The 70,490-nt window shown below is 39.2% G+C and overlaps 1 protein-coding gene and 3 long non-coding RNA genes across 4 annotated transcripts; all 4 read left to right on the forward strand.

Moving 5' to 3' along the window:
• Positions 1–1,197: 1,197 nt before the first annotated feature.
• Positions 1,198–28,271, forward strand: LOC139953829 (acyl-coenzyme A synthetase ACSM3, mitochondrial-like). The gene is made up of 16 exons (XM_071953402.1): positions 1,198–1,333; positions 3,601–3,631; positions 9,737–10,122; positions 11,637–11,737; positions 12,812–12,924; positions 14,097–14,215; positions 15,033–15,149; positions 16,464–16,585; positions 17,689–17,845; positions 19,084–19,212; positions 21,017–21,091; positions 21,919–22,101; positions 23,352–23,479; positions 23,892–23,991; positions 24,778–24,897; positions 26,078–28,271. The coding sequence occupies exons 3-16, from the start codon at positions 9,802–9,804 to the stop codon at positions 26,159–26,161; spliced, it is 1,869 nt and encodes a 622-aa protein (XP_071809503.1). The 5' UTR covers positions 1,198–1,333; positions 3,601–3,631; positions 9,737–9,801; the 3' UTR covers positions 26,162–28,271.
• Positions 28,272–30,079: 1,808 nt separating this feature from the next.
• LOC139953952 (uncharacterized) lies at positions 30,080–35,997 on the forward strand. The gene is made up of 5 exons (XR_011788027.1): positions 30,080–30,131; positions 33,511–34,129; positions 34,804–34,903; positions 35,278–35,359; positions 35,834–35,997. It is a non-coding gene; the product is annotated as an uncharacterized lncRNA (long non-coding RNA).
• A 708-nt stretch (positions 35,998–36,705) lies between these two features.
• Positions 36,706–40,886, forward strand: LOC139954001 (uncharacterized). Its single transcript, XR_011788037.1, has 3 exons — positions 36,706–36,944; positions 37,239–37,572; positions 37,698–40,886. It is a non-coding gene; the product is annotated as an uncharacterized lncRNA (long non-coding RNA).
• Positions 40,887–41,692: 806 nt separating this feature from the next.
• Positions 41,693–50,528, forward strand: LOC139954002 (uncharacterized). The gene is made up of 4 exons (XR_011788038.1): positions 41,693–41,741; positions 42,665–42,743; positions 44,876–44,949; positions 47,763–50,528. It is a non-coding gene; the product is annotated as an uncharacterized lncRNA (long non-coding RNA).
• Positions 50,529–70,490: the final 19,962 nt, after the last annotated feature.

Below are 70,490 nucleotides of genomic sequence, written 5' to 3' on the forward strand. Positions count from 1 at the left end.
TATAGCTGAAGGTTTTTATAATTCCGGGCTTTTTTTCAATGAATAATATTTTGCTCTCCAATGTTCACCACGTGCCGTGTGTATCATGCATTAAATGCCTTTCATCTCGGGGGGGGGGGGGGTCGGTTCCACTCCCTGACCTATAGCCTCGCATTGAAAATTACCATAGCACTAAGTTTAGTACGAGAGGAAAGCCCTTGAAACTGTCATTCCACTGGTGCTAAACTGTTAAGATTGAGTAATGATTTGGGGTCAAATTTATCTGTTGAACTTTTGATTTTCTTTTTGCACAAAAATCCCGTAGTGAGGCTTGTTGAGTTCGTTTCGGAGCATAGCTGCCTACTTGTCATTTTCGGTATCAAGAACTCTGGAAGCCGCCCTAAAACTTTAAAATTGTATGCAGGGATATGGCTGGATGATTTAGGTACAAATTTTGTTTCTCTAGCGTTTTTAGTTCCAGAATGAATCAAGAGTATGGCTGAAGGTTTTTATAAGTCCGGGCTTGTTTTCAATGAATATTATATTTGTTTTCTCTCCAATGTTCACCACGTGCCGTGTATATCATGCATTAAAATGCCTTACATCTCGGGGGTGTGTCGGTTACACTCCCTGACCTCTAGCCTCGCATTGAAAATTACCATAGCACTAAGTTTAGTACGAGAGGAAAGCCCTTGAAATTGTCATTCCAGTGGTGCTAAACTTGTTAAGATTGAGTAATGATTTGGGGTCAAATTTATCCGTCGAACTTTTGATTTTCTTTGTGCACAAAAATCCTTTAGTTTTGGTATCAAGAACTCTGGAAGCCGCCCTAAAACTTTGAAATTCGTATGCAGAGATATGCCAGGATGATTCAGGTACAAATTCTGTTTCCCTAGCATTTTTAGTTCCAGAATGAATCATAATTCGACCGGTGTGTCCCTGTAAAGCACGGCGCTGGGGACGAGCGAATGGCGTGGTATGATAGGGCGCCCTCATGGTCGGCTAAGTTTAAAAGAAAGATTAACGGTTGTTTGATAGGGCGCACTCATAGTCGGCTAAAAAATTGGTGGAAAAAAATAACGCTGAATTGATCCGAGACGGCGAGTTTGGCTGGAGATACGACTATATCGTGGGTGACTGCCTATTCTTCATCACTTGCAGATGTGGTGATTTATCCGTGGCTCAAGCCACTAGTGGCCGTTTCGGACATGGTCTAAGTTGTAAAGACAATCACAATGTAAACATGGCAGACACGATAAACTTTAGCAGAAATAATGGTTCCTTGTCGAATGACTAAACTTCGAAGTCTGATGTTGATGAATCAAAGTGAGAATGGAATATCGGAGAATTATTGGTATGTTTTGCGAAAAATTACTAGTCTTTTCGGTGTAGGCTAAGGCTTACGGTGTAAAATGTAGAGAAAAAGGAGTTAAAAAGGAGTTACTCTGCGACCGTGTCACGTCGTACCCGTGTGTGTGTTTCAATTGTGTGTGTGCATGGTGGTGTGTGATGTAGTCGTCGTCGTCAGGTCGTGGGTCGTGTTTTGACGGGTTCGGCTTGACCTTTATTCTTTAAAAGTGTCTGTGACAAACAAGGAATTTGATATCTTTCCGTATACTGATTCCTGCCACCACTTTTTCACTAATTTTTACAAAAAGGGATAACTCGTTGAGGTAATTAGGCAAAGACTAAACTAAAGCGTGTTTAGATTTTACTTTTATTAGTACTAGACTATTTTATATTATTATTAGGCCCCTATATAGGCTATAATGAATGAAAAACTAAAATAAATAAAAAAAGGGATCTGTGATTTTGTTGGATATAAGTTATAACTTTCCGTATCGCTCCAGGTCACTTTCTCACAAATTTGTTCAAAAGAAATGAGGTAAATAAGATACTATATAAATGCTATTTCATATCGACTAAAAACTGACAACATGACAAACCAGATATGAATTTTGGATGTAAAACTAAAAGTCATCCTATAATAGGGGGATATTAATCCTGCCACCACTCTTTCACTCATGTTTACAAAAAGAAAAAGGGGTATCTCATTGAGGTAAAGTCAAAGTACTACGTGAGTACATGTAGTAGTAGACCCAGTGACTTGGGCGCTAGATTTCTTTTTTAGAAAAAATTCCGAAAAAAGGAATCTTGGCCCCAGTCACTGGGTCTATGCTACTACTATATACTAGGAGTAACACAAGACTGGGTTGTTACTATGGTGCACCTGAAGGGACATTGAACATTACATATTTACATGAATATTGACGTGTATTTTCGATTTAGGACAAAATCCATTTAATATTGAGGTCAGTATTCACGTAAATATGTTCAATGTCCCTTCAGGGCCACCATAGGTTACTGATGATCCCAGCTATACATGTAGTTCCTGCCCTACTCTAGATGACTACAATATTTAATAAGGTGGGAGCTTTGAAAATCTCACGCATAGGTGGCCTCTGGACTTGGCATCTCTGGGGTTGGCGGCTGTGCGATAAAGGCCCTCGCCTTTGGCTCGGGCCTTTATAGCACAGCTTCGACCATGCAAGGTTTTAAACGGACGGTTAAGAACGTGCTCTTCATCAATAGGAGTAGAGAAACTGTCTGGAGTATTTATGAATCTGTTCCTTGCTCTATGAATTGATACTAGTACGTAGCAGAACCATTCCTACCTCCATGGTAGAACCATTCCTACCTCCATGGTAGAACCATTCCTACCTCCATGGTAGAACCATTCCTATCTCCATGGTAGAACCATTCCTACCTCCATGGTAGAACCATTCCTACCTCCATGGTAGAACCATTCCTACCTCCATGGTAGAACCATTCCTACCTCCATGGTAGAACCATTCCTACCTCCATGGTAGAACCATTCCTACCTCCATGGTAGAACCATTCCTACCTCCATGGTAGAACCATTCCTACCTCCATGGTAGAACCATTCCTACCTCCATGGTAGAACCATTCCTACCTCCATGGTAGAACCATTCCTACCTCCATGGTAGAACCATTCCTACCTCCATGGTAGAACCATTCCTACCTCCATGGTAGAACCATTCCTACCTCCATGGTAGAACCATCCCTACCTCCATGGTAGAACCATTCCTACCTCCATGGTAGAACCATTCCTACCTCCATGGTAGAACCATTCCTACCTCCATGGTAGAACCATTCCTACCTCCATGGTAGAACCATATAGTAGAACAGTGTACAGCTCTAGCTACAATGTAGAGTAGGATAGGAGGATAGCGATGCTAATGTTCGTTTGACTCATCTGACTCTGCCGACTGCTTCTGTTGGTCTGACCATGGAGGAAGACTAAATTACCTGTGTCAGACGAGCATATAGATTTATTTAGTATTTTGTAAAAATTTTACGACCTCAGCCACGCCCCCCTTATAATTTCCTTCTAAAAACTACCAATCTCAGAATGAACCAGTCCTAGCGATTTTTTCAATGCGCATGGGTGATGACCGACTGATGGGAGTGTTTATGCAACTTTACACACACAGTACACACACACACCCACTGCAGTAAACATTTGCGAGTCAAAACCAGCCGAATTTTTACCATTGTTTACAGACTGTTATTTTTTTTTTCCTCGTCTCTTTTCTGTAGATGTTATGCTGTTACCCTTCTTCTAACTAAGGTAAGTAACAAATCAACTGGAATAGGAGTTCATTTTGGCCCGATCAATTGGTGGCCAGATGCGGAAAATTTTACAGTATTTTAATTTAGAGAGAAAAATAATCTTGACTCCATGCTGCTCTGACCGAGTCCGACTGATGAGTCTAGTTTTGTAGTCCCAGAGCTATGGAGTTTATGTATAGGATAATGCCCGAGGTGCGCGCCATTCGTGGCTAAGAATGGCCCGAGGGCATTATGCGACTTAACCCACATCTGTGACGTCATGCTATTGTTAAAATCGCTCCATTATTTCGCACGAATGGCGCGATATTGTTTAATTTTTAAGTCAATTGTTTGTATGTATTACGTAAGCTTGTGCACTCCAGTGAACACCACTGGTGGTGTGTGAACAATGGACGAAGACCAACATTTAGGAAATATGCTCGTTCCTTCGATAGTGGCATCATAGATCGGGAGCGAAAGTGGCAGCAGATAAGTGATTTTGTTTCTTGACTTTAAGTAAATTTATACAAGTTAGTGATAGAAACAGACTATCAGATGATGTTGTAGCCGACTTTCTCGGTCTACAAAAAACCCAAAAGGTGAAGATAAAAGAAGTGACCTACCCGCGTACAAGCCTGTAGTTTCAGATTTGTTTTTAGTAAACAAATTTAAGCTACCTTTATGATCAACAATTTCAGTTGAATTCCTGTTATTTTATGATGATATTGAAAAAAGTATCTTTGCAATCTTAAATTTTAGGGACTTATACAATACAATACAATACAATGGGTTTTTTATATAGCGCCATTTCATTTAGACCACAGCGCTTTAAACGAACAATAGCAATGCAGATAATACAACAAATGAACAATAAAGCAATAAACAGACACTAAGGAAAAAGATGTTTTTTAAGTGCTTTCTTGAAAATAGGCAGTGAAATCGAGTTGCGTATTGTGATGGAAAGATGGTTCCACAGTCCTGGAGTGGCTAAGGAAAATGATTTAGATGCAGCGGACTGAAGAGATTTGCTGCTCGGTTTATTTTCAGCAAGACGGGTTTTGTCTGATGCTGAGCGAAGCCCAGCCCTAGTTTGAATGTGAAAAGAAAAACAAGATGAAAGATATGCTGGTGCAAGTCCATTTAAGCATTTATACACATGCACCAATATTTTGAATTGAATGCGCTCTTTCACCGGGAGCCAATGTAGCTTTTTGAGAAAAGGAGTTGCATGATCATGTTTAGAAGCACAAAATATTAGTTTGGCAGCCCAATTCTGAAGATGTTGAAGTCTATTAATTTGAGTTGTGTTAGCTCCAAGTAAAAGTGTGTTGCCATAGTCCAATCGTGAAAGAACAAGAGACCTTGTAACACTGCTACATGTGTCAACGTCTAGAAACCTTCTTATACGTGTAATGTTACGCAGATGGTATGAAACAGACCTAGACAATGATGTTATTTGTGAAGACATAGACATAAGATTGTCAAAGACAATGCCAAGGTTCCGAACAGTTTTAGTGGGTGTGATAATTTCATCTCCAATATGCAGTTGAACACTGGGCATGAGGCGATTGAAATGAGGTGAGGTTGCAACAAAGAACTCGGTTTTATTGTTGTTCAGTTTCAACATATTTTCAGTCATCCAGGATTTTAATTCTACAATGCACTTTGTGAGCGCCTGTAAGGCAGACTGAATAGATGATGAATCCGAAGGTGTGAAACTGGTATAAATCTGAATATCATCAGCATAGATGTGATAGAGTAGATTGTTCCCCTTGATGATTCTACAATGCACTTTGTGAGCGCCTGTAAGGCAGACTGAATAGATGATGAATCCGAAGGTGTGAAACTGGTATAAATCTGAATATCATCAGCATAGATGTGATAGAGTAGATTGTTCCCCTTGATGATTCTACCAATGGGAATGGTGTAAATGGTAAAGGATTTCAGTCCAACAATTGATCCTTGCGGCAATGGATAAAGCATATCGTGTGAGGCTGAATAAGTATTGTCTATCAAAACCTGTGTTGTTCTACCACTGAAGTAAGACTTAAACCACTCAAGAGCTGTCCCTGTAATGCCAATCTCACATTCTAATCTGTTGAAAAGGACATTGTGATTAACAGTGTCGAATGCGGCACTTAGGTCTAAAAGCACCAGGAACACGCCCTTCTGATTGTGGATCATGCCCATGATATCACTTTTGACTTTCAGTAGTGCGGTTTCAGTACTATGAGACACACAATAAGCTGACTGAAATTCCTCACCCAAACCGTTTTTAACAATGTGATCATTGATGTTGTTGACCACATGTTTCTCTATCAGCTTAGATAAGAACTTGATGTTAGCGACAGGATGATAGTTCTTGAGTTCGTCTGGATTCAGTGACTGCTTCTTAATGAGAGGGTTGAGTACAGTATGCTTTAAAATACTTGGGAAAATGCCTGTAGTGAGAGACTTATTTATGATGCGTGTTAAAACCGGTAGAAATATGGAAACATTATCTTTAAGAAACCAAGTGGGTACAGGATCCAATATACAACTTTTTGTGGCAGCTTTGTTAACAAGCTTAATAACATCTTCTTCAGACACTTGACTGAATTCAGGTAGTTTACATGCTACACAAACATTTTGGGAATCACCACACGTTACACTTGATTGAACATGTTTCATACTAGAATAAATGTTAGCAACCTTCTCTTGGAAATACACTGCAAAGTCATTACTTAAATCTTGTGCACACTCATATGCGGGTAACACTTTACTTGTATTATTCAAGAGCCCATTAACAATTTTAAACACAGTCTTTGTATCAGAAGCAGATTGCAGCTTTTCCAAAATATGCTGCTTTTTAGCTTCCTCTATCCTGCAATTGACTGTTCTGTTTTGTTCAATATAAAGCTGGTGATGAACTTCTAGACGAGTCTTGCGCCACTTCTTTTCACACTTTCGTCGAATTCTGCGAGCTTCGTGTATGTTTGAGTTATACCAGGGTTGTCTAATTCTTGTTTTGCGAGTTTTCATAGAGACAGGGGCAAAATGGTCCAAGGAATTGATTGTGCACTCTTCAAATGCCTCCGTCAGACAATCGATATTATCAACTCCAGCTATAATGTTGTTAAACTTCAATTTCAACTCTTTCTGAAAGTTGGCTGTATCAATTGTGCGAAAGTTCCGATTAGTAGTAACTTGTTTTGGGTTTTCTGCTTTGTCCAGCATGAGCTGAAAATCAACAACATGGTGATCTGAAAACCTAACACCAACTGTACAGTCCATGATGAGATTGTCTTCAGGTCGAGACAGGACCAAGTCCAGTGTATGGCCACATATATGGGTTGCCCCATGAACAAATTGTTGAAAACCAGCACTCTCAGCAGTTTCCAGAAAACGGGGGACGTCTGTTTTCTCCGAGCAATCAACATGAATATTGAAGTCTCCCAACAGGACGACTTTGCCGGCTAGCGAGTTCACGCATATTAGAAAGTTCGCAAAGTCATCATGAAACTGTGAAGTCTTCAAACCATTATTTCTGGATGGGGGAGGTCTGTAGAGCAGGATATAGTAGATCTTGCGTCCTGTGTTTGAAATGATTGTGCACTCAAAAGTATCAGATTTGAAATTGAATGGTATAATCTGAAACTTCAGGGGGCATCTGTACAAGACACCAATTCCACCATAGTTATCGGAATCTATCGGAACATTGATGAACGTATAGCCTGGAGGGCAGAGTTCCCCAATAATAACATTATCAGAGTCATTCAGCCAGGTCTCTGTTAGAAATAATGCGTCTATCCCCTTGTCCAGCACATACTCAGAACAGTTGATTGTCTTATTTCTTACTGAATGCGCATTCCACAAACTAAATTTAAGGAAATGTGAAATGTCAACAGATCTATTACGATGCTTACGGATCCCTGCACGCACTCCTCTCTGAGTTGAAGGTTTGGATTGTATTCCGAGAGACGTTATGTTCAACCATGTACTTAAGGGCACAGTCAATGTTCCAGTGTTCATATTCATCAGCTGAGTCCTGCTGTATACAATTCTTTGATGAGACGATATAGGATTGCGATTATGATTGTCATTGGTATCATGATCAGATCCCGGATTAGGATTAACGTCACCAGCAACTAATAATTGAAGTTGGAACGAGGCGGAGGAGTTAGGATAGTATAATATACGAGTGCCAAGATACTTCTGATGCTCAAGCCTGCCGTTGCTAGGGAAAACTTCAATACTATACTTGAATTGGTGAACCACTCCATGGTCGCATGCGTACATAGCCCAAGACAGACCCAAGCAAGTAGGGTGTAGTACTTCCCTGATCCCATTGTTCATCTATTGTCCTTTCAATTGTTGTATAGGTTGGACGGTCTATTGAACACATTGTGTCCATGGGTGAGTAAAATGCCCATTGACATGTACATGTAGTTTGCTATATGTTACTCACAGGTTGAATGTCAAAAACCAAAGATCCATCCAATATTCCATCAGCCAGGACAGCAGAAATCAAAGAGTCTTACAGATATTGTCACTGATGTAAAAGCATTATGTTTTACACAGTTTGAGGTGCAAAATCCACCAAGAAAAGGTAGAAAAGATTACTTAAACAGGAGCAATGCTATTGCCGTGGCAGCCTGTGTGGCGCACCCGTTAGGCACTCAGTCAGAGTTTGTCATAACTCACTTACCATGTTTGTGTATGATAAATTAAGCATTTTGAATTAATAAAAACAAAAAACAAAAATACTGGTTAAAATGAAATTGATTTATCTGACTTTAAGACCTGCTTAAATTACTGTAGTAGTTCTATAATTATTTTTTAACATCTCAGCTAAATAATAATTTAATAATGTAGCTGTTCACTTGTGGAAAGTGTTAACGATCATTTTGCAATACATGTGTAGTTCTATTAACCTGTGTTAAAAACCATTAAAAACAAAATAATATGGTCCATGGCGTCATTGACTTCTTATTCCCTAACTCTTTTATGCACAATGGGTGAATAGATGTACCCATCGCGCCATTCGTGCAAAATAATGGAGCGATTTAACAATATCATGACGTCACAGGTGTGGGTTAACATTGTATAACAACTCTATTCAAGGACAATACAAAAATATTAATTATTATATAACACCCAAGCAGATCCTTGCCATTTCATTGGAGGACTGTGCGGCACGTGACGCTGCGGCACGTGACGCTGCGTAACTCACCATGTATTTTTTGTTTCATTCGCCGTGCATTTTTCATTCCATCAGAAAAGAATTATTGCATGCTGAGTAAGAACATTGCGTGCACGTATCTTTGGTAACGAGCAGTGTTAACTGCAAGGTACATACATTCTGCGTCTGCATGTCTCAAAATAGCTAATAGCAAAGGCATACAGTCACTGTTGAATCCAACAGGCTGACCCAAAAGAAACGGTTGTAAATATTTCACAACTAAAATATTGTAGGCCATAAGCTTTGTTAGTTTTTAAAGTTGTATCCACCAATCAAAATGAGAAATAAAACAAATAATGAATGTTTTTCATTCGTGCAATAGTGCAATATGTTCATTCGTTGAATACTCGGCTCTGCCTTGTTGAATAGAACATTCCATCTTTCAAGTGATGAACATATTCGCACCATTGCACTCGTAAACGAACATTATTTGTATAATATTCTTTGTCACTCAGTGAAGCTCTTCGTGACTACCTACATGTTTAGTACCTCTATCCAAAATAATAAATCCTTTTATTTTTATCACTTTATTAAAACACTCTGAAATGTACGTCCGACACAGTGGACCATTGAGGTTTACAGTTCCATAGAACTGCCCATACCCCTCAATATTATACAAATAATGAATGTTTAGGAGTGCAACGGTGCGAATATGTCCATGAGTTGAAAGATGGAATGTTCTATTCAACGAGGCTGAGCCAAATTAAATGGTACATTCCATCTTTCAACGAATGAAAATATTTGCACTATTGCTCGAATGAAAAAAATTCATTATTTGTTTTATATAACATCCAAGTAGATCTTTGTCATTTGGATTGGAGGATACAGCGGTTCTTGGATATAAAGTGATCTTGTAAAGTACATCCGATTTTTAATCTTTGAAAGTTTTATTTATTTTTCCAGGTTAAAGATTTGTAAGGAATCTGTGACATTGTGGTTGTTTGGTCACATGGAAGACATCTTTTACAATGGCAACAGTGTTTAGATATTGTGGGCTAGTTAGCCGGACATGCAGAGTTGCTCTTCAGTCACAAGTAGCAAGTTGCAGACAACTCTACAACATCAAAAGTAAAAGAGATTACATCATGTGTCAAAGCAAAGCAACTGGGAATATGAAAGGACAGCCATTTAACGGAGCCGTACAGCAACCAATAAGAACGTTCCTATCTGCATTGTCAGCTACTGGCTTCAATGATTATGAACTTGGGAGAAAGCAATTCAAGCTACAAGTCCCTGAGTATTTCAACTTTGCTGGTGATGTGTTGGATGAATGGGCAAGACGGGAACAGGTACCGTATTTTCCTGCGTAAAAGATGCATTTTTTCTTCATTTCAATACAAAAAATGTGCTTTTACTGATATCAATTGAATTCATTGTGACGTTCACTGTGGGGAATCTTACACTTAGTTTGCAAAATAATGTCTTACATGTAGTTTCGTCCGGGGTGATTCTACTGTTATCATTTTTTATCAAATAAAACCTGCACAATTCGTGTGCAGTTTAAAAAAGCTTTAACAAAATGAACCCAAAGTAAGTATCGAAGAACAAAAACATTGGCCATCTTTAAAGACAGACTTTGGTGCAAACTTGCGCAAGCTGCCATTTTTCTTTGGTGCAAACTTGCGCAAGCTGCCATTTTTCTTTGGTGCAAACTTGCGCAAGCTGCCATTTTTCTTTGGTGCAAACTTGCGCAAGCTGCCATTTTTCTTTGGTGCAAACTTGCGCAAGCTGCCATTTTTCTTTGGTGCAAACTTGCGCAAGCTGCCATTTTTCTTTGGTGCAAACTTGCGCAAGCTGCCATTTTTCTTTGGTGCAAACTTGCACAAATTATAAGAATGAAGGCCATAAAGATTGCACCAAACAATAATACCACGTCCAACATGCAACAACAATTTGTTTTATATTGTGTAATGTGCTTAGATAGAATGCTCCGGGGATCACGTTGGGAGTCATAGGTTTAACTGTAGCATTCGAAGCAGTCAATATTTGTAGAATACATCACAAAGAACCCTCAGGTATTGATGTACATGTACTACTGGCAGTGAATTTCATTTGGCAAGCATGCTTGTCATGCTTGTGTAATTTATGTTGTGTCTTTGTGCTTTATGGCTGTGTACCTTATCTGCCAATACTTAAATCTTAATTTGGAAAATATAGTCACTGTGCATTGTTGTCAGGCACCTTTTACGCAGGATACTTTTATTCCATCATCATTCTTTATTCTTTAATTAGTTTTTCTTTTTTAGAAATTGCAAATAAAACTACTTTAAACAATGAGTGCTATTGGGATCCAATTAAATCATCATTGTTATACACAGCTACAATTTGTAGACATTTGGATTAAAGACAGTGGACACTATTGGTAATTGTCAAAGACCAGTCTTCTCACTTACATGTATGCATGAAATAACAAACCAGTGAAAATTTGAGCTCAATTGGTCATCGAAGTTGCGAGATAATAATGAAAGAAGAAAAAATACATACCTTGTCACACGAAGTTGTGTGCTTTCAGATGCTTGATTTCGAGACCTCAAATTCTAAATCTGAGGTCTCAAAACCAAATCCACGGAAAATTATTTCTTTCTCGAGAACTACGTCACTTCAGAGGGAACCATTTCTCACAATGTTTTATACCATCAACCTCTCCCTGTTACTCGCTACCAAGTAAGGTTTTTTTGAGTAATAACCAATAGTGTCCACTGCCTTTAATTTCATTCAGCTTGGGCCACTGCTAGGGTTATAAAGCCTGTAAGCTTAAATTGTTTAACCTAGCTGAGCATCTTAATTGAATTTTACTTTCCAGGGAGGATCCAGGAAGTCTAGAAACCCAGCATTGTGGTGGATTGATAATCAAGGCAATCAGCTCAAGTGGACATTCTCAGATCTTCAACACAAGTCAAAAAGGTAATTACAATCTCACTTTTTGCTTTTACAAAATGTATTCGGACAATAGTTCATTCAAAGTGTGCTTATTTGACCACGGTACTTAAAACAAATAACAGCAACATGAAAAGAAGCCCCAGTTTGTCTACTAGTTGAAAACAAGGACATTATCAAACGTGATCCATATTGTGACAGACAATATTTGCTGTCAAGTAGAAAAGTGATGGAATCGATTGTATTATCTTTGTACAGACTAATATTTGATGACTGATCTAAATACGTGTAAAGACACAAATGGAAACATATTGCCAACATGACTGTTTATAAGCTGACATGTTTAATATCTACATGGTTTTAGTCACAATACACTTGCAGGGGACCTGTGTCCTGCTGGATAGTTCATTTTATATATTCCTGTATGCCTACACGGTTCGTTATTTGAAAGGGTATGAGCACCAAGGCATTTTCTCCTTGGTGAAGGGCACTCTATAAGGAAATTGTTTTAACAAAGAAATTAATATTTCTACTTGAACGAACATTCCAAGGGCAACAAGGCAATGGGTAGGGGGTACAGAGGCAAATCACCTCTGTGAAGTACAGTATTAGGTTCCTGATGGGCAAATGGAAACAATGGCATCCATAGTTGTCAGGACAAAGAGTTGAACAAAGGAGGCTTCATGATTTGTTTGTTTGTTTGTTGGGTGTTTGTTTGTTGGGTGTTTGTGTGTTGGGTTGTTTGTTTGTTTGTTTGTTTGTTTGGGTGTTTTGTTTGTTTGTTTGTTTGTTTGTTTGTTTGTTTGTTTGTTTGTCTGTACAGTATCAGGTTCCTGATGGGCAAATGGAAATAATGGCATCCATAGTTGTCAGGACAAAGAGTTGAACAAAGGAGGCTTCATGATTTGTTTGTTTGTTTGTTGGGTTGTTTGTTTGTTGGGTGTTTGTGTGTTGGGGTGTTTGTTTGTTTGTTTGTTTGTCTGGGTGTTTTGTTTGTATTTTTGTGTCCAATGTTGTTTCATTGTACATTATCTTTGTTATTATAATTTTGTTGTATTTATTTTTTTAGTCTAGATATAACATTTCAATTATTGTTTCTAGGGTGGCCAATATTCTGGATAAAGACTGTAATTTGAGAAGAAGTGATTCTGTGATGGTTATATTGCCAAGAGTGCCAGAATGGTGGCTGCTTAATATTGCTTGCCTTCGCACAGGTAAGTTGTCTTGTCCAACCCAGTCAACCAAACTCCTTAACAATGTAGACATTCCACAGCTTAAAGGCACTGTACACGTTTGGTAATTGTCAAAGACCATATAAATAAAACTTTGTGTATCCCATCATAAGCATTAAATAACAAGCCTGTGAACGTTTTGGACTCAGTTGGTTGTCGAAGTTGCGAGAAAATGCTGAAAAAAACACCTCTGTTGGAGTCGTGTGCTTTCAGATAGCATTATTTCAGTGAGAAACTACCCCTTTCTCAGCAACTATGTTACTTCAGAGGGAGTCGTTTCCCCCAATGTTTTAAACCATCAACAGCTCTCCAATGCTTGTTACCAAGTCAGTTTTTAAGTTAATATTTGTTTTGAGTAATTATCAAAGGTGTATGTGTACCTTCCCTTGAATGGCTATTTGAACTTTAGTTAAAAACAACATTGACTCAGGTTAGTGATACAGATTTGTTGATGGTTACAGGTAAATAGTTGAACAATAAACCGGATTTTTGAAACTTAGTAACAGAGCAGATGAAAATAGTGACTTCACAAATATGTGTCTAATATACACATATTGACTGCTAATGAGGTAACTATGTATTGCATACGTCTATTCCCCAGAGCGACAATAAATGACCAGAAGAGGTACCTCAGGGCGCTGTGACCAGTCACTGAATTAAAAGACTAGTGCCCATACCCAATTGGGCACTATTCTCGCAAAACACGGGCACAAGATGACTAGACTATATTAATTTACCCCACGTGACCCTGTTTCAGCCAACCAGAATACAGAGCAAGCAAGAGGCGTGTTATAAACTGGATTATTGAAACGTAGGAACTGAGCAGATGAAAATGGTGACTTGAAAAGTATGTAGCAAATAGGTATTGTTCAAGTTTTCTAGAAAATGTGCCAATTATAGCAGGCTGTTTGAGAACTGTATGGAGGCTAACCAGTATCAAATACCTTGTAGCATGATGACTTATACTGGAGTGATGTTCTACTTAACTTTACATGAAAGTCACAAACTTCTAATAGCGCCCTTGTATTCAGGATTTGTGTATGGGTACGTCTGGTTATTTTGTGACTGGTTTATTTCAGTTACTGCATGAAACATTCATGTCACGCTTGTGAGTAATTGTATCTTTTACATTGTTAAACTTGTTATACATGTAGGTACCATTCTGATCCCTGGTACTACGCAGCTAACATCACGAGACATTAAAGAGCGTCTGCAAACGTCTGGGACCGTCTGTATTATAACAGATGATGAAATGGCTCCATTGGTAGATGAGGTAATGACAAGGATGCACCGCACCATTTTCTCATTCTCTTATTTTTAGCCTCAACTTGCAACGAAGCACTTAATCAAGTAGAGCATCAAGATTAAAAGTCAGGTTTTTTTTTGCGCAATGCACTCGTTTGAAAAAAAAATAGAGAATGTTGATTATAAGTTTGCAAATTTACTTTCCTAGATCAACCACCCAACCAAAACACAAGTCAGTTGGCTTGCATGTCACCATTTGAAAGGACTAGCTACATGTAACCCTAACGACCCTAACCCTAACCCTAACCCTAACCCCAACCAAAACACAAGTCAGTTGGCTTGCATGTCACCATTTGAAAGGACTAGCTACATGTAACCCTAACAACCCTAACCCTAACCCTAACCCTAACCCCAACCAAAACACAAGTCAGTTGGCTTGCATGTCACCATTTGAGCGCGGCGATCGCAAGATGATCGTACGTTGTAAGCAGGTTGTAAGCATGTACAACTCACTTACCACATGTGCAACGTACATGCTAAACCGCTCATGGCCAGGCGTGGCGTGCGGGCCACAACCGTACACCTTGTGCAAACCGTGCGAGTGACGTGCGCTGATGTACTCCCTCCCTGCTCTTGCCACTCCCTTCCCACATTTTTTTGAAAATGTGGGGGCCGTTGCTGCCTGAAAAAACGTCACGGTGGGTTGTGACCGAGGCTTTACTCACCCGGTTTAAGCAAGGTACTAAAACCCAATATGACTTTGTTCATTAACTAAAACAGCTTTGTGCTAATGATACACTAAATGAATTTCAATTTATTTGTTTGTTTTTGTGTTTGTAATGTAGGTTATATCTGAATGCAGTAATGTGAGATGTAAGCTTCTAGTAAGTCAGACTGGTGACTCCAGACCAGGATGGTTAGATTATCAAAAACTGTACCAACAAGCATCAACTGAACATCAGGTACTAGACATGTGTCAACCCTAAACCTTCCTATATTGATGTTCCAACAATTCTTACCGTGACTCGTTAATGGTTTTGTTGTGAGCTAGTTGAATCGTGGTGGTGGCGTAATGATTCAGGTTTCCGCAATCGCTCACATGTAAAGCTTCTGGCTGCTGACTACCCACTCAATGGGAAGGAACTCGTGACAGCAATAGTCTAGCAAGTGGTCAGTAGTCTCTCAAGAATAATATTTGCAATGTCAGTGGAATAGTAAAGGGAGTCGAAATCGCAGAAATCGTAAGAACGCTTCACCACAGCAGACATTTAACAACTTGTCCACAAGTCTAATTCTTATCTAACTCACTTGACTTAACAAAAAGAATAAAACTCTGTTCTTATGTAACGCTTTCTATGAGCTGTTCAAAAGACTTCTTTTCAATGGTAGCAATCATTGCTACAAGTAAGTTTGAATTTTGAGACCAATTTATATAGCACCAAGGGTGTCTTTAGCGTAGTGGATGAGGATGGTAGACTCAAGTTGTTAACGTTCTGAACATGAGTTTGAATCCTAGGCTGGTCAGTCACACGTCACTTGAGCAAAGCACCTTAACATAGTTCCTTCTCTCTACCCAGGAGTATAAATGGGTTACAATAAGAGCTGGTGCCAATAGACCGATCCAGTAGGCTCCGCCCACAACGCACGTGTGAGCTAGAACGCGTGGGGCTCTCCAATGCCTTTCTGCACAACTCTGCGGCGGGCGCCAATCATACGGCATGCATGTCTGACCTTAGTGTCGGACCTTTGTTGCGTTGTGATTGGTCAATACGCAATGGAGAGGAGCTTACTGGGTTGGTCTATACGCAATGGAGAGGAGCTTATTGGGTTGGTCTATTAGATTCCTTGACAATGTTAATTCTTTCAAAAATATGTGAAAAACAAGGTGAAAGATAAACATAGGTGTCTTTGATTAAAGTGCTGCACAAAACTGTGGTTTGTAAATTAGATTGCGGACCTTTAAAGCTTTGGAAATAGGCTAATCTATTTTTTCAAAATAACATTTCTAGACTATCGAAGTCTTTAGATCGCGCTCTGTCCATGGCTATTTGGTGTAACCTTCTAGCACTTGTTAAACCTGATACACAAAGTGGTTTTTAGTTTTGGGCTGTTCAGTGAGTAAATGGCTGGCCAGTTTCAGACGGTACATGGACTAAATAGTTACTGCCAATGGCCCCAGAAATAAACACCGGCCTGATGAGCAATATTGGGTGGGGACAGACCTTGCTTTAACACCTAAGGTTTTTAACATTGTTTGTTGTTGTTTTTTAATCAAGTGTGTAAAGACAAGAAGTGATGAGGAAATGACAATGTTTTTCACCAGCGGTACGACAGGCAAAGCCAAGATGGCCGAACACACTCATGCAAGCTACGGCCTTGGTCATTTCATCACTGGAAAGTAAGTGATAAGTTAGTCATATTTTTCCGACCATCCTTTACATGTGTGACAGATTTGTTTTTGATTATTATTAGTCAAGTTGCTTAATTGTTGTTATAAATATTTTTTGTTAGTCACTAATTTCAATTTAATGATTTGAAATTCAATAAAGAAAATTGACTACAGATTTCACAAATCACTAGAATCGTCTTAACATACATGACATAGGATGGTTGGTTTGCCTAGGGAGGAAGGAAGAAAAGGAGTTTGAACGAAGGGACTTCAAAAGTGGAACCTGTGGTATTGCGGGAATTTAACGACACCTCGTAATCACCCACATACCTTACACAAACAATGGGCGACCTGGCGTATGAGAGTTTGTGTGTGTGCACTTGGTTCTTCATGCAAGTATGGTGTCGTATGGAATATGGAATATAATAAAGAAAAAACTACTTTTTGAGACCTGATAATTTTTTTGTATGCTTTTGTACACCAAATCGAAAATTACAATTGAATACCAACCACCCTCGTGTGCTATTACACACATTTTGAATCGCCGCTAGTGACAGGAAAGTTGCAAAAAATATGCTATGATATTTCCATGAAAACACCACAAACGGTAAATGAAGAAGTGTATATTCGCGATTCTTGTCTCCAATAATTCAACTTTACATGAAGGCAACAGTGCAGAGTGGCGGTACCACACCTTCTGTACAAAAAAGCTCACTAATCGGCCGTCCTGCAGGATGTCTCCTATCTTTTTCCACTCGTCAGACAGGGGCATTGTCAGGGTTTTCTTTTGTTACTATTTGATTTCTTTTTGAACTCCTTCTCTTCCTTCCTCCATGGTTTGCCACGGTGATTTGTATTATGACCCTGCCCTCCACTCCCCCCGTACAAAACAACACTACATTTGCAGCATTTTATACCCAATGCTAGCGTATTTAGACCATAAAAATTTGCTACTACGTCCACTTCCTTTTTTTAAATACAGTTTTAGCCAGTTCGGATTGTTCAGAACGTAGTAATTATAAAGTGCACAGATAAGGTGCACAGATTTATGATGCAGTGTCTTGAAGAATGTTTTCATTTTATCCGATTGTTTCTCCAAATGTATTCTTCAGATACTGGCTGGACTTGACTCCAACTGATGTCTTCTGGAACATCTCAGATCCTGGTTGGGCTAAGTCTGCATACAGCAACTTCTTTGCCCCATGGACACAAGGAGCATGTGTGTTCATTTCTCAAACACCAAAGTTTGACCCTGTGCATACATTAGAGGTGAGCTAGCTCAATTACTTCCAGTGTTTGTGCATTATATATGAACTGTTTCTAAAAGCTAATTAGCTTACTTCCTTTAAAACTCTTCGGGTACGTAACGACCTTTAATGATAAAAGCAGCTAAATTAGCGATAAGGGAAAAACGAACACAACAAGTTAAGGTGGTAAGTTAAAGGTAAAGAAATGATGGCACTGTCCAACTTAGTGACATTTAAGACTGTTGATAGGATACCATAAGTTTGCAAACATATTGTTTGCAAGGTGTATGGGTGGGGCCCATGTCAGTGTACATGTACTTCTCTTGGCTGAACATGCGACAAGGCATGAGTGCAATAAATATGAAGGTAATAGTGATCTGTCAATACTTGGAAGGCCCCTATAAAATGATAATTTATCAAATTAGCTACATTTTCAAACTGTCCATTGCAATCAACCCCTGGAACAGTAACCGGTGGCTAATCTCGTCGGCCTTGGGTAAGTAACTTTGTTTGTCGGTGACAGCCAGCAGGGTCATTGGTCCTCAGATGGCGACCTTTATTAGGGTATTCTCTTGGCTGACGAGATAGCACGCATCACTCTTGTCTTCATATGACTCCATAAGGGTTTGGTTGTTTTGATGCCAAGCTTGTTGTCGTTGTTTTATAATCACTTTAATTTTGGTGGTACTCCATGGCTTGTCGGTCGCGTGGAAACGAATATTGTGAGTAGGTAAGTGACCATCAAGGTGCTCTTGGATTGTTTTGCATAGCGCTGTGGTACTTTCCCCTGTTAGTTAGAGCGCTTTATAAATACCTTGTATTATTATTATTATTATTATTATTATAGTACACGTAGATCACACTGTTGAGATGGGTCACTTGTTTGAAAGTTTTCTTCCCAAGTATGGCTGGTGAGCCATGAGCCGTATGACCTGAGGCCACTGTCTGTCAATGGGTGAACAGTCTTTTTGCGACTAACTTGGTTGGTTTTTTACAACTTTGTATTTTGGCACCCAAAGTACACAATTGTGGTCGCTTCTAGCCACTGAACATAAAATTTCAGTCTCATAATAAAGATAAGCATAACTTGTTATAATCTTATCTTGTTAAGATCTCTATTCGGCTGCACTGCATATGTGACTGTACTGCTGATTTCTACTTCAAACACGTTTAGGCAATGTTTTCTGAATAAGTGGCTCTATGAAATTGCGCCCTGAACAATTGAACAAAACTTGACATTGATTGTTATTTCCATTACAGTTATTACATAAGTATCCCATAAGCGGTTTGTGTGCACCTCCTACTGTATATAGAATGATGGTTCAACAGGATCTTAACAAGTATAACCTCAAGTCAGTTCGTCATACAGTCAGTGCAGGGGAACCTCTGGTAAGAATCTTGATTCTTCCTAACTCAAAAACAAGTTTAATGGCTCGACGTTTCCACCCTAGCGGAATCTTTCTAGAACACTTAGTTACCTGTTCAGGTTTGTTTTGTTGTCATTGAGCCTTTGAGAAAGATTCTGCTAGGATCGAAACGTCAGGCCATTAGCTATTTTTTTGCATTTATACCATAGGTCCTTCTTGGTTGGTTAACAGTTTGCAACAGCTTGTTCTATTTCCTTAGGCAGGGGGAAATTATTTGTTTATTCATTTTTGGTTTTCCCATACACCGTTGTGTGTCAGGACTGTATACTAAGTACCTCCCTGAGTCCTGTGAACGGCATGCTTTATCCCCGATGCAAATTTAACATCTATTATAAATTATTTGTTGTTTTGGATAGTTCCACAGTTTTCTTAACAATACTCTTCCACAAGCCATTTGCAAGTGAGATTTTAAATATCTGGTACAATGACTTCATTGGTCACAAGTTATTACTCAAATTGGTTACCGCAGACAAAAGACAGTGTTAACTAGGTCACATGGTTAGGGCAAGCTTTTGTATAGCAATCTCCAGATGTGTAAGCCTGGTACCACCTTCCCATGAAATATGCACATATTGCGTGCTCACTAACATTTTGGTTAGCAAAATGAGGGAACATCGTGCTGTTTAGTGTATGCAGCTAGAGCCTGCGTGACGCAGACGCGATTATATGCGTCTTCTGAGGGCATATCTCTATGGCGTTTGCCAAACAATAGGGTATGTACTAGGCCTGAGCGACTAGTGAAATTTACTACTCGACTAGTCGTACCTCAAATAGTTGCAACTACGACACAAGCTGTGACTTAAATCTGAAGGTACATTGTGGCAATGTGTGCCGCAGGCACAATAGTAATATTCAAGCTGAAAGGATTGAAGGATTGTGTCACTGATTTCTGACAGGTAGTCTCATGTTTCATAGTGATGATGGCCTGATTAGCCAAGTAGTTGAAAGACGGTAGTCACGACTTGACACGACTAAGCAATCAATATTTGTGACTTGGACACCCTAGTCACCCAGGCAACTGTCAATAGTCTGAGGAAATCAAATTTAAACAGTCTTCTGTCAATAAGCATGTCACACTACCAGACTATATTTCATTCTATAATCAAATTATAGTCCTACACCCCTACAACAAAAATACTGTTTCTGAAGGTTTTATCTTTTACGTATTTGTCGTTTAATGTTTCTGTCATCTCCCCTTTTTCACTTTTCATTTACTTTGTATTTTTCTTGTAAGATTTTTTTCTTTTGGTGACTGATTGTTTTGTTCTTGATGTGGACCTTTTTTAAATTTTAGTTGAAAGGCAGTGGACACTTTTGGTTATTGTCAAAGACTAGTCTTCTCACTTCGTGTATCTCAACATTTGTGCATAAAACAACAAACCTGTGAAAATTTGAGCTCAATTGGTAGTCTATGAAGTTGCGAGAGAATATTGGAAGAAAAAACACCCTTGTCGTTCAAGTTGTGTGCATTCAGATGCTAAAATCCGATACCTCAGCTGAGGTCTCGAATTCAAGTCAAATATTTTAGTGAGGTATTACTTCTTTCTCAAAAACTACATGTAGGTTCATTCAGAGGAAGCTGATTCTCACAATGTTTTATATTACCATTAGCTCTCCACTGCTTGTTACCAAGTAAGTTTTTATGATAACAATTATTTTGAGTAATACTAATAGTGTCCAGTGCCTTTAACCAGGATAAATGACAAATAAATATATAAGCCATTTATGTTACTGAAAAGTTGTTACTTTATTTCCGTTTCTTGTAGAATCCTGAAGTTATTGATGCATGGAGAGCAGGAACGGGATCTTTGATTCTTGAGGGCTACGGTCAAACAGAAACAGTTAAGTGTAGTGTGTGTTGTGGTTTACTTAAACATATATGGAGCTTTATACAAACATGACAACTTATTAATGTTTTTGAGTGCAATGGTGCAAATATTTTCATGAGTTAAAAGATGGAATGTTCTATTGATTGAGGCGAAGCGGAGTTGAACGGAACATTCCAACTTTCAACGAATGAAAATAATCTCACTATTGCACGATTGAAAAACATTTATTATTTGTTTTATGTGTTTTATTTGCCAGATCAATCTAATTGATGTTCAATGTGCATTGATAAGCACCCAATAGAAAACAACTGTGAATAGTTTTGAATACAATTTTGTAGAAACAGCAAATGCATACTTAACATTCTTAAGCAATTTAGCTGACAGAGCAAATGCTGAAATATTAGAGAATAGTGGTCGACAGTCAGCAGAGCCATGATACCAAATTCCCTATTTAAATAATAATAATAATAATAACCCGTTTTTATATAGCGCTTTTCACACCCGGAGGGCGTCCCAAAGCGCTTCACATTATTACCCCTGGTCACTGGGCCTTAAATCACTCCTTAAACCATCTCAGCTCCCTGGTGGGAGTATACAGCCTTGTGCAACATTAACATGCGCTACTCGGCTAAATCAATCACAAGAACCATCTCTGCCCTCACAGGTACCCATGTACCCCTGGGTGGAGAGAAGCAATTATAGTGAAGTGTCTTGCACAAGTGTCGAGACCGGGATTCGAACCCACACTCTGCTGAACAGAAGCACCAGAGCTTGAGTTCGGTGTTCTTATCCACTCGGCCACGACACCCTTAAAATGTAATTCTTTGCATTTTTTTCAGGTCGTACTGACTGGAATGTTCAGATGTCTAAAACCAAGACCAGGGTCTATGGGTAAGCCAGCCCCAGGGTATGAGGTTCACATTGTAGATGATGAAGGAAACCGTCTACCATCAGGGGAAGAGGGTGATATAGGGGTACTGGTTAAACCTCATCGCCCTGTGGGACTCTTCACTCGCTATAAGGTCAGTATTTGTCACTTTTAAACCCTCTTCACTACCAATGTTTGTGTTAATAAGGGCCATTGCTTACATGTTTCTTAATATATATTGGGTTTGCGGTATCACCATGAGTGTATAGGTAGATTTTTTGTTTGTGTTCTATTACTGCTGAATAGATTTTTCTGAATTTAGGGAGACTTATCATTTCTGAAAAGAACTGTCATGCAAGTGGTACACCCATGGTGTTACCGCAAACCAAGTACACGTTGAAACCTCAACATACTGCCTTAAATCCTTCAAAATATTACCCCTGGTCACTGGGCCTTAATTCACTCCTTAAAGGATTTCGGTACCTTTTCAAAATGTCCATAGATTTACATTAAACTTACAGTGTTTGAAGATAATGAGAATGGAAAGCTTCCTCTCAAATTTTACTTACCGAGGTCCTGTAGTTTTTGAGAAATGAGTAAAACAATGTCATGAAAATACCTTTGTAAATGATTAAAATTATTTTCATGACACTGTTTTACTCATTTCCCAAAAACTACAGCACCTCAACACGTAATATTTTCAAACTGTGTAAGTTTAGTGTAAATCTGTGGACATTGTGTTTCTTTGATCCTACCAAACTTACATAGACCCTTTAAACCATCTCAGCTCCCTGTTGGGGAGTATACAGCCTTGTGAAACATTAATAAGCGCTACTCAGCTAAATTTATCACAAGAACCATCTCTGCCCTCACAGGTACCCATTTACCCCTGGGTGGAGAGAAGCAATATAGTTAAGTGTCTGGCTCAGAGACACAAGTGTCAAGACCGAGATTCGAACCCACACTCTGCTGAACAGAACCACCAGAGCTTGAGTTTGCTGCTCTTATCCGTTCAGCCACGACACCCTCTTGTGTTGCACAAGTGTTGTTGTCTTGGTGATTGGACTTCTGACCTTTGGAAGTGGATGAGGTCATTTTTCTGATGGGGATCACATGCTTCAATCACATGTGTGAAACTCAGAATACAACAAACTTATCAATCGATAGAGCAGTTGTGGGCAGCTTGAAGGGTTAGGGTGTTTGAAACTCAATAATAAATTGTTTAGGTCAGTTGTGGGCAGCTTGAAGGGTGAAGGTGTCTTTTGACGTCAGTTAAGCTACGGCTAGATCAGTGGGTCAGCCAGTGTTTAAGAATAGGCAGACATAGGCGATCTAGCCATAGCCTTAATTTCTAGCCTTAATCTACTCAGTCTCAGTCTTTCCACAATCTCTTCTGAGTATTAGGATGATGCTGAGAGGACTGCTAAGGTGTTTAAAGGAGATTACTACTTGACAGGAGACCGGGCAATGTGTGATGCTGACGGTTATTTCTGGTTTGTAGGACGGGGTGATGACATCATAACATCAGCAGGGTACGTACAAATCACTTTAGTAACCACTAAACCACTTCAAGTGTGGCCTAGCGTTTAAGAACACCTGACTCAAGCTCTGGTGTGGGTTCGAGTCCCAGTTGGGACACCTTTGCCTGTGAGCAAGACACTTGACCAGGATGCTTCCTTCTTCGGATGAGACGTTAAGCGGTTGGGTCCCATGTGTTGTGTAATGCAAATATAATCCAGTGCAGTTATTGAAAAGAAAAGGGGTACGCCCTGGTGTTCCTGATTTGAATAGCTGCAGTCCACAGCCCCTTTTAAACTATTACTTGAGCGTCACTGAATGATGGGTATGAGCGCTTTTAAGAAATCACTATTATTATTAAGTAAGGTCATGCACTTGTTGTCAACGAATTTCTGAATTGTTTTCTTGACATGATTCTATCCACAGATATCGTATTGGTCCATTTGAGGTGGAAAGCGCCCTCATTGAGCACCCAGCAGTAGCTGAGTCTGCTGTAGTCTCTTCTCCAGACCCTACAAGGGGAGAGGTAAGTCATGTGGATGGACCACAAACCAAGTGTAGTCTAAACACAAATCAAATCAATAATTCAAGAGGTTATGATACAATACTTGTTTTACTGATTCTTTTGTAGGACACAAACATATATTTTACGTGATGTATGAAGTTTGAATGGAAGTTTGTTTTGTAAATTTGTGGATAATCTCGTTAGGTAGACTGCTGGCTCCTGAAAATATGTAGAATTTACTGAATGAACCATCAGAACCATGACATCGCTTTTCAGAGCCAGCACTTCTCTCAAAAAAGATTAACACATAGTGGTTGTACTCACAAGTTTGCTAGTGTTAGTAATGTTAAACCAATTGGAGTGAGCCACTGCACAGATTGCTCATCAGTGTCTGTCCTGCATAACACACACAACTGTTTGTACAATTGGAGTGAGCCACTGTACAGTTTGCTCATCAGTGTCTGTCCTGCATTACACGCACAACTGTTTGGTCAATTGGAGTGAGCCAAAAAAGTAGCACAAGGAATTGTTGTAACTAGAGTAAAGTCAAACAGCCAACTTGTATCTTTGACTGCTACCCTGCTTAATTTGACTTAGAAGGAAGTTGTAAAGCAAAGTTTTCTGCTTTATGGAAGTGGGCCAAGGAGGCTCTATGGACACTTAGCAAATAATTGACTTCTTGGAATAGCTGCAGTAAATGAACACTAAAGGCAGTATTGCTGTATGATCAAATGAGGTTCCTATTGTTAAGAATCTTTTGCCTTTCTCTGACATTGCTTTTTCACCTGTTATTTCATTTGGATCTAGGTTGTCAAGGCATTCATTGTACTGACTCAGAATTACTCATCAAAGGACAAAGAACAACTCAGGACTGAAATCCAAGAACATGTCAAGAAAATAACGGCACCGTACAAATATCCAAGAAAGGTAATCATTTATGTTGTGCATGATCTACTTCTTTCGATTGAGAAATAGATCAGCCATTTGAATTAATAGATCCTTGATCAGAGGATTGGAGGTCACATGACCTGATCAATCAAACCATTACTTGACCTTTATTATAAAATGTGTTGTTAGGTACCATTCTGTTTTATAAGACACCTGCTAGACCAGTATTGCATTGTCAGCAGTACAAATAAACACATTTATTAAAGGCAGTGGACACTATTGGTAATTAATCAACGTTATTATTAGCATAAAATCTTACTTGGTGACAAGTAATGGGGAGAGGTTGATGGTATAAAACATTGAGGGAAACGGCTCCCTCTGAAGTGCCATAGTTTTCGAGAAAGAAGTAGTTTTCCACGATTTTGATTTTGAATTTGAGGTCTCGAAATCAACCATCTAAATGCACACAACTTCGTGTGACAAGTGTGTTTTTTTCTTTCATTATTATCTTCAAGTCCAATGACCGATTGAGCTTAAATTTTCACAGGTTTGTTATTTTATGCATATGTTGAGATACACCAACTGTGAAGGCTAGTCTTTGACAATTACCAATAGTGTCCACTGTCTTTAAACAAACAGAAAACCTTCTGTTAGTTCTTCAACCACACACTTGTGAATCCTAAACTTTACAGCTATTGGACATTTTCTGAACTGAACAAAAATTAAAAGTTCACAGATTCACAAATAAATTACTAGGTTTACAAAAGGTAAAGGTGAAACACTTCCCTTGAAACATTATTCCATGAAATGCGAAACGTGCGGAAACAAGGGTGGGTTTTCCCTTTATTTTCTCCCGACTCCGATGACCAAACAAGCCTAAATTTTCACAGGTTTGTAATTTTATATTAAGTTGTGATACACGAAGTGTGAGCATTTGGACAATACTGTTTACCTGTTGTGCACCTTGTTGGACAATACTGTTTACCTGTTGTGCGATTGCTTTAACAAAAATTTGAAACGCACTCCAAACTATTTTTGACCTTGCTAGTTTCTTGGCAATATGTATCCTGTGGAAATTGAGCAATAGCCAAACCCCCAACTGAAACCCCAAGTTGCACCACACCAGGGCACTGTAGCAAAAATAGCTAGCTTGCCCCTACACCTTCTGTTAACTATGAATTTTCATAATATTCTTGTTGTGTATTTTTCTCTTTGTCAGGTTGAGTTTGTTGAAAGTTTACCCAAGACTGTTAGTGGTAAAATCCGGCGTATTCAGCTGCGTAATGATGAATGGAAGAAATAAAACCTGTTACTAACACTCAGAAACCACGACCCTGCCCTGAGGTAGCAAGAACCTCTGTTAACATTTGCCCTGAGATTTATAGTATCCAAGATTCGGTAAGCATAATACAGTAGCAGTTGCGTACTACAAACCATAATTACTGGTAGACTGTTTTCTATCATAAAGCCTGTAAGTAGATATTTCTGCTCACACTGTAATAATAAAAATGACACGATGTCCTTTAGCAAGACACTTATATCTATAGTCACATCTCTTCACCCAGACTTAGCTCGGATGTCCTTTAGCAAGACACTTATATCCATAGTCACATCTCTTCACCCAGACTTAGCTCGGATGTCCTTTAGCAAGACACTTATATCTATAGTCACATCTCTTCACCCAGACTTAGCTCGGATGTCCTTTAGCAAGACACTTATATCTATAGTCACATCTCTTCACCCAGACTTAGCTCGGTGCGTGTCATATTTAAAGGGTCTGTATTCATTTGGTAAATGACTCTGAAAATATAAAAGGCAATAAAAACTTACGTGGTAAGAAGTAAAACAGCTTTGGAAAATTTAATGCACTTTCTAATAGAGAAACATTTCACTTGGAGGTAATACGGTTGTCTAAAAACAAATCACTTTTTACCCTCCCCCCTAAATTAGAATATAAAAAAATACATCTCAGATTGCATATTCCTAAAGGGATTATTCTTCCTGTGTGGAAATATTTACTCGCGAGGTTCGCTCAAAATTGTGACCAAAATTTTCAATGGTTAATTTAATTGTATATAAAGAGAAGCTTGAAATAATCAAACTGTGCCACAAGGTGTACATGGCATTAATCCCAGGGAGCTGAGATGGTTTAAGATATTAAATAAACGGCCCGGTGACCAGCGGTAATAAAGTTTGGAGGTACTGAGTGACACGGAGTGACTAATGTGAACACTACTGAATATTATGTAATAACACTACTTTTTATTAATGCCTATTTTTTTTAAACGTCTTCTTTATATTTTTTCTATCTACTTTATCTATCAAATGACAGTATTGCACACAAGTTATCTGTTTTTCAACTTGGTAGTTTACTTTTTAAAAGTAAACTTGATTGGTCAATGAACAGACCAGTATGCTTTGGGTTCAGTTAAGGTTACAGAATTGGTAAGAAACAAAAATCGTTAAGATCGCAGATTTACATAAAACTTACACGGTCTAATGATGATGATAGTTGAAAACATCCCTTGAAAAATGTTTTCAACTATAATGTCATATTTTGTGTTAATGGCTCAAAGATAATGTTTGTCAGTTTATGTATATGGTGGATTACATAAAGTGCTTACACTGCCAACAACTGTTTTGTTAGCAAAAACCAATTCCGTAATGTTCCTTTAAGTCAAACCATTCTATATCATTTAGGATGATAATCAATTGGCCTAACACTTATTGTTATTTGAAATCTCTTATTCTCATCTTAGAGTGACAGAACATGCCTAGTTTTTACAAAGTGCCTCATATTAAAGATTATTTAGTTTTCAAATCAGATTGTTAGTTTTCTCAAACAAAGTACTACAAATTGTAAACATTGTATTTTTGCTACATAATTATTTTTATCTTTTGAGAACAGTTTCCATTCAGGAATCCAATTATTATATGTATATATAATTTACTTCATTGATTTAATACAGCTGATTTATTAAAATAAACTCAAATCAATTTTATTCGATCCCTCTGTCGTAGATTCCATCAACTTATTTAACAAGACTTCCCCCACTGAACACTAACCATTTTTGTTCACCTTGGCCATTTTTGTTTCTATAGGATGATCCAAACATTGCTATTCTTCCCTTATGTGGAGTAGATTCGGGCAGCGCGCAATAATTGCGCAGCCAGCAGTACACACTGTAATAGAGGTGTCACTGTTCCATTTTTTTTTTGGCAGTCTCTATGCAAATGAAGATCAAACTTGTAGCCAATCAAACTGCATGAAAATATTGTGTGCTAAGGCATCAGTGCACAGAGTATGTTGGTTGCTTGTTCAGTTTTCAGGGAAGTTGTGTATTTCCCTAAGGATAGGGAAAGTTGGAGCAGCCTAAGATTGTACCTTGTCAGCCAATCAAATTGGTCTAAAATCAGCCAATTACAGATAATTACAATTAATTAACCAGTCATTGGTCAATTGAATGCTGCATGCCATTAGTGAATGGATTGGCAACTTAGACATTGCATTTTCAGTCGAAATAAAATGGTAAAAACACAATAAGACCTTTGGTTTAAGGAGGTGTATTTGCTTTAAAGTTAAACAAATTAAGGTTTTCTAGCAAAAACAATTGCACATTCGTATAATATTTGCCATCTCATAAACATGTTGCAGGGTTCACCACAATAGACCTTTTGACACCATACAATTTGCCACCTCACAAATCTAGTAAGTCATTTATGCACTATTTAGTGTAATTAATGTCCTTTCAGCAAAACCCAATAGAGAAAAAGAACGAATAGACCCAGTAACACTGAACAGGGGCGCTCTAATTTGGAATTTCTTCATAAGTTTTGCAGCAGCTATACAGATATCAAAATAAAAAAGAGAACATTACCCCAGCCCAGTTACCTGCTTTTTCTTAGCATGTTTATATATAGTGCATCAATTTACACCGCACTGGCTTTAACACACGAAATCTTATTAAGAATTTTGTGACAAAACAAGGATCCAAGCTCAAGAGCTGTCGACCAATCAGATCCTGGTATTTTTACCTGCACAGTTCTTAATGTAGAGCATTTACTACACGAAATCCCATTAAGAATTTTGTGACAAAACAAGGATCCAAGTTCGAGAGCTGTCGACCAATCAGATCCTGGTATTTTTACCTGCACAGTTCTTAATGAAGAGCATTTACTACACGTTATCCCATTAAGAATTTTGTGACAAAATGAGGATCCAAGCTCGAGAGCGGTCGACCAATCAGATCTTGGTATTTTTACCTGCACAGTTCTTAATGAAGAGCATTTACTACACGTTATCCCATTAAAGGAACACGTTGCCTTGGATCGGACGAGTTGGTCAAAACAAAAGCGTTTGTAACCGTTTTTTATAAAATGCATATTGTTGGAAAGATGTTTTAAAAGTAGAATACAATGATCCACACAAGTTTGCCTTGAAATTGCGTGGTTTTCCTGTTACTGTGCGAACTAACATGGTCGGCCATTTATGGGAGTCAAAATTTTGACCCCCATAAATGACCGACGTGTTAGTCGACGAGGTAAAAGGAAAACCACGCAATTTCGAGGCATGTTTGTGTGGATCATTGTATTCTACTTTTACAACATCTTTCTAACCATATGCATTTTATAAAAAACGGTTACAAACGCTTTTCAAAGACCAACTCGACCGATCCAAGGCAACGTGTTCCTTTAAGAATTTTGTGACAAAATGAGGATCCAAGCTCGAGAGCGGTCGACCAATCAGATCTTGGTATTTTTACCAGCACAGTTCTTAATGGAGGGCATTTAACCCACGAAATCCCATTAAGAGTTTTGTGACAAAATGAGGATCCATGGCCATCCAATCAGAAGCAGACAAACCTGCTGAGCAGTATTCATGAAATTGACCCCTGGATGTGTACGTGACATATACGTCACAGAGCAGACCAATCAGAACACGGAAAGTAAAAGCCAATGAAATGAAAGCTATTATCCATCCATTGAAATCGTTCATAAATACAGCTTGCATTTCTTCAGGCCCAGCTTTTGTTTGTTGTTATCGTGTGGAGTTTTCTACCCCTCGACTATGAGCCTTTGTTTTGATGATTTACCCAGTTGTAAAAGTGTTACGTAAGTTCCTTTTCTTTTCTGTTAGCACGTGATTCAGTGGAAATTTCCGTTCCGATTTCTTTCACTTTTGTTAAAACTCTGGCAGCGTGGTCGGCCAGTTGACTCACCGCTAAGCTACGGTAAGGGTGGTTGTGGCAGGATGCGGATGGTAACTTTTTAAAGTAAGCTAGATGACTGAAGTTAGTTAGATATTGTTTTATATTTATGGGAGTATTTTGCCTTGTTTTCCTGTGCACCATGTGCTATGCTGGGCTACGTTACTAAATGCTGTGTTCGCCGTCTACATGTAAATGCTTCTCGTATCGTAGGACGTCCATTTTTCAAGGTGTCCCTATAATCGCGGCAAATCTGTTAACTCTCGCGCTTGATGTAAAAACAGTCTCTAAATAAATTGTTTGTGGTTTGACCATGGTTTGACTTGCCAAGCAAAGAGTCTCCTATCACTTGACCAAAACTTAGAACCATGTAAGGCTCCACTCGTTAGTTGCACTTGCAAATGCAAATTTAGTGCTTTAGGCGTTTCTACAACTTTTTACTAGGTACAAAAACTGGTCACAATAATGGGCCATATAAAGAAAAATTGCCCTCCGGAAAAGTTTTATCAAACACTTTTTTACTTACATTTTACGAGGATCAGATCTTGTGACTGAATATTCTGTGAAATAAATACATAGACTTAAATAAGCCATGTGCCCTACATCATTTTCTTTGGAGAATGTTGTTTTAACCCTCATTAATATTAAATATTAAAACTTTTGCTAGGTGATTCAATTATTATTAATATGTTTTACTATTTATATTAAGGAAACAAAATAACGAAAAAATAAATACAAATACAAACCATTTACAGCTCAACAAGGTGGGCTAGGAAACATTTTGCCCTTCACACTCCTGGAATTCTTATTTAAAACTGCATCTGGCAATTAGTCTATTTGCAAGCTTGTCTCTATGTTTGTTCTCACAGTGAGCTCAGCCGCGTTGGTCCAGAAAATTATCCCTGCAAAAAAGAAGTAGCAAACAAATGCTCACCCAATTTTCACCCTTGTTAGTTAACATATGCCTCCCCCTCGTTGAATTGTTTTAGGTTTAAGACTAAGTTTCTTATTGTGTCTGCCTCATCTCTGCCTCAAGTTCTTTTGTAGCCTGCCTGATAATAGTCCAAACATTGATACATAAATGTCATCCACTTTACTTTTTAAGCATAACATTGGATTATAAAATTGTGTCTCTTGTCTATTCTATAGTAAATATAATAAGATTCTTTAAGGCAGTGGACGCTATTGGTAATTGTCAAAGACTAGCCTTCACAGTTGGTGTATCTCAACAAATGCATTTAAAATAAACAACTTGTGAAAATTTGAGCTCTAACGGTCATCGAACTTGCGAGATAATAATGAAAGAAAAAAAAACTCCCTTGTCACACGAAGTTATGTTCGTTTTATGGTTGATTTCGAGACCTCAAGTTCTAATTCTTAGGTCTCTTGATCAAATTCGTGGAAAATTACTTCTTTCTTGAAAACTATGGCACTATAGAGGGAGCCGTTTCTCACAATGTTTTATACCATTAACCTCTCCCCGTTACTCGTCACCATGAAAGGTTTTATGCTAATAATTATTTTTAGTAATTACCAATAGTGTCCACTGCCTTTAACGTCCCATCCGAAGGACAAGCAATGGTTAAGTGTCTTGCTTTAGGACACAAGTGGCACGGCTGGGGATTTGAACCCTCACTCTGCTGATCAGAAACACCAGAGTTTGAATATGGTGCTCTTAACAGACTGCTTGTCCACTACTCTTCCACAACTCCAGGTTATCTTTATGGGCTAATGCATACCTCCATGTATTAAGTAAAAACACTACAGAAACTGACATGCTCTCACTAACACCAGAGTTTGAATATGGTGCTCTTAACAGTACTGCTTGTCCACTACTCTTCCACAACTCCAGGTTATCTTTATGGGCTAATGCATACCTCCATGTATTAAGTAAAAACACTACAGAAACTGACATGCTCTCACTATGAAATCTTCTTCTAGTTCATCATTCTCCATGAAATTGCCTTTTCAATTCCTTTTGACCTTGTTTTCATGAAGTTCTCTGCTAACTAGCAATAACCTCAGTTTTAAATTGTTTTCACTGTGCTGTACTGCCAAACCCTCCTAAGACTATCATGAACACAGCCAGATAGATTACTGTTTAATGAGGGGAAGTCAACCTGAGTGATAAGTGGTTTATTGGTAAGCCTTCACCTTGTTTAAGGTCAGCAGTACTGTGTCCAGCCATGGATCTAGGGTCCTAGCTCTATGGTCCAGCAGTGTCCAACATACTGTGCTTGTTTACATTTGGAGTAGAGCATGACATAGCATGAGCAAATGAGGCCATGGAATTGGGCAAGTGTGAAATTACATTTCAGGGAATTAGTCAACAATTTAAAAGGTCTGGGCTTGGATGGGGAGCATTCCTTGAAACCATAGTGAAAGTCACAGAGCCCAGGTGAAGAAAACAAATGCCCCAAGGTGAATTGGATGGTTCACAAAAGAGAAACAATTAAGTTTCAGCCAACTCCTGCGTTCAATGAGATTTCGAGCTGGTTTCACAGTGGATAGTGTCTAGTGTGATATCTTTTAATTTACAGAAACAACTTTGCCAAAACCAAATACTCCCCAGCGATCATTCATTTACAATCCTGCATGTGGAATGGGCTGCTTATGGGAAACCGATCTTTGTCAAACTTCTTTGTAACCTGATCTTTTTAAGACTGGTTAATAAAAGAAAGTTAAACAGTTAGTGGTCACTCTTAAAAATAATGTTAATGAGACAAATTTCGTTAGAAGCCTACACAATTTTTTTTATAGTATATGGATGGTTATGGATTCTGGATTCCAGCGCTTAGTGTGTGATCCAAACAGGCTAGGGTTTCACTTTGAACTTAGACCTTGGTGTGGCAATATAATTTAACAAGTTTTGGAATAAGATGACACTATAAATTTAAATCAATGTTTAAGTATTTACCCAAAAATATATCTGGAGAACCCTAGTTGCTACATGCAAGATCTTTGCATCCTGTGAAAGACACTGGATATATTTTTTAAAGCTTACACAAAGTGTGTGATCTTTACTTCTCTTTAAAAATTAATGCAATTGGATACTTTTGGTAACACAAAAGACAATTCCGCAGATACATTTAAGTTACACCAAAGATAATGATTGTGTAAAGGTTTTCTAAAAATATTAATATCTGAGGTGCTGTAGTTCTTGAGAAATTCACTCTACATGCTTAGTAGGTTTTGTGAGTGATAACGGCAGGAAAACTAGAAGTGTAAATGCACCAAAAATACAATAACATGACAAACGTATTATAAGCAAGTTCACATGTAATTGGCATTCCAATGCATTCAGTCTCCTTCAAGTACTTTATTTAGCACCTTGCCCCTCATTCAAAAACTACTCTCTAACCACTGGAGCTACCATCTTTTACTCTGATGTTGGCAAACATGTTTCACAACTTAGAGAATGTTATCTTTATTTCCCAACATGCAGTGACTGAGATTGAGAACCTGGGATGGAGTCCTTCTCATCTACATGCTCTCTCATGACAGACCCTGCAACCACTGTAATCCCGTGGTATTACGGCACAGAGGGATTACGTCCATCCTAAAGGTATATTATTATCACCATTTATTCACTTTAACATCAAACCTGCACCAAACTGCATGATTAACAAGCTCACTCCCATCTACACCATCACTTTAAAATCTACTAAGCTCATTTCCATGCTTGCATGTTACATCTTAACAATCAGGGGTTCGTTATACGACAGCGAAAACGTACCCCATCTATAACTCCACACCATCCGTTATCAGTCACTTGTCATGTAACAACCACTCACACCATTTATATGCACCTGAAATATTCCTAAACTAAATGGAATCATTCTGTTTGGAGGTGCATTTTCTGAATGTATGTATTTTCTGTTCTTTATTTACTGCAATGGTGAAATGCGGAACCAACTGCCATTGGAATACGCAATATGGAGTCCAATGGAAACTGCACCAGTCATTCCAGGGCCATGAAGACTTCATTGGAGCTGTGGTGAGCGGAGGTTGCTGCGAGGAAAACAACACTTACACATTTTAAAGTTCAGGAATAGAACCTGAAGGTAAGTTTATGTTTAGGATGTTTATAGTTTAGAAGTTTTTGCAGGACCAAAATTGTAAAAAAAAATCCTGAAATGATCATATTTGGTTAATTTTGGTTGAAGCCAATGAACACTTTCTGAACAGAACAACAAATTAAATTTCATAGATTAATAAATAACTCACAGGGTTTACAGAAGGTAATGGTTAAAGACTTCCCTGTGAAATATTGTTCCATGAAATGCTTTACTTTTTGAGAAGACATTAATACAATCATCAATTCTCAATATCGAGAACAACTTATTTTTATAAACACTTGTTGTGACACGGCGAAACGTGCGTAAACACAGGTGGGTTTTCCCTCCTGTATTTTTTATCGACTCTGATGACCGATTGAGCTTAAATTTCCACACGTTTGTGTACAAGTTGTGATACACGAAGTATGGGTTTTTGGACAATACTGTTTTATCAATGTTGTGCTATTGCTTAAAAGAGAGCCTCCTGCAAAGAAAAATTTCAAATTGAATTTTGCGCTTCACTACTTTTCAAATTGATATGAAAATTGTTGATTTTTTTTTTTTTTTTTTTCTTTTTTTTTTTTTTGGGGGGGGGGAGGTCTCTGACTTCATTTGATAATGGTGTAAAATGCCATTATGGTTGATAACCTTCAACATCTTTTATGTTTCATTCCCTTCAGCTGTTTTCCAGACCCTGATGACATCATTGGAGCTGTGGTGAGCGGAGGTATGCTGTGAGGAATCGACACTCATTTTAAAGTTCAGGAATACAACCTGAGGGTAAGTTTATTTTCATGATGTTAATAGTTTGGAAGTTCATTCAGGACTGTAATTTGTAAAGAATTTTCCTGAAATGATGATATTTATGTTAAAGAGGGGCTCCTGCAAAGGTCAAATTGAGCTGGGGGATTCACTATTTTTCAATAAAATTGTTTATTTGGGGGAAGGGTCTCTGACTTCATATTGTATTGGTGTAAAATGCCATTATCATCGAAAAGGCATTACATCTGAGTTAATGTGACTGACACAGACATTCTTCTTGGGAATGAACATACCCATTTATTTTATGACCGATGATGTTATGTTACATTAACTCAATGATTGAGCTAATTTTGTGGTTTGAATCCAGTTATTGAATGATTCTCCATATACAGGTGATGTCACAAGGATAATGGCTACCAAGGATCATGGAAGGAGGACGAGGGAGTCTTATGGTCTGAGGATGCAAGTTTCTGGGTAAGACGACTTAAGAAAGTAAAATACAGTATAAGTTATTGCTGTCCATGAGTATTAAGTCGTAAAAAAAGTTCTTTTGAAAACTTAATGTGGCTTATTTTGAATGCCCAAACAAAACTAGCTCCAAACAAACATGCAGGTTACCCCTTAACAAAACCTAAACATTCCTTTCTTTCCTCTGATGTGTTTGTTCATCAGTGTTCCTCAAAGTTGAACGAAAAATTTACAATTTATTTTACGATTTGCTAAATGCAGATAAACGAGTTGATGAGAAATATTTGACTCTTTAAAAATTTAAAAAAATAAACCCTAAAGAATAATATGATTGAAAAACTCAAACCCACATTTATGTTCATCTAAATTATTCCCAAACTAAATGGAATAATTCTATTTGGAAGTGCATTTTCTGAATGTATCTATTTTTTGTCTTTTATTTACTGCAATGGTGAAATGCGAAACCAACGGCCTGTGAAGTACCGAGTCCAATGAAGACTGCACATCAATGGCCTCTGCGTTCGTGCTGGTGACGTCCATCTGCCGATGACCAAGAAGACAACCGCTGGCTGCCTGGCTTCATAGAGGCGTGTTCCTGTCTGTCTGGTGGATGAGAGAATGCATTGCAGTCTGATGGATCAACAACAGATGTAATAATGGCAACTATATTTGTTTTGACATTAAACTAAAGCAGATTTTACACATGTAATAACATAACTTTAAAGGATTGCGCAGAAAGTTTGTTGCGTCAATCTTTTTACAACAATCGATGTCTTTGAGATGACATAAATAGTTCAAACTTGTTGCTAAAAAGCAGCGACTGAACTCAATTTTTTAACTAACTTAGTGATGCAGTTGTTGAATGATTCTCCAAACAGGTGATGTCACCAGGATAATGGCTACCAAGGATCATGGAAGGAGGACGAGGGTGTCTTATGGTCTGAGGATGCAAGTTTCCAGGTAAGACGACTTAAGAAAGTAAAATACACTTTAAGTTATTGCTGTCCATGAGTATTAAGTCGTAAAAAAAAGTTCTTTTGAAAACTTAATGTGGCTTATTCTGAATGCCCAAACAAAACTAGCTCAATAAAACCATGCAGTTTACCCCTTAACAAAACCTAAACATTCCTTTCTTTCCTCTGATGTGTTTGTTCATCAGTGTTCCTCAAAGTTTAACGAAAAATTTACAATTTATTTTACGATTTGCTACATGCAGATAAATGAGTTGATGAGAAATATTTGACTCGAAAAATTCAAAGAAATAAACACTAACGAATAATATGATCAAAAAACTCAAACCCACATTTATGTTCATCTAAATTATTCCCAAATGGAAGTGCATTTTCTGAATGTATCTATTTTGTGTCTTTTATTTACTGCAATGGTGAAATGCGAAACCAACTGCCTGTGAAGTACGGAGTCCAATGAAGACTGCACATCAATGGCCTCTGCGTTCGTGCTGGTGACGTCCATCCGCCGATGACCAAGAAGACAACCGCTGGTTGCCTGGCTTCATAGAGGAGTGTTCCTGTGTTCCTGTCTCCCTGGTGGATGAGAGAATTCATTGCAGTCTGATGGATCAACAACAGATGTAATAATGGCAACTATATTTGTTTAGACATAAAACTAAAACAGATGTTACACATGTAATAACATAACTTTAAAGGATTGTGCATAGAGTTTGTTGCATCAATCTTTTTAACAGTCTGCATCTTTGAGATGACAGAAACTTCAAACTTGTTCATGAAAAGTAGTGTTTGAACTTAATTTTTGAGCTAATTTTGTGATTTAATTTTGAAGCAGTAGTCCCGTAATGATCATCAGATGGTTACATTATATTAGTCTCTATATAGTTTGTACTGATGTGATAACAACTTTCTTTCAGATGGCGCACCCCTAGAGGTCATCCGCTAGATGGGGTCTATACAAGAATGCTACCAATGGCCATTGATGTAGCATTCTTACATCAGCTGAAGGACACAGCACACAACCAGAAACAACTGAGCTTAAGATGCTGATGCAGGACGGGGCGTAGAAGGCTGCCATCAGAGGTTCTCAAGATGGCGTCGGCTAAAGACAACCTGTCGCTCTACTACTTACATACAGGTTATGTGATGACTACTTTTCTGCCATCCTGTCAACATGGACCATGAAGATGTGACATCACAACACAAAGATAGATACGTCATGGCTACAACTACTTACCAGGATCCTTGAAGGTAAGATCTCTTTTAGCTAATAAATCTGAGAAATCCATTAACGTGCGGAAAATAAACTTTGCTTAAACACAAAAATTGAACTTACAAATCTTTTTGTTTCAATTTTGTTTTATACCATATTACAGGATGAACAGAGTGGAACAACTAAGAGCTGGTTACGTCAAGATGCTGAGCCACATTATGCAGCACCAATAAAACTGTTGCTTCAACACAGTCTTTGTAAAGGAGGACTGTTTCTTCATGATGACTGCCCTCATCAAAGGTCATATCCACCAGCTCCGACTGTTACTAAGGATGTACTTTGACCAATGAGTAGACTTTCCAAGAGCATGAACAACATTGAACAAATCTTCCAATGGATCTTGATATTACAGCATGATCATCCAGATTCATCTGCAGATTGAACTCACTTACACAACAAAGTTTTCTTATTGTGGAACAATGACTTGAATATTTATAGTATTGCTAGAAGCTTTGCATGGTAAATAGAAATAGGAAGAAACTATAAATATGTATATTTAACTTGTGGGTACACTCTTTTGTGTGAGTGTTGGCTCTGAAAGACCCTTTGTTTGTGTGAGTGTTTGATCAAGGCTGATTTATCATGGTGTCCCAGACTGCCGTGTGCTTTAAGTTTCTTGATTCTCAGGGATATGAATGCAGCATGTCTCCTCTGTGTCATTGCATTCGGAGGGAATGCTGGTCGTCTGTGTGAAGTAATGTTTGAATCTTGTTTGTTTCTGGGAAGGTCTTGAGTTGAGCTTGGCTGACGATTCGTTGGAGCTTGTGAGATGCATGGCCGATGTTTGGAAGGGTGATGGTAGCCTTGAACTGCGGACTTTTGTCTACTGGTGCGATGAGGAATGGCTTGGGCTGGCTGTAGGAATTTAAGGTCTTTAAGTTGTTGAGTTGTAGTGATGTCTTGATGTGATGAAGTTCCTGCTTCAAGCTGCCTTGTTCAACTTATTTTGTAGACAGAATACGTAATAACTTGTAATGAGATAATTCCTTACAAGTTAATGTATTCACATTTTTATACTGCTTGTTTGTAATGAGGTATTTCATTACACTCATGCAAAACATCCTTGCAATGAAATACCTCATTGCAAGTATGTCAAAGTTTCAAGTGCGTAATGAAGTACTGCATTACAAGCATGAAACAAGTTATGTAAATTTGTAATGCAATTGCTCATTACAAATATGAAACAATAGGGTAAACTCATCAGAAATATAAAGACAACAAGCTTGTCATGTAGTGTATTCTATTATAAGTGGTTTAACATTACAAACTAATAAAATTTAGTTTTACTTTTACTGAATTTGAATATTGTATTAAATATGAATGGTACCTTTTATTAAGTGTCACTCTGTCTTTCCGTTATTCATCCAAACAATATTATAAGTGTTCTGGGGGTACCCCCACATGGTGGCCACCATGTTTTTTTTGTATTAGTTATTATTTAAGGACATAAATATTGTGACTCACAATAACTGTTATTGAGGTTTTAAATTATGGTCATGACATTGTACTGTGTTCCTTGAGGATGTTTTAGTCCTCATTATTATGCTAATAAATTACAATGGTCATGACATTGTATGTTTATTGAGGGTATTCGAGTAAACTTATTAATTATAATGGGCATGGCATTGTACTGTGTTCCTTGAGGGTGTTTGAGTCCTCATTGTTATGCTAATTAATTATAATGTTCATTGTTATGAGCTAGGCAGTGCTATTTATCATAAATTTGTGCATGATGTGGAGTTTTTGCTCAATAGAGGGCGCTGTTCGCCGGGTACCGAGTACAAGTTGCTATATTAATTATTTACAATGGTTATAACAAAGGTGACAACATTTATATTATCTACTGTTAATTATGTTGCATTAATGTCACACTCAGTATCCATAATCTTTATACCTTTCAATATTTGAGATTGCTTGTTAATTATGGTATTTTTTTTAATACAAAGGACATGACATTGGTTTTATTATCTTGTGTTAATTTTGTGGCAAAAATGCCAAACTAAGATTGGTATTGTGATATACCATTCGCAACAGTTTTATAGTTGAGAGTACTTGTTAACAAGTTTTTTTTTAATTACAAAACTGTTGACAAGTTTGATAATGCCTATGTAATAGCTATTTGATGCTAATATCAGGGTTTTCAAGAGTACTTTCACACAAGAGTGTTTCTTCACTCTGCAGACAAAGGGAGCTAGCCACTATTAATAATGACTTCCGATATAGGATATTGATTTAAATTATATAATGTATCTTATCTTAGACAAAGGAAAGTAATTAACTGGTTTTACTGCTAGAAAACAGTATATACAATTTTCTTTAACCGCATAATCATGGTCAACAACGTTAATTGAAAAATTGAAAGCATTTCTTAAGTCATAGTTATTATGGATAAGTTTAAGTTGGGTTTTCCAGAGTATTTGTTATCTCTGGTTTTTTACTCCGTAGGCTAGGTATCAAAGGGGGTAACATTTCCAATGAAGCAATCGTTGTAATGGTTACACACTTTGATGTATTATGATCCCTTTAACTGTTGTGGGGTGGAAGATGACAACCTTCACGTGGTCCACCCTGTTGTTAACTAATGTCATCAAAGACCTTTTTCGCAAATTCTTTTGGGAAGCCCTCGCTGTTGAACAAGGTGCATGCTGATCCAGCTCGCAATCAAACTTGATCGCTATGCATGCGTACCAAGTATTTGCGATGAGGTCAAAACCAATCTATGTAGCAACCCCTTGTTTTCATACTGGTATTGTCTTCTAACCTAATTAATTTCAGTTGGCCCTATTAATGCCTATTACCATAACTATCAATCACTTAAAGGCAGTGGACACTCCTGGTAATTACTCAGAATAATTATTAGCATAAAACCTTACTTGGTAATGAGTAATTGGGAGAAGTTGATGGTATAAAACATTGTGACAAATGGCTCCCTCTGAAGTGCAATAGTTTTTGAGAAAGAAGTAATTTTCCACGAATTTGATTTCAAGACCTCGGATTTAGATTTTGAGGTCTCGAAATCAAGCATCGAAAGCACACAACTTTGTGTGACGTTGGTTTTTCTTTCATTATTATCTCTCTACTTTGACACAGATTGAGCTCAAATTTGTACAGGTTAGTTATTTTATGCATATATGTTGAGATACATCAACTGTGAAAACTAGTCTTTAACAGTTATCAATAATGTCCACTGTCTTTAACTTTTAAGTGTTTTTTGCCCGTTATGTGTATAGTATTTTCAAAATGTTCATTTTATTTTGCCACATTTATGTTTATGGCTTAGTGTGAAATAAATACCTTGGTCATGTGAAACAAGAAACAACTTTGTGGTAATTAAGATTTTAAAATAATAAAATACCCCTGTAAAAGAAATTGCTTTTTTTTTGCCACTAGTGAAAAATGTCTTAAAACACATTTTACTTTAGCCCAAAGCCACTGCACTCAAGCTTGGCTGCACTACTTTATTGCCAAAACTATAAGAATAATTATCCCTAGATCAAGACACAGTTAGAGATATCGTGGTAACGCTTCTTATACTTCTTTTGAGATATTATTGCAAACATTCCTGAGAGAAGAGAGTCCCATAGTAGTACACAATCTGAGAAGTTGAGATATTGCCAAAACTCTTAAGCAATGTGCACTCAGTCTGAGAAGTTGTGTTACCTCTGTACACTTTGAATACTTCTTTTAAGATATTGCCAACTTGATTGTAAACATTATAACCACTATAATATTATAAGTCAAGGGCTGTTCCCGTCAAGGCAATATTTTAAATGGTCAAAAGTAGTTTAATAGGACACAGAGTGCAATTTCCACCATTCTCCCCAGGACCTGAACAATCCCGGGTTTGCCCCTCCCATCATCCCCCATCCCCCACCCCCCGGGGGCCTAGGTGGCATGGCATCATGGCCCATTATTTCAAAGAATTGTATGTTAAGCAGAAACGAGCTGGATACCACTCGCAAGCTGAACATGACATGGTATTATGCTGGTAACTTTAGTCTGGTAGTATATTTTGTTATAACAGGGCCAAAGAAAATTAATTTCATCTAAGAACAACCCTAGCGCCCTCTGTAGACTAGTTATGTTTAGTGTTGCATTCCGCGATCAATTCAAGATGGTGAACATCATCGCGGGAAGTATAAAATGAGTAAGTGTACAATTTTGACTGTTAATATCTGTGTAAAGTATTATTTATGAAGCAACTAAAGCACACAAGTCAAGCTAAGGGCTGTTAGAGTACATTTATCTGGTTCATTCCGCCGTCCGCTCGAGAGAAGCTACTTTTAAATCGTTTTCTTCGGTTAGCTGGTCTACGCATCTAGGTAGTAAGCTAAGCCTAATGTACACGTTTGTATATATGTACGTAGTGTACTGAAAAGCATTGTTTACGTTTGGTAATTGTTATTTTGTTAAAGACCAGTCTTCTTACTACTAGGTGTATCCCATATAAACCATAGACGGAGTCGTTTCCTACATTATTTTATACTTCCATCAGCCATCCAAGTCCAATGATCGTCAAGCCAGTTTTTAAGTTAATTTTTATTTTGAGTAATAATAACCAAACGTGTACTTTCCTTTTAATAATACTAAATAGGGCTATAACTATAAATCCAGACTAGTTAGTATAGTTAAAGTACATATTAATGTAGTGTCACCGTGGTCAGGTGGTTAGACTGCAGGACTTACATCACAATATTGTGGGTTCGAATCCCCCAGCTAACCGCTGTTTTCACAATGACTAGAGAACAAATATTGTCGTCTAGTTACTGAATCACAATTTCTTGATTTGTGCAATTCATAATCATAGATGTTAAACCAATGTTTGTACTATGAGAGAGATTAGTGTGAATGGTGAGTTGCGATATCGTAAACCTTTCTCCCGGGAGTTAACAAGACTGTGCGCACAAAACGACAGACTGTCCAAAATAATAATAATAATAATATTAATAATAACAATTTCTGGAGGTTGGTGGGGTCCTGCTGGAGGGTAGTGACATTATTTGATGCAATTGACATAATAATTTATAATTTATCCTTAATTTCTATTCTTTGACCATTGATCTGTTTTAGATTCAATAAGATCTTCACCATACAATGAAGTAACTTAATGCACTCCCGGCATTACTCATTCTGGCCAGTAGCTATAAAGGTAAGTTTAATTTTTTTTAATCCAATAGACAAGGTCTAATGAATGGAACGAAATGGTAGTCATGAACAGCAGTGTGAAACCGGAAGGGTCTTGGCCATTTGGTAAAGGCTCGAGCGAAAGGCGAGGGCCTTTAATCATGGCCACGACCCTGCATAGTTTTAAACACAAATTTAAGAACGAGTGAATGCTCTTTTATTCCCATTCATTTATGCCTTTTTGGTTCAAAGGCATAATACATTAAGAAACTCTGTAAAAATGTATCTGTTTTCTGACGACCTTGAGCTCCGTGCGTTTGTTTAATTTCTATGACTCGGACACTTTTTGGATGCATTCTTGGTGCAAGACATTCCTCGTTTTTCTTTAACACAGCGCGACCAACTCACCAACAGCGCCTGCATTGCCCGCAACAAGAACTGTCTTGCACCAAGACTAGTGTATAGTAACCAAAAATAATTGGTTATAAACAGAGTTCCAGCTGGTCATTATCAACATTAAACACTTTCTTTGTTATGCTCTTGCATACTCACTTCCTTTTTTTGATGGAGCCTTTGTTGCCATGAAATTCCTTTGAAAGCATTTTGTAAGACCTTTGTAAGTAAGCACTGACAATGCATGAAGTTCTGCTACTCTAAGCAGCATGGTCAGTGGATGCATAGAGTTAGGACAGAGGTGACTGTGGTAGTGCTGGGCTGGCCATTTTAGTAGTAAAAGGTGAATAATAACCTAATGGAGTAGTATTTGGCCTATAATACTTCCATTTGCACCATGTGCCATGTAAGTACCATGTGTTCTACCATGACTACCAAAATAGGTTGTTTTTGCTAGCTACCATTTCTTTAAATCTCAACCCTTAGAGTGACAAACATTTTGCCCTGCACTTCTTGCAACTGGGATTTCCTTACATTGGGCCTCAAAACACAGATCAATTCTTCAAGAAACATCTTATCATGGTCAACATTGACTTTCTGAAAAATGGCACTTTGATTACTTAAGTGATTTATATTTTATACATTCTTTCATATTCATTAATCCCTTCACAGTTCATATCTGTGGCTAGAAATGCAAGTTCAGCATTCGACATACACTCATAAACATACATTTTTGAGGGGGAAAAACGGATGAAGAAGAAAGACACCTTACATTTTATACAGTTTAACTAATATTTATATCTTTCTAAGGTAGCCCACCTTGGTGGGCTGTTAATGCAATATTTTGGTGCAAGGTTTTAGCCAGAATTTGGTAAAAGGGTGTCCAAATTTGCTGGAAATTTTAAAACTGGGTGTCCAAATTGTTCACTTACAATAAGTTTACATGTAAATGACAGATGAAACAGTGTGTCCAAATTAAAAACAGGGTGTCCAAAAGACACCCAGACACCCCTCTGGCTAACACTATGTTTTGGTGGAGCCATTTGATGCGGCAGTCATGGCCGAGCTGATGAGAACACCAAATTCAAGCTCTGGTGTTTCTGATCAGCAGAGTATGGGTTCGACTCTTGAGTGGTGACATTTTGTGTCATTAAGCATTTTTAATAATACTTGGTTTTACATGTACATTTACAGTGCGCTTTATCACACCCCCTGCCAGGTACAGTGGAGCTAACATTTATGAGACCTATTTTTGAAAATTGTTTTACAAGGTGCTATGGCGCATTATGCAGCCAATTAAACCAGGAATACTGGGGCGCAGTAACCTGTTCGCTTTTCGATATGAACTGCACTATTTTTACATGCTGTTTACAACACACGGGACCTACAGCTTTACGTTCAATCAGAAAGTCAAAGCGATGGTTAAGTGTCCTAACCATTATTGCTCCGTCCTTCGGATTGGACGTAAAGATGTAGGTCATGTTTGTTGTGTAATGTATGAAAATCAGCACACTTATCATATATAGAGAATGGTTTTGCCCATATGTTCCTGGTCTGATCCGCAGCATATTGCACCACAGCACATTGAAACCATTACATGATACTGTAAAGGAATATGTCTCTTACTTTGATACATCCCTGTATAAGAACCAAGTATTAATATTACTATTTATTTATTATAATTTAGGCCCTGATGTGATTCAAGTGTGTTTGATCATGAACACTTGTTTTAACTGATTATGTGTACATTTTGTTCTCTTGTAGACCATGCTTTGACAGAAACTCTGATACAAATGTTTCTGACAATGATTTGTAAATCATCTTGCTGTTGTTCTGTGGTAAGTACATACATGTATTTTAAAATGGTCTTTATAGAGGCACTGAACACTAGTAGTAATTACACCAAATAATTGTTAGCCCAAAAACTTTATAGTTTTGGTCACGAGCAGTGGAAAGCTGTTGATAGTATAAGCAAATTGTGAGAAACATCTCCTTGTGAAGTAACATAGGTTTAAAGGTTTAAAGGTAGTTTTTGAAAAAAGTTTTGCAACAAGGGTGTTTTTTCTATCGTTATTGGTTTTTTTAACTTTAATGACGAATAGGCCCTTCCTATGAAATATGCAAATGAGACGTGCACATGCGCATAAACACCTATGGATGACAAATTCAAAAAAGGAGTTGGATCGTGCATGCCGAACTCTTGAGGGAGCTGGTTTCATGTTTGGCTTTCATTTTCATTGGCCAGATGCCAGTAAGTTATTCTGTAGCTGTTTGTCTGTAGAAACCAAAAGAAAAAGGAAACAAATAACTGTCTTCACTTTAAATCTCTTATAAATAATTGGCACAAACGAAAATATGAGGATGTAGAAAGGAACAATTTAAAGCTGATTGTGAAGAGGCTGATCAAAGAAGTGGAGGAACTTAAGACCGGAAAACATCACTCTATGGCTCAAAATCTTGGCTCTGCTTACCGCAAAATTATTCTGCGCTTATGAACACCAGCATTTAATTTCTTCACTAGCTGTGTATAGTGTAGAATGGCTAGTTGTGATAAGCTGGAGTACACACACATACACATGCCAGAATCCCTGCTAACATCAACAACAATTCAATAAACAAATTAATGAAAGAGTCTAGCTACAATCCTTATGGTTGAAACACCCTGGTTTACCAATATTGGACAAACTGTGGACTTCTTTATTGCCTCGTTGACTCATTTATGGAATCCACCCAGACAAAGAGCCTAACCCTACCCTCCCCCACACCCTCCACCCTTTGCTATTCACACCACAAGTATGAAGTTGATCACTGTAGACTTCTTCATTGCCTCTCTGATTCATTTAGGGAATCCATATTCCAGACAAAGAGCCTTACCCTACCCCTCCCCCACCCCCTCCACCCTTTGCTATTCACACCACAAGTATGAAGTTGATCACTGTTGACTTCTTCATTGCCTCTCTGATTCATTTAGGGAATCCATATTCCAGACAAAGAGCCTTACCCTACCCCTCCCCCACCCCCTCCACCCTTTGCTATTCACACCACAAGTATGAAGTTGATCACTGTTGACTTCTTTATTGCATCTCTGATTCATTTAGGAACTTCCATTAGGAACTTCCATGTTCCAGACAAAGCGCCTAACCTTAACCCCCCCCCCCCCACACCCTTTGCTATCCATACCACCAAGTATGAAGGTGATCACTGTCTGCTGCTCCATGGCCTATCTGATTCATTTAGAGAACTTCCATACCAGACAAAGAGCCTAACCCTCACCCCCCCCCCCCCCACACACACGCCCTTTGCTATCCACACCATCAAGTATGAAGGAGATCACTGTGTGCTGCAGTGCCTCTGATTCATTTATGGGATCCATATTCCAGACAAAGAGCTTAACCCTAACCCCCTAACCCCCCCCCCCCCCTCCACCCTTGGCTATCCACACCACCAAGTATGAAGTTGATCACTGTTGACTTCTTCATTGCCTCTCTGATTCATTTAGGGAATCCATATTCCAGACAAAGAGCCTTACCCTACCCCTCCCCCACCCCCTCCACCCTTTGCTATAACACCACAAGTATGAAGTTGATCACTGTAGACTTCTTTATTGCATCTCTGATTCATTTAGGAACTTCCATTAGGAACTTCCATGTTCCAGACAAAGAGCCTAACCTTAACCCCCCCCCCCCACACACCCTTTGCTATCCATACCACCAAGTATGAAGGTGATCATTGTGTGCTGCTTCATTGCCTCTCTGATTCATTTAATTAGGGAATCCATATTCCAGAGAAAGAGCCTAACCCTAACCCCCACACACACACACACACCCTTTGCTATCCATACCACCAAGTATCGGAAGATCACTGTGTGCTGCTTCATTGCCTCTGTGATTCATTTAGGGAATCCATATTCCAGACAAAGAGCCTAACCCTAACCCCCCCCCCCCCCCCCCACACACACACCCTTTGCTATCCATACCACCATGTATGCAGTGATCACTTTGTGCTGCTTCATTGCCTCTCTGATTCATTTAGGGAATCCATTTTCCAGACAAAGAGCCTTACCGTAACCCTCCCCTCCACCTTTTGCTATACACACCCCCAAGTTTGAAGGTGAACACTATGGACTTCTTCATTGCCTCTCTGATTCATTTAGGGAATTCATATTTCAGACAAAGAGCCTATAGAAATTCAACTTAAGAATGGTCAAAGTGAAGTCTTGATTACCTATAAACATGATAAATGAAATAGAATGCCTAAAGCGAACAACATTGAATGACTGAACGAGAAAAACGCAATCATGTGCGCACATAACAAAATCAAATGCAAAAAGAGCTAAAAAGAAACCCTAGTTTGAGATGAAGGGAAAAACGTCTGAATTAATAGAGACACCAGACTGTGAGTCCATGAATATGAAGTATTGAAAACAAAGTAATCTGTTTTCATGATTATTGAAATTGTGCACCATGCCTCAAAGAACAAAGAGTACCCACAACTGTGATTCATTTTGTTTGTATGTCCTTTCCTTAACTGGGTCTCTTTATGTTAATGTCACCTACAAGTTCAGAATCATTTTGTAATGCTGTGTGTCATTGTTCATAAATAGTTTTATAAAACATTTAAATTGAATGTGTCTTTTTTTCATGTTTCTTAGGATTTGTCTATGTGGAATGTTTGACATCACTGAAGGAGCAAGTATTATCAAAGGACTATGGTTAGTTGTGTTAAATGCAAACATTGGATGCATATGAGAATGCATGGTGCAGAATGATCAAGTTCTGACAATGCAAAAAGGAAATGTATTCAATATTTGTTGTACTATAATCACTCATAGATGCTTGTCCTTGGAAAAAATGCTCTCCATGAATATGCAAAAGACACAGAAACTTGTATACCCAACACTGAAATGCAGATAATGCCATGTAGATTTCAATCCTGTCCTCCGTCACTTTACTTGAAAAAAAACCATTTCCACAGACGTGCTGTGAATGATTTTTTCTGGTACCTACAAATGATGACACTTGAAGCATTTTTCCCTAATCCAATGACAAACATTTGTGTGTGTGGTCTATATAGATGTATCCCTGCACGTATGTATTTTGTTAGGAGTTATGAATGATTGTTGTACAAATTGTAAATGAATTTCATTTTGTAACTGAAAAGTGTTTGATACTTCATAATGTTTTAAGTGTAGTTGTTACAGTATGAAATGGACTGTATTTGCTCCTATACATTATCCATGAAACCATATCATTTAGTTGTGTACAGTAGATAGAATGAATGAATGAACGAATGAATGGATGAGAGTTATGTATTTGTGCACCTTTCCCGTCCCAAAAATGCTATGCAAGACAGTATGATTCATTATTGAAGTTGTAAATGTGTACATGTAAGAAATCTTTATGTGCTTGTTCATTTTCAGATTTGCTTGATATTGTAGGAGTTTGTTGACCATCAGACTGTCATACTGCCTTGCATGCATTAGTGTTGTTCTTTTTTGTGTTGTCTTCAAAGCCACGGTGCGATGTCATTTTTTTTTTTCTTGAATCCCACCCGATTTATAGTTTTTTTTTATGCCTTTGATATTTTTTCTTCGCAGAACTCTGGTAAGTTCTGAGTATAAGTGCTAACAATTGTTGGTGTGTAAGGGTAAAAAAACCAAATTAATATTCTTTATTCCGGATGCAAGTGTAACATCTATAAATCCTATGCAGTACCCGCTGCTACACTTACGATTCAAAATGCCTCTGGCCACCGGGCAATCTCAGTGGTCTAGTTGGTATGACACTGCTGTAGATTTGCAACGGTCGTGGGTTCGAATCCCAACCGAGTAATATGCCTGTGATTTTTTACTTGTGTAAGTACAGAGTAAACAGTGGCAATTCATCAGTGTATATGGGTACAAACCAAATTAATATTCTTTATACTGGATGCAAATCTATTAATTCATTTGCAGAACCTGCTGCTAAGCAAGGATTCACACTGCCTCTAGCCACCGGGCAAACTCAGTTTTGTAATTATGTTTTTTTGGGGGGGAGGGGAACTTGCAACTTGAGAGAACAGAAAGTTCCATTTGTTTCTGGGGTATAAAGGTCAAAGGTATGGAACTATCGCCCTTTTGTACACCTTGATAATGCCATTTGCATTATGACTTAATCTGTGAAATTCCAATCAGATAGTATACTTTATATTCCCAGAAGTTCACAAAATTGTACACTCCTCATTTACATTAAAGCTTAGGAGTTACAACAACATACCTTTTTTTATTATTATTAATCCTTTAAAAACAAAAATTTTTTAATCCTTTTTTCAATAGGAGTGTTCGATATGACAATTAATAGAAATTGTTGTGCCATGGCTTTGAAATATTTTAATTGTGAGCTGACAACTTTGCGGTTTATCTGTCTTGTTACGTGTTTGTGAATACATACGTGTACCTGTACTTGTTTATGTTAACTTATTTCTTCAAATTGTTTTTTAATTTGAAATAAAAAGCAATGCTGTTTTAAAGGCAGTGGACACCATTGGTAATTGTCAAAGACTAGCCTTCACAATTGGTGTACATGTATCTCAACATACTGTATGCATAAAATAACAAACCTGTGAAAATTTGAGCTCAATCGGTCATCAAAGTTGCGAGATAATAATGAAAGAAAAACAACCCTTGCAACACGAACTTGTGTGCGTTTAGATGGTTGATTTCAAGACCTCAAGTTCTTAACTCGAGGTCACGAAATCAAATTTGTGGAAAATTACTTCTTTCTCGAAAACTATGGCACTTCAGAGGGAGCCGTTTCTCACAAAGTTTTATACCATCAACCTATATCCATTGCTCGTTACCAAGAAAGGTTTTATGCCAATAACTATTTTTAGTAATTACCAATAGTGTCCACTGCCTTTAATTGGGTATTGTAAAGTTTGTTATTGCGAATAAATCATGTGTATCTGCAGTAAAGAAGTGTCTGGTAATTTTTACTTTTATGTTTATTCTTAGGCATTAATGTGTAGTTGTGATGAGTTGTCAGCTCTCAATTGAAATACTTTTAATTTTAAAGATTTGGTATGTCCACAAATTTAATGTGTTTTCCTGACCAAAAACTGAGTGATAATGCTATACCTTATTATTAAGACTTCTTTTGAAGAATAATGGAATACCTTATCTTTAGAATAAAAGTGACATGTATTTGTGTTGGGTGTTTGGTTTTAATAATTTGTACTAATTGGACAAGAGGACACTTTGGACCCAACTTCCCATGTGACTTCATTGTAAAAAGTGAGGACTGTGAGTATGAAAAACCTTTCCTGGACACAATCACGCCACATGCACAATATTGGAATGGAATTATTCTGCTACCAAGCTAACATTTCATGAGTGCAAAGCCTCGGGAACATACTTTTATTTTTTATTTTTATCTTTTTGGGGGGAGGGGGGGGGGGGGGGGGGGGGGGGTGGGGATGGGGGGAGTGGGATTATGCAGTGTGAAGGGGGGGGGGGGGGGGGGTTAGTCTACATTTGTAAACCTAATTAAACTCAAAAGATGGAGGTGACAGCGTTTGAAGGCTCGTCACCCCAGTATGATGTCTTGCATTGTATCCCAGTACGGTCTGTCTCTCATCATGGGTGATCAGCTCCTATAATGGTGACATTGTGAGATTGCACTCATCATGCAAAGGTGCGTGCCACTTCTGCATTGATGCGGAGGTGTGTGGCACTTCTGCCTTGTGCGGAGGTGCGTGCTGCTTCTTTACGGTCAAACTCCATCTTTAGACTCAGGCAAAGATAGCCCATCAATTAACTATGTTGAAGAAATCTCCTAAAAAGAATTGCTAAATATAGGATAGTAGAATAGAATAGAATCAAATAGAATAGAACCAGTACTTGGTGACTGTAAACCTCCTTCAATTAGCCAATAGGATGGAAACTGAAGTCCAATACAATTTAGTAAAGGTAAAAGGCTAATGTATGACACTTATTGTCATGTTTTTGATTTGCTCTTAATTTAGTGTTTGTTTACTGGTGGGAGTTTAATAGCTTTTGAGTCCACTCTTCTTTTTGTAGTTTGTGGCACACTTAAATTATGGTGGTTCAGATATTAGGTTTATTTTCCATACCATTAGGTAGTGCAATATAATGAAAAACTACTTAACAGAAGTTAATCATATAGTGGGAGGTCGCAGACAAGAAGCCTAAGCTTGTACAAGGACTGATTTCTTCACAAAGAATACATACATGTACAAATAGGAAGTTCTGATAGAAACATAGTTACTGTTAGATTGATTTGATCTCCTTATTGGAATGGCCCTGTTTGTGAGTGGAGACTGCTGTGGTATGATAAAGATATCCAAATGGTCGTAAAGTGAATCAAATTGTACTTTTGTGTAAAACTAACATTGTTAATTAGTTAATGTCCACTGTTTTGCCTATTAGATAAACGTCAAGTTTTAACTAGATTAAAAAATTTAAATGATTTTGTAGTCTTTTGAAACCCCACTACTTATTAAGTGAGCTATACACCAGTGGATGATTTTTGCAATCACATTGTGACTGCTGAAGCGGATTGAAATTAATTTGTCACAGGTTCATTTTATTGTATTCTCTACCATTGATATGGTTCAAAGAATCAAAGGTATACACTAATTGTACAAAATCCCGTTTCAATAAATTCAGACGCCCCAATCTAATCTTACAATTAACATGCTTTTAATTTGCTAACCAGCAATATGACTAAACTTGTAACTGAAGTCTTCTGATCAAATGGTTTGTATACATTTTAAAATGACTAATTAAAGACTTACATACATGTAGTAAGAATTACAGCAGCTTTGTATAGTAAAGTGCACTTTGAGACACATTTCACTGTGAAGTAAATACATTGCCTTTTAAATATAAGAAGCATAATGGCAGTAACGCTCTTCAGAGTGTGTATCCCTATAGGGATTATTATTTCTTTGTTGACATTTGCTGGGAAGTTTTTTAAGATTGTATACAACTACATTTATAAAGTATTAAAACAATTGAACGGATAGTTCCAAGAAATATTTTGCCTGTGAACCTGTTTATGGTACTGCCTTGTCTTGTCTTTACTGCACAAACTTCTGCCACTGGGCTATAAACGTGCAGACCCTCATGCATGCATGGCCCTACATTTAAGTTAAAATTAATGTGTCAATGTAGAAACATACACTGTATGTATTTATGTGTTGAATCTGAGAAGTTTCACAGTATAAAGCTTCTGAAATTCTGTTTTACAATAGAAACTGTTTCCAACAATCAAAAGAACTCTGCATAAATTTACCTGTGAATCTACCTGTATAGATCCTAATGGTACTGCTGTGATTAATTACAATTTGCTGTGTTCAAATTGCAAGTCCATTTGTACCCACTTTTATAATCACAATAAAATGTCTTAACGAATAAGAAAGAGCTGTGTTGTGTACAATGCGCTGACCCATGTACGTGTATAAAGTGTTTCCCCCACAAGGAAAAGAAGTTTAGTTGTGCTGCATATATGTACACTTTCAATATCTAAAATTAAATAGAACTGTTTCAAGCTGCGATTTCCTCTTACACCATTACTAACCATAGCTGGCCTTAAAAAATAAATGCATATGTACTACTGTACCACTACCTCAAAATGATGCTCGGTACCTCAAATGCTCTTTTTGTCGAAGCTACATCAGGGTTACACTAAGTCAATGCATGTGCGTCAATCAGGGGTAGGGGAATTGGGGACATGTGTGTCCCCCCCATGTTCTGGGGTGAACAATATTCCCCCAGTTTTTGCTAACTTGTGTGTCTCATAAGAGGGCAAATACATGTACATGCGTGTCGTCTCCATACTTTTTTGTTCTCTTGTACTGTAGTTACTGTATGTTTACTTTATTGAGACGCGCCATCTCTGTATGCTATTGTCAGTCTGCGGCCTCTATGACTTGTTTGAGCGATATATTGGTCATGTTTTATCCAGGTAACTTCGCACTAAGGGCTGTTATTATTTGACTCCATATTCATTTGAGAAGTATGTGAGGGTGTTTATTTTGTTCCGTTTTGTTTGCCATTAGGGCTCTTAATTGCCTTAGATTGCATCACAGAGCATCTGAAATGCAAAATTTGTTCCTGTAGGCAGGCCCGGACCCCAGGCCATAAAAGGCTTTGTGTTCCATTACAGTGCTCACAAAATGCATAAGATGTGTCACAACTTATTACTGCTGATGATCAGTTACGAGTCTAGCCCATTCTTCCTTGGACTTAACTTGCGTATGACATAATCCCCAGACAAATTTATGTTTGGCTAATTCCACATAAATGTTGTGTTGTTTTTGCATTGAATTGTAAAAGCTCATATATGCTTTCAAATAATTACCGCATGCAAAGTAGACAATCTAAGCTGTCCAAAACCACTTTTCCCTTTTGTCTCCTTAGATTGATAAATGTTTATGATAATTGAAGTTCAAGGATCTGGAACAGGTGTGGGTACCCTAAATCAGGAAATAAATATTGAATCACACATTTGTGTTGTAGTTCACATCCAATTAAGATATGTATTTATGGTTAAATATCAGCTTTGAGACCTTTTTTCCAATCCCGGGTGAAATTTACACTCCCACATGAAATATTATGATCACATACTGTGGCGTGTTTCCTGCGAGACTAATTCGAAAGTCTTGGGAGAAGTCTAACCACTGGGCCTAAAGTTCAACTTATCCCGAATCCAAATCGAACCTCAGACCCGGGGAATACTACGAGCAGTCTCGGGCCAAGGCTGCAGGCTCGTTTTGGTAGAAATCTACCGCCCGACCGGTTACTGTTTGTCTGTTGCACTCCGGGGGCCGGGTTGGAAATATCTCTGGGGGGTTTGTGAGAACATAAATGAGGGGACTCTGACACACAGCTCTATGTGAAAAAACTCTTTAATTGCCTCACTTTGTCAAATCCATTCGAAATACCTTCAACAAACCTTTCTTCCAAAATGCACTCCTCGGAGGACCGATGCACTAGCAAATTTATCAAGGCCAAAACGCACGCACTAGCACACCGACTGTTTTCAAGCATGATAATTTTTCTGTTTAAACATGAATTCCTGTTTTTCCCCTTTCAAATTTGTGGTCTTCGAGTTCAGTGTGAATTTGATATAAAATTTTGGGGGTGAGTTGTAGGCCCTGGGTATACATTTGGATTTCGCTAATATCCCTCTTCTCTAATCCGAAAATGTAAGTTGACCTATTTTGCAGAAAAGGAACTGACAACAGTTCACTCGGTGCAGCACTGACGCCTGGGTCACCTAGCTAGCTTGCCCAAATTATGGACATTGCCCAAGATCCTGACACGCATGTTAAGCGTTCAATTTTTTTCGTACAAAATTGATTTCCTGTTTTTTCATCATCGCCCATTCCCATGCCTGTGTTTTGCTTTGTCTCATTCAAGTTTCCAAAGTAGGTGGACTATTCAACTGATAATGAACAAGCACTTGTCAACCCCAGTGAGCTCACTCTGAGCATCGATCTCTGTGATCAACGTTGGGCCATCCAAGTTCCCTGTGAACTTAGCCCTGGAGGCCTTACACTTTCGTATTGTACTACAGTGATGTCCTGGATATCAGGGTCCATTTCTGGGGCCGAAAAATTTCAAAGCTTCAGAACTCAAATTTTACCTGCAAGAAAGCACCAATTTCAACAGATTCACATTCCATGGCAGCATACATTTTTCTGCGGTGGGTTTTGATCGTCATATATTCTTCACAAATCCGTATACTGAAGTATATCCTTGTTTTGGTACTGGCACTGAACACTATTGGTAATTACTCAAAATTATTAATTGTTAGCATACAAACTTACTTAGTAGTAACTAACAATGGGGATCTGTTGATAGTATAAAACATTGTGAGAAACAGCTCCCTCTGAAGCAACATATTTAGAATTGAATTTGAGACCTCAGCTGAGGTCTTAAATTAAAGAATCTGAAAATACACAACGTTTGCTGTTTTTTCTTCCATTATTGTCTGTTATCTTCGATAAATATTGAGCTCCAATTGTTACAGATTTATTATTTTATGCGTATGTTGAGATACACCAAGTGAAAGGACTGGTCTTCGACAATTACCAAAGGTGTCCAGTGTATTAAATGTATCTACTATCCAATTCGCCTGAACTAAAAAACAAAAACCATTTTTGTGTACTGATATTTAGTAAAGAGAATAATGTGACGTCTTGAAATAGTGTCCCGTCAGTCGTATTATGTCCCGTCAATCACTTTTTGTCCCGTCAGGTGAATTGACACAATTGGCCGAAAAAGAGGAAAAGAAACTGTCCCAACGGACTGGTCAATTGCTTACATCCCTACAGAGTACATTTGCCGACACAACAGGTTCAATCTCTTTTTGGAGTGTTTAGCCTATGAGGTGACATTGCCACTCTGTTTCACCATGCTTGTGGCCTTCTGTGATGACAGCAAGTCGAGGAAGAATCAGAGAAGTTGTAGTTTGAACTATTGAAGAAAGAGAGAGAGAAAAACAAAATTGTTTTAATATGTAGTCATTCAGATGAATTTCATTATAATATGTACAAATAACACCGGCACATTATAAAGTTCCTAGCAAGACAGGATTAAAAGGGTTTTTAGAAGGGGACACGAAAAAGCATAGTTGTAAGTTTATGCATTATAGCTTTCTTATTGATTGTACTCAAGTACTCCCCAAACACATGATTGATTAGAACCTCACAGTTCTGTCCATTCCGTCAAATGTAAAACCTTAAAAGTTGTTAGAATATGTGTTACATGAAGCTGCTTCGTTGAAGTACTGAAAAAGAAACATATCCTGCAGCTTTGTCTCTATTTATTATGGAACTTAGGAGGAGTCTGTCCATTATTGAAGTTTCTAATTGAAAACAGAGTGACATACTTCTAGAAACTATAAGGCTCTCTCACGGGGAGCTTTATAGTTACTGTAGTTTTTTAGAAGTACCTGTGACAAATCGTGGGCTATGTTTACTATGTTGCTCTTAAACCGTTTTTTTTTTTTTCTTCTGTGATTCTCAGTCAGCTACAGTCCTCATGAAACGTACAAAATGGCAAAAAGTGACCCATGATCTTAGTTTTAATGCCTACTGTTGTCAGTGGGTATTCATGGGGCTGCCTACTTCATGGGGTTGTGTTTTGGCATAAATGTCTTGAAAAACCAACATAAATTATCATCAATACGATGAACTGATGCACCACTTTTACATATTAAGGTATGAAAATTTAAAATCATGCTGCAATCAAACAGACGAAACTTAGATAAAAATGCCAACCCAATCCAATTTGGAATCCTGTTTTAATTTCATTTTATAAAATATTAGCTAACGTTTGCAAAGTTTTTTTTGGACTCCCCTTATTTACTTGTTTGAGGCCATGAGAATGAAAGTTTTAGATTTGCGTCCGGGCCTTTTTGAAAGGACATGAGGCTTTTTTTCTTTTTCTTTTTTCTTTATTCATTATTTTGCACATGAAGATGCGCAATCTTCAAATTGCGCAAAGTGGAGCTCGATACACAAATTTGCCTATTCTGCATAGCGCAAATTAAAAATTGCGCAGAATATTTGTGGGGCAAATTTGTCGATTGTGCTCGACAGATGAACGGCAGCAGATCTTATGCGTGTTTAACTGCAAACAGAATGATCGCGATCGCAATGACAATACTAAAATGCGTAAATATAACCTTTTACCCTTGTTTGATGATTTTAACTTGAACATTTGTGATGATGCATAGCCTTTTTTGTGAAACTAATGAAATTTTGTGAAAGTAATTAAATTTTTCGCCGGTAGCTTTCAGAGCATGCGGGCGGTGGACGCAAATCTATCATTTTCGTTCTCATTGCCTAAAAGTCTGTGAGCTTCTACCTACAACCTAGTCCTACGTATTCTAAGTATAGTACATTAATAGTAACACACTTACCGATGAAAGTGAAGAATTCCAAACAACGATGCAACTTCCCATGTGTGCAGTGGCCCGGTCACAACACCAGTTCAATGTCAATGAGCACGAACATCAAGGTCACAAACACTGTTGAAACGACATAAAATAGGCTCAAGTATCAAAGTAGAAAGTAACCTTATTGACTACTTCTTGGGACAGAAGCTATATTATTATCTGTAGATCCTTTCTTACAAAAAAGCTTGTATTGTACAATCCGTGAAACAAGTGTACGATGTCGAGATACTCCTGGAAGAAAAGCATGGGCTCAAGCCATTTGTACATTCGTTAAACGTACGCGAAGTCTGGGTGGCGCTTGAAAGTAGACTTGTATTTTATACCAGTCCTTGCATTTTTGGGTACTGATTATTAAAGTATTGTTAGACTAGCTACAAGGCATTGTAAATTAATGCATCAGAGATAACTGTTTGCGTTGTTTTAAATGCAAATAGAACATGAATGAAATATGAAATGTGAAATAAACTGATGTAAGTATATATCAGGCCGAAAACTGAATACAAGCTTTACACCCAAAAGGTCGAAATATAACATGTCAACAAATATTAGTAATTAAAAAAAGTAACAAAAATAAAATAAAAATTATTATATTAAGAAGCAGCATTATGTAATCTGATTTACTTGGTAAGTCCTGAAAACATAAACAAAGATCATTAAAAGTTTCAAGTTGACAGGAAACAGGTGAAAAACATTGTTTCCAAATGTGAAGTTTTCCAAAACAGTCAGTAAATGGTGTTGTTGCTTTTCAAAGTGTCCAAATTTGAGGACTGAAAGAACAATACATTATCAAAACATAAATGAAACAAATTTTGTTGATGACCTGTTGTTTTGAAACAAAGACACTTATTTTATTCCTTTAGAAAGAAACCAACAATAATATTAAATTCATAGAATTCAAACAGCAATTTTACACAAAATACAGTGACTTTAATAATCAAACCTAATTTTGAAAATAACGTGAAAGTGTGATTTAAAATTGTAAAGGTGTTTCTGTACATACTGTAATTAAAGTATAGTAAATTTCCCTGAATTACATATTGTAAAACAAGTGCTGTAAATTTTCCTTGAAGTACATACTTTAATTAAAGTACAGTAAATTTCCCTTGGAGGACATATAGTGTAATTAAAGAACACTGAATTTTCTTTGAAGTAAACTTTATTTGTACTGTAGGTAATTTAGTAAAGTGAAAGGCAGTGGACACCTTGGTAAACTACTAAAAATAATTATTGGCATTAAATTGATGATGAGTAATGGGGAGAACTTGATGGTACAAAACATTGTGAGAAACGGCTCCCTCTGCAGTAGAGTAGTTTCTAGACAGAATTAATTTTCCAAAAATTGGATTTTGAGATCTCAGATTTCGAATGAATAAGGTCTCTAAATGCACCATCTAAAAGCACACAACTTTATGTGACAAGGGTGTTTTTTCGTCAATTATTCTCGGAACCCTCCACGACCAATTGGGCTAAAGTTTTCACAGGTTTTGTTTTGTTTTGTATATTTTCAGATACAGCATGTGAGAAGATTTGGTCGTTGACAATAGTGTGCAGTGTGTTTAACCAAAAAATAGTTAATTTATGTACCTAGTAACTGAAAGTACTACACTGAATGTCAAGTAACATATTTGACAGTCATTAAATGTTCAGGTACCTCAACGTAGAGCTTTTATTATCAGCTGGAGAGTGAACCTTAAAAAAGCATGATGAAAAGACTTTGTAAAGTGCCATGTATCGAGGCATGGGTACTGTCATACATTTTGTAAACCACCGGTCTATGGCCGCAGACCCCATTTGAATCTTTAACCTGATAAAACTTATTATTAGTGGGTGTGTCCATTTGACCTGCTGAAATGTCCTTAGACCCCATTTGTAGTTATCTTTGTTATTGAGAGTTATCTTGATAAAAGCTGAAAGCTGGCATTCAGTCAGGTCTTGAAAAACCACCTGAACTTTTTGGGGTGCATTCAATGTGTGAATATAGTTAAGTTTACCTGCCTGAAAATAAGTTCCTGTTTAACAGGCTAATAGACTTAAAATGCACTCTGAGAAGTGTTGTTGTCATAATATGTGAAAATGTTTTGTTGTTGCTGTCAAACTTTGGCCTGTAATTCTTGGTTATGCTTTTACATAACCACATTAATGTAATGTGAAATGTCGTTGCAATTATATATACAAAAGTTTCTATTTATTGTAGTAAGCACTACTCTGTAATGCCCTTACATGTGTAATAGTTTACAGTGGAGTAATACTGTTACATGTGTAAGTGTATTTACCCTTACATATGTAAGAGTACTATTCCACTGTTAACCTGTTGCTTTATTAATTGTTGATGCTAGTAATGAACAGTTTGTAATGCCCTTACATTAAGAGTGTTAGTCCACTGTTACCTGTTGCTTTATTAATTGTTGATGCTAGTAATGAACAGTTTGTAATGCCCTTACATTAAGAGTGTTAGTCCACTGTTACCTGTTGCTTTATTAATTGTTGATGCTAGTATATGAATAGTTTGTAATGCCCTTACATTAGGAGTGCTACCTACTCCAATGTAACCCTTCCCTTAAAGTGACACTATTTGAACTCTCTAAAAGTTCATCTCTAAAGTTCATCTATCAATCATTTTTTTTTTAAACAACAGTTGGATAAATATATTATGTTGAACTGTTGTAGTTGCACTGATCAATTGTTATTTTTGTGTTTATCCCTACTTGAAAGAAACCTTTTTCTCTAAACCACCGATAATCAGCCTTCTTAGTATGAACAGATTTGGTTACTGATTGTGGTATAAAAATCTTAGCATTTGATGACAACCGAAACAGATGTGTATTAAAAAGTGTTGTTATTAGTATTACGATTTTGTTTGTTGTCTGAAATTTTTTTTATACAATATTTTGCCTCCTCTCCATGCCCATTTTGCTAAACGTGTGTTACTGTTTTTTTGCCAGTTGAAATTTAACTTGTGTGTCATTATGGTTAAATATCCCAGAGTGTTACGTTTACAATGCATCGGTAGACTATTGCTTATTGGCCACAAACACAAAGTTTGTTTTTCTACTTGTTCGGTCTGAATATGTAGACATCGTGTCCAAACAATCTAAAACGTGAGACTTACCTTAATACTTGAATCTCTTTGTTGATCCCGGCAATGTAGAATTTGTTTCCTGTTGGCTTATTATTAAGAAATGGTTGTTTTTAGCTGTTCTTGGTGATCGTCGTACTATGTTATCGTGGATGACCTGAAGGGTTTGTGATTGAGAGACCGGCTTACATGCTATTTGTTTCCGATTGGTTTGTTAAAAAAAACTGAATGGTCTGTGATTGGTTCACTTTCAGCGCTGAAAACGATAGTTTGCATATGAAATCGACAAGTTTCGACCGTGAAAATATGGCTTTTCGGTAATGTCGCGTTGTTTTTGAACCATCTTCCGCTGTAATCTTATAATAAACAATAACAAATCATTTTTGAGATAAGTTTTGTAAGGTTCGGTAGAACTGTATGTGCTGAATGTGTATTTCTCTGACGACTTTTAGCAACAATTAGCAACCATGACTAGGATGTTTGGAACTTGAATGCACTTATATATGAACCCTGAAGCTTCGTTAGATGTGAAGAGGCAGTGGATAGTATGGTTCCCTGCTGCGGTAAGCTTCACTGCTAGGCGCGCTATACATGCAGTGGATATTCTCTACGAACATAGAGGGATCCACAACCCGACCACAAAGTGACGCGCCACTTTTAGAGTGGCAATTATTTGTGGGCGGGGTTAATTTAATTTGTATTTGTGGGTTACTGGGTAGGGTGGGGCTGCACTAGCTATAGGTATATGCAAATGAGGCATACGACAAAATACAAATGTAGGAAAACGACCGTCAATTGAATTGACCGTAATTTCTTTTAAAACACCGTCAAGATGGCTCTATACAGCGTCAAGACATCAAAAAGACCGTCATGAATTAATTTTTTTTCAATAAATTGTTATTTAAAACAGCGTGAACACTGAACGGCGCACCCGATGCATACCATCACTGACCATCTACCATCTTCCGAACTGTCTGTGACCCCCATAAAACCTCCGTGATGGCCCCATCACACCGTCAATAATTTCTTTGACCATCAAAGGAGACCGACTGACCTTCATTAACACTAGTGTACTTTTCAAATTACCTAAATATTAAATCCTGAAAACCATCGCGACAACTACAGCGTCAATAGCGTCAAACCGCGTGAAACGACGGTAAAACCGGCCAAACAATCATAACGTATACTTACAACCTAATCACAATGTGGAACCCACATATAGCACTACAAAGTGCCGAATACAATGCAAGTAATTGTGAACCTTCCCTAAACCAATTAAAGTATTGAAGTTTCCAGTGTGACGCAAAACATAAACTTAAAGTATCCCAGCCCAGTACAGAAGTTATTAAACGTCAGTAACATTTTGTTTTATTCCCCAAGTCTCTTACTTTGAACTGTCATGTTTAATGTACGTGGGTGACACAATTTTTGCTTGTAAAAAGTCATACTGGATACTGGTCTTCTATTGCATATAATTATTAAATAAAATATATGTGAACATTAATTTGACATTGCGAATTGAACATTGCAAAATTGTAGTCGTGCGACTCTGAGGTACCCAGACAATAATGAGAAAAAAACGCACACTATTTAATGTTTTTATTAGAACTGTACACCTATGTATGTTATCTCTGTATAAATCGTTAACCCTTACCAGTCACACAGATGATTGTACAACAAGACTACATGTGTTATATCTCTGTATCTTGACAATAGTACATGTATGTTTGTTGAAGGGGAATATTGTTTGTTTCATTAAACTATAAAACAATCAACGGTGATCAGCTCCAATTACACCCTTCACTTTCTTTACTAGTACGCCGTGTGTTAACTAAAAATTAGTTCATCAACCCGCTGTCATGGGCACACAGTTCCACCCCCTCTGCCCCACCGCTGGACGAAGCAATGGTCAAGTGTCTGGGGATTCGAACCCTGCTGATCAGAAACACCAGAGTTTGAATTCGGTGCTCTTAACCGCTCGGCCACGACACTTTCTTACTAGTAATGGTGAGAGATTGATAGTTGAAAACATTGTGACAAACAACTCCCTATGAAGTGATGTATTTTTTGCCAGTAAAGTAATTATCCACGAATTTGATTGTGAGACCTTTTAAATTAAGGTCTCTACATTTAGCACTTGGTGTGACAAGAGTGTAATGTTCTTTCATAGAAATCTAGCAACTCGGACTACCAATCGAGCTAACATTTTCACAGGCTTGTTGTGGTTATGAATTCTGTTGAGATAATTATACTAAGAGAGGTGGCACAGTTGGCTTGTGCATAAGACGCTCGCGTCTGACCTAGGAGACCCCGGTTCGATTCCCGTAGGGGGTTAGGGGGTTAGGGGGTTAGGGGGTTAGGGGGTTAGGGGGTTAGGGGGTTAGGGGGTTAGGGTTAGGGTTAGGGGTTAGGGTTAGGGGGTTAGGGTTAGGGGGTTAGGGGGTTAGGGTTAGGGGGTTAGGGTTAGGGGGTTAGGGTTAGGGGGTTAGGGTTAGGGGGTTAGGGTTAGGGTTAGGGTTAGGGTTAGGGTTAGGGTTAGGGTTAGGGTTAGGGTTAGGGTTAGGGTTAGGGTTAGGGTTAGGGTTAGGGTTAGGGTTAGGGTTAGGGTTAGGGTTAGGGTTAGGGTTAGGGTTAGGGTTAGGGTTAGGGTTAGGGTTAGGGTTAGGGTTAGGGTTAGGGTTAGGGTTAGGGTTAGGGTTAGGGTTAGGGTTAGGGTTAGGGTTAGGGTTAGGGTTAGGGTTAGGGTTAGGGTTAGGGTTAGGGTTAGGGTTAGGGTTAGGGTTAGGGTTAGGGTTAGGGTTAGGGTTAGGGTTAGGGTTAGGGTTAGGGTTAGGGTTAGGGTTAGGGTTAGGGTTAGGGTTAGGGTTAGGGTTAGGGTTAGGGTTAGGGTTAGGGTTAGGGTTAGGGTTAGGGTTAGGGTTAGGGTTAGGGTTAGGGTTAGGGTTAGGGTTAGGGTTAGGGTTAGGGTTAGGGTTAGGGTTAGGGTTAGGGTTAGGGGTTAGGGTTAGGGTTAGGGTTAGGGTTAGGGTTAGGGTTAGGGTTAGGGTTAGGGTTAGGGTTAGGGTTAGGGTTAGGGTTAGGGTTAGGGTTAGGGTTAGGGTTAGGGTTAGGGTTAGGGTTAGGGTTAGGGTTAGGGTTAGGGTTAGGGTTAGGGTTAGGGTTAGGGTTAGGGTTAGGGTTAGGGTTAGGGTTAGGGTTAGGGTTAGGGTTAGGGTTAGGGTTAGGGTTAGGGTTAGGGTTAGGGTTAGGGTTAGGGTTAGGGTTAGGGTTAGGGTTAGGGTTAGGGTTAGGGTTAGGGTTAGGGTTAGGGTTAGGGTTAGGGTTAGGGTTAGGGTTAGGGTTAGGGTTAGGGTTAGGGTTAGGGTTAGGGTTAGGGTTAGGGTTAGGGTTAGGGTTAGGGTTAGGGTTAGGGTTAGGGTTAGGGTTAGGGTTAGGGTTAGGGTTAGGGTTAGGGTTAGGGTTAGGGTTAGGGTTAGGGTTAGGGTTAGGGTTAGGGTTAGGGTTAGGGTTAGGGTTAGGGTTAGGGTTAGGGTTAGGGTTAGGGTTAGGGTTAGGGTTAGGGTTAGGGTTAGGGTTAGGGTTAGGGTTAGGGTTAGGGTTAGGGTTAGGGTTAGGGTTAGGGTTAGGGTTAGGGTTAGGGTTAGGGTTAGGGTTAGGGTTAGGGTTAGGGTTAGGGTTAGGGTTAGGGTTAGGGTTAGGGTTAGGGTTAGGGTTAGGGTTAGGGTTAGGGTTAGGGTTAGGGTTAGGGTTAGGGTTAGGGTTAGGGTTAGGGTTAGGGTTAGGGTTAGGGTTAGGGTTAGGGTTAGGGTTAGGGTTAGGGTTAGGGTTAGGGTTAGGGTTAGGGTTAGGGTTAGGGTTAGGGTTAGGGTTAGGGTTAGGGTTAGGGTTAGGGTTAGGGTTAGGGTTAGGGTTAGGGTTAGGGTTAGGGTTAGGGTTAGGGTTAGGGTTAGGGTTAGGGTTAGGGTTAGGGTTAGGGTTAGGGTTAGGGTTAGGGTTAGGGTTAGGGTTAGGGTTAGGGTTAGGGTTAGGGTTAGGGTTAGGGTTAGGGTTAGGGTTAGGGTTAGGGTTAGGGTTAGGGTTAGGGTTAGGGTTAGGGTTAGGGTTAGGGTTAGGGTTAGGGTTAGGGTTAGGGTTAGGGTTAGGGTTAGGGTTAGGGTTAGGGTTAGGGTTAGGGTTAGGGTTAGGGTTAGGGTTAGGGTTAGGGTTAGGGTTAGGGTTAGGGTTAGGGTTAGGGTTAGGGTTAGGGTTAGGGTTAGGGTTAGGGTTAGGGTTAGGGTTAGGGTTAGGGTTAGGGTTAGGGTTAGGGTTAGGGTTAGGGTTAGGGTTAGGGTTAGGGTTAGGGTTAGGGTTAGGGTTAGGGTTAGGGTTAGGGTTAGGGTTAGGGTTAGGGTTAGGGTTAGGGTTAGGGTTAGGGTTAGGGTTAGGGTATAGGGTTAGGGTTAGGGTTAGGGTTAGGGTTAGGGTTAGGGTTAGGGTTAGGGTTAGGGTTAGGGTTAGGGTTAGGGTTAGGGTTAGGGTTAGGGTTAGGGTTAGGGTTAGGGTTAGGGTTAGGGTTAGGGTTAGGGTTAGGGTTAGGGTTAGGGTTAGGGTTAGGGTTAGGGTTAGGGTTAGGGTTAGGGTTAGGGTTAGGGTTAGGGTTAGGGTTAGGGTTAGGGTTAGGGTTAGGGTTAGGGTTAGGGTTAGGGTTAGGGTTAGGGTTAGGGTTAGGGTTAGGGTTAGGGTTAGGGTTAGGGTTAGGGTTAGGGTTAGGGTTAGGGTTAGGGTTAGGGTTAGGGTTAGGGTTAGGGTTAGGGTTAGGGTTAGGGTTAGGGTTAGGGTTAGGGTTAGGGTTAGGGTTAGGGTTAGGGTTAGGGTTAGGGTTAGGGTTAGGGTTAGGGTTAGGGTTAGGGTTAGGGTTAGGGTTAGGGTTAGGGTTAGGGTTAGGGTTAGGGTTAGGGTTAGGGTTAGGGTTAGGGTTAGGGTTAGGGTTAGGGTTAGGGTTAGGGTTAGGGTTAGGGTTAGGGTTAGGGTTAGGGTTAGGGTTAGGGTTAGGGTTAGGGTTAGGGTTAGGGTTAGGGTTAGGGTTAGGGTTAGGGTTAGGGTTAGGGTTAGGGTTAGGGTTAGGGTTAGGGTTAGGGTTAGGGTTAGGGTTAGGGTTAGGGTTAGGGTTAGGGTTAGGGTTAGGGTTAGGGTTAGGGTTAGGGTTAGGGTTAGGGTTAGGGTTAGGGTTAGGGTTAGGGTTAGGGTTAGGGTTAGGGTTAGGGTTAGGGTTAGGGTTAGGGTTAGGGTTAGGGTTAGGGTTAGGGTTAGGGTTAGGGTTAGGGTTAGGGTTAGGGTTAGGGTTAGGGTTAGGGTTAGGGTTAGGGTTAGGGTTAGGGTTAGGGTTAGGGTTAGGGTTAGGGTTAGGGTTAGGGTTAGGGTTAGGGTTAGGGTTAGGGTTAGGGTTAGGGTTAGGGTTAGGGTTAGGGTTAGGGTTAGGGTTAGGGTTAGGGTTAGGGTTAGGGTTAGGGTTAGGGTTAGGGTTAGGGTTAGGGTTAGGGTTAGGGTTAGGGTTAGGGTTAGGGTTAGGGTTAGGGTTAGGGTTAGGGTTAGGGTTAGGGTTAGGGTTAGGGTTAGGGTTAGGGTTAGGGTTAGGGTTAGGGTTAGGGTTAGGGTTAGGGTTAGGGTTAGGGTTAGGGTTAGGGTTAGGGTTAGGGTTAGGGTTAGGGTTAGGGTTAGGGTTAGGGTTAGGGTTAGGGTTAGGGTTAGGGTTAGGGTTAGGGTTAGGGTTAGGGTTAGGGTTAGGGTTAGGGTTAGGGTTAGGGTTAGGGTTAGGGTTAGGGTTAGGGTTAGGGTTAGGGTTAGGGTTAGGGTTAGGGTTAGGGTTAGGGTTAGGGTTAGGGTTAGGGTTAGGGTTAGGGTTAGGGTTAGGGTTAGGGTTAGGGTTAGGGTTAGGGTTAGGGTTAGGGTTAGGGTTAGGGTTAGGGTTAGGGTTAGGGTTAGGGTTAGGGTTAGGGTTAGGGTTAGGGTTAGGGTTAGGGTTAGGGTTAGGGTTAGGGTTAGGGTTAGGGTTAGGGTTAGGGTTAGGGTTAGGGTTAGGGTTAGGGTTAGGGTTAGGGAGGGTTAGGGTTAGGGTTAGGGTTAGGGTTAGGGTTAGGGTTAGGGTTAGGGTTAGGGTTAGGGTTAGGGTTAGGGTTAGGGTTAGGGTTAGGGTTAGGGTTAGGGTTAGGGTTAGGGTTAGGGTTAGGGTTAGGGTTAGGGTTAGGGTTAGGGTTAGGGTTAGGGTTAGGGTTAGGGTTAGGGTTAGGGTTAGGGTTAGGGTTAGGGTTAGGGTTAGGGTTAGGGTTAGGGTTAGGGTTAGGGTTAGGGTTAGGGTTAGGGTTAGGGTTAGGGTTAGGGTTAGGGTTAGGGTTAGGGTTAGGGTTAGGGTTAGGGTTAGGGTTAGGGTTAGGGTTAGGGTTAGGGTTAGGGTTAGGGTTAGGGTTAGGGTTAGGGTTAGGGTTAGGGTTAGGGTTAGGGTTAGGGTTAGGGTTAGGGTTAGGGTTAGGGTTAGGGTTAGGGTTAGGGTTAGGGTTAGGGTTAGGGTTAGGGTTAGGGTTAGGGTTAGGGTTAGGGTTAGGGTTAGGGTTAGGGTTAGGGTTAGGGTTAGGGTTAGGGTTAGGGTTAGGGTTAGGGTTAGGGTTAGGGTTAGGGTTAGGGTTAGGGTTAGGGTTAGGGTTAGGGTTAGGGTTAGGGTTAGGGTTAGGGTTAGGGTTAGGGTTAGGGTTAGGGTTAGGGTTAGGGTTAGGGTTAGGGTTAGGGTTAGGGTTAGGGTTAGGGTTAGGGTTAGGGTTAGGGTTAGGGTTAGGGTTAGGGTTAGGGTTAGGGTTAGGGTTAGGGTTAGGGTTAGGGTTAGGGTTAGGGTTAGGGTTAGGGTTAGGGTTAGGGTTAGGGTTAGGGTTAGGGTTAGGGTTAGGGTTAGGGTTAGGGTTAGGGTTAGGGTTAGGGTTAGGGTTAGGGTTAGGGTTAGGGTTAGGGTTAGGGTTAGGGTTAGGGTTAGGGTTAGGGTTAGGGTTAGGGTTAGGGTTAGGGTTAGGGTTAGGGTTAGGGTTAGGGTTAGGGTTAGGGTTAGGGTTAGGGTTAGGGTTAGGGTTAGGGTTAGGGTTAGGGTTAGGGTTAGGGTTAGGGTTAGGGTTAGGGTTAGGGTTAGGGTTAGGGTTAGGGTTAGGGTTAGGGTTAGGGTTAGGGTTAGGGTTAGGGTTAGGGTTAGGGTTAGGGTTAGGGTTAGGGTTAGGGTTAGGGTTAGGGTTAGGGTTAGGGTTAGGGTTAGGGTTAGGGTTAGGGTTAGGGTTAGGGTTAGGGTTAGGGTTAGGGTTAGGGTTAGGGTTAGGGTTAGGGTTAGGGTTAGGGTTAGGGTTAGGGTTAGGGTTAGGGTTAGGGTTAGGGTTAGGGTTAGGGTTAGGGTTAGGGTTAGGGTTAGGGTTAGGGTTAGGGTTAGGGTTAGGGTTAGGGTTAGGGTTAGGGTTAGGGTTAGGGTTAGGGTTAGGGTTAGGGTTAGGGTTAGGGTTAGGGTTAGGGTTAGGGTTAGGGTTAGGGTTAGGGTTAGGGTTAGGGTTAGGGTTAGGGTTAGGGTTAGGGTTAGGGTTAGGGTTAGGGTTAGGGTTAGGGTTAGGGTTAGGGTTAGGGTTAGGGTTAGGGTTAGGGTTAGGGTTAGGGTTAGGGTTAGGGTTAGGGTTAGGGTTAGGGTTAGGGTTAGGGTTAGGGTTAGGGTTAGGGTTAGGGTTAGGGTTAGGGTTAGGGTTAGGGTTAGGGTTAGGGTTAGGGTTAGGGTTAGGGTTAGGTTAGGGTTAGGGTTAGGGTTAGGGTTAGGGTTAGGGTTAGGGTTAGGGTTAGGGTTAGGGTTAGGGTTAGGGTTAGGGTTAGGGTTAGGGTTAGGGTTAGGGTTAGGGTTAGGGTTAGGGTTAGGGTTAGGGTTAGGGTTAGGGTTAGGGTTAGGGTTAGGGTTAGGGTTAGGGTTAGGGTTAGGGTTAGGGTTAGGGTTAGGGTTAGGGTTAGGGTTAGGGTTAGGGTTAGGGTTAGGGTTAGGGTTAGGGTTAGGGTTAGGGTTAGGGTTAGGGTTAGGGTTAGGGTTAGGGTTAGGGTTAGGGTTAGGGTTAGGGTTAGGGTTAGGGTTAGGGTTAGGGTTAGGGTTAGGGTTAGGGTTAGGGTTAGGGTTAGGGTTAGGGTTAGGGTTAGGGTTAGGGTTAGGGTTAGGGTTAGGGTTAGGGTTAGGGTTAGGGTTAGGGTTAGGGTTAGGGTTAGGGTTAGGGTTAGGGTTAGGGTTAGGGTTAGGGTTAGGGTTAGGGTTAGGGTTAGGGTTAGGGTTAGGGTTAGGGTTAGGGTTAGGGTTAGGGTTAGGGTTAGGGTTAGGGTTAGGGTTAGGGTTAGGGTTAGGGTTAGGGTTAGGGTTAGGGTTAGGGTTAGGGTTAGGGTTAGGGTTAGGGTTAGGGTTAGGGTTAGGGTTAGGGTTAGGGTTAGGGTTAGGGTTAGGGTTAGGGTTAGGGTTAGGGTTAGGGTTAGGGTTAGGGTTAGGGTTAGGGTTAGGGTTGGGTTAGGGTTAGGGTTAGGGTTAGGGTTAGGGTTAGGGTTAGGGTTAGGGTTAGGGTTAGGGTTAGGGTTAGGTTAGGGTTAGGGTTAGGGTTAGGGTTAGGGTTAGGGTTAGGGTTAGGGTTAGGGTTAGGGTTAGGGTTAGGGTTAGGGTTAGGGTTAGGGTTAGGGTTAGGGTTAGGGTTAGGGTTAGGGTTAGGGTTAGGGTTAGGGTTAGGGTTAGGGTTAGGGTTAGGGTTAGGGTTAGGGTTAGGGTTAGGGTTAGGTTAGGGTTAGGGTTAGGGTTAGGGTTAGGGTTAGGGTTAGGGTTAGGGTTAGGGTTAGGGTTAGGGTTAGGGTTAGGGTTAGGGTTAGGGTTAGGGTTAGGGTTAGGGTTAGGGTTAGGGTTAGGGTTAGGGTTAGGGTTAGGGTTAGGGTTAGGGTTAGGGTTAGGGTTAGGGTTAGGGTTAGGGTTAGGGTTAGGGTTAGGGTTAGGGTTAGGGTTAGGGTTAGGGTTAGGGTTAGGGTTAGGGTTAGGGTTAGGGTTAGGGTTAGGGTTAGGGTTAGGGTTAGGGTTAGGGTTAGGGTTAGGGTTAGGGTTAGGGTTAGGGTTAGGGTTAGGGTTAGGGTTAGGGTTAGGGTTAGGGTTAGGGTTAGGGTTAGGGTTAGGGTTAGGGTTAGGGTTAGGGTTAGGGTTAGGGTTAGGGTTAGGGTTAGGGTTAGGGTTAGGGTTAGGGTTAGGGTTAGGGTTAGGGTTAGGGTTAGGGTTAGGGTTAGGGTTAGGGTTAGGGTTAGGGTTAGGGTTAGGGTTAGGGTTAGGGTTAGGGTTAGGGTTAGGGTTAGGTTAGGTTAGGGTTAGGGTTAGGGTTAGGGTTAGGGTTAGGGTTAGGGTTAGGGTTAGGGTTAGGGTTAGGGTTAGGGTTAGGGTTAGGGTTAGGGTTAGGGTTAGGGTTAGGGTTAGGGTTAGGGTTAGGGTTAGGGTTAGGGTTAGGGTTAGGGTTAGGGTTAGGGTTAGGGTTAGGGTTAGGGTTAGGGTTAGGGTTAGGGTTAGGGTTAGGGTTAGGGTTAGGGTTAGGGTTAGGGTTAGGGTTAGGGTTAGGGTTAGGGTTAGGGTTAGGGTTAGGGTTAGGGTTAGGGTTAGGGTTAGGGTTAGGGTTAGGGTTAGGGTTAGGGTTAGGGTTAGGGTTAGGGTTAGGGTTAGGGTTAGGGTTAGGGTTAGGGTTAGGGTTAGGGTTAGGGTTAGGGTTAGGGTTAGGGTTAGGGTTAGGGTTAGGGTTAGGGTTAGGGTTAGGGTTAGGGTTAGGGTTAGGGTTAGGGTTAGGGTTAGGGTTAGGGTTAGGGTTAGGGTTAGGGTTAGGGTTAGGGTTAGGGTTAGGGTTAGGGTTAGGGTTAGGGTTAGGGTTAGGGTTAGGGTTAGGGTTAGGGTTAGGGTTAGGGTTAGGGTTAGGGTTAGGGTTAGGGTTAGGGTTAGGGTTAGGGTTAGGGTTAGGGTTAGGGTTAGGGTTAGGGTTAGGGTTAGGGTTAGGGTTAGGGTTAGGGTTAGGGTTAGGGTTAGGGTTAGGGTTAGGGTTAGGGTTAGGGTTAGGGTTAGGGTTAGGGTTAGGGTTAGGGTTAGGGTTAGGGTTAGGGTTAGGGTTAGGGTTAGGGTTAGGGTTAGGGTTAGGGTTAGGGTTAGGGTTAGGGTTAGGGTTAGGGTTAGGGTTAGGGTTAGGGTTAGGGTTAGGGTTAGGGTTAGGGTTAGGGTTAGGGTTAGGGTTAGGGTTAGGGTTAGGGTTAGGGTTAGGGTTAGGGTTAGGGTTAGGGTTAGGGTTAGGGTTAGGGTTAGGGTTAGGGT

The sequence above is a fragment of the Asterias amurensis genome, chromosome 22 (genome assembly GCF_032118995.1).
Source record: "Asterias amurensis chromosome 22, ASM3211899v1".
Classification (NCBI taxonomy): domain Eukaryota; kingdom Metazoa; phylum Echinodermata; class Asteroidea; order Forcipulatida; family Asteriidae; genus Asterias; species Asterias amurensis.

Bases quoted from the DNA above. Each gene is read 5' to 3' on its own strand.
- LOC139953829 (XM_071953402.1), top strand. From the start codon at position 9,802: ATGGCAACAGTGTTTAGATATTGTGGGCTAGTTAGCCGGACATGCAGA. The intron at 10,123-11,636 runs GTACCGTATTTT...TTTACTTTCCAG, and splicing joins AATGGGCAAGACGGGAACAG to GGAGGATCCAGGAAGTCTAG. The intron at 24,898-26,077 runs GTAATCATTTAT...TCTCTTTGTCAG, and splicing joins CGTACAAATATCCAAGAAAG to GTTGAGTTTGTTGAAAGTTT.